The following is a 72,089-nucleotide window of genomic DNA, read 5'->3' as shown; positions in this document are numbered from 1 at the left end:
TCATTACTACTTGCTTGTTTCAGTGTAGGAGAATGGTGTGAGAGATAATCAGCAGCATTGTCACCACTAGTTCGATACGTCAGTATTTCATTATAATCCTTGAGTTGTAGCATTTTTCAGTCCGCAATGGGGATGTAGGGCAGCACCCGTCATGATGAGTTATAAAGATTTATTATTGGTGATCTCCAATAGCGGTGTACCATGTATGTATATATGGTAGCTGTGACATCCCCAGCGAATGGCTGATGCTTTTCTTTCTATCTGTGAGTACCCCTGTTCTGCTGCAGACAGGGTGCAGTTGGCATATGCTACTGCTCAGAGGTCCCCTCTAGGATCAGTCTGCTTTAGAACAGAACTCAGACCAAATGGACTGGAATCAACGGTATTACCCAAATTGGTCGTTTACAATTGTTCGAATGAACAATTGACCGAATTTAAAGGGTCACAATTGACCTTTTCACAATTGAGCGAATATATATATATATATATATATATATATATATATATATATATATATATATATATATATATATGGGTTTTGGGGGGTTTGGCGTTGGGTGGCGGGTTGTGGGGGGTTTCCCCCCACATATATGGTACAGTTGACCTTCACAATTCGGTCAATTGTGAAAAGGTCAATTGCCATTCGAGCAGTTGTAAAACGATCAATTCGTATACAACCGAATCAACTACTATGTCAGGGGGTCAGGCGAGGTCAAAGAAAGCTAGGGTCACACTTGATGTAAGTGTTGTTTCTTTTTCTTGAAAAGCAGATTCCTACAGAGCTGTCCACTGCAAAGCAATGTCCCTCTTGGTGAGTTACTCTGGTGGTTATGATGAGCTGCTAAATCCTTAATAAACTGACCATTGTAAGTCACCATCCCTTGAGAGATACTTATCTCTCATGGGTTACTTTGTGCTGGGCCTTCATCTGTCCAGTACCTTCTTTGCATCAATTAAAATTCCTCCTGTTTGGAATACGTATAGAAAAACTCTAATTTAATGTGGTGTATAGGAATTCCCATTATTCCACGAGGAGAGTAAGGCCATGTTGCTGTAGTCAATCCAGCACTGTCTGCAATATATCCAAATGTTCTGCCTCTGAGGTCGCATACATAGGATGTGATCCTAATACTCCCTAATGACATGCTGAAATACCTCACCTGCCAAGGATATACCAAAACTGTAATGGTGCGATCCTCCATGCATGGTGAATGTTGGTATGCATCATGATTCCAGAATTAGCATCACTTGGTGATGTCCTGCCATTAAATCAAGTTTTGAGAAGAAATACACTCACTGTAAATATGCAACAATGTTGTCTATGGTTGGGGTGATGTGTCGTTCTCTCTTTATTTCCTTGTTCGGTAGGTGCATGTCCATGCATATTCTCACTGACCATGGTTGCTTGGGCTTCAACTCTATGGCAATTGGGGATACGCATTGAGTGGGATCCTCAACCTGCTCTTAAATATCTTTGGACACTAGTTTGTCCAATTTTCTTTCCACTTTAATCCTGAAATGGAAAGATACTTTCTTGTGCTTCAGAGCCACTAGCCTCATTACGAGTGTGGCAGTCCGGAAATAAGGGTGCTGGTCACACCATACTGGCACCCGTTACGAATCGCCACACTTCGACTCTGCAGGTGGGGGCCATTATGGCCAGCAGGTCTGCCCTTTCGGGCGTAAGGGCCTGCAGAGTTCTCACGGAAGCACTGGCACCGTTAGCAACAGTGCCGGTGCATCTATTTCACCATTCCCATGGATTCCTATGGGACTCCATTAGAATGGGGACTAACATTGTCCGGTGCCTGACTTCCCAATCCACCGGGACTTGTAATGTCCTGGTGGCACCGGGAAGTCAGGTGCCGGATTCAGTGTTACGAGGATGGCTGCAACATTACCGCCATCCTCGTAATGAGGCCCACTGACTGGATTGTTTCATATATATGGAGTTTTATGTGATCTCTGTTGAGGCAGCCCATTCCTTGGAACATCTGGTGATATTTGCTCACAAGGCTGGCTATTTCCCGTACATAGACACCATGAGCAAAGTTTACAACGTGAAGGAGTGGTTTGCCACCAATGATCTCTGCCTTAATGCCAGTAAGAACGAGATTCTCCTCATCGGCACACCTGCTGCCACCTTTCCTGTCACTCTCTGGCCGGCCTCTCTTGGCCCACTTCCTGCTCCCACCTGTGAGGCTAAAAACTTCTGGGTCATCTTCGACTCCACACTTTCCTTCTCTCCTCACATCTCTGATGTCTCTAAGAAATCTCACTACCAGCTGCACCTCCTCAGAGGTGTTCTTCCTTTCCTCTCCTTTCCCCAGGAGCTCTGTCTCCAGAGCTCTGGTTCTCTCCAGGTCGGACTACTGCAACAGCCTCTTTCTAAATCTGCCGGCCTCTGCTCTCCACCCTCGGCAACTCGTCCAAAACAGGACTGCGAGACCTGTCCTTGGCCTCAAGCCCAGGGATCGTATCTCTCCAGGACTGAAATCTCTGCACTGGCTCCCAGTGGCAGCAAGGATTAAGTCCAAAACCCTCTGCATTGTCCACAATGAGCTCTGGGCCTGTGACCTCAATACCTTCAACTCGCTCTTCCTAAATATCTTCCTTCTCAAGCTCTTCGCTTATCCGCCTCCAACTCCCTCACGGTTAGTCGCTTCTCCAAGAAGCGAGTTGGTGGTAGATCTCTTTACTCTCCTGGGGCCACCCTCTGGAACAGCCTCCCTGCCTCTATGAAACTTGAGGAGAACCATCTCCGGTTCCGGACGCACCACAAGACCTTCCTCTTTACTTCTGCTTTCTCTCCTCCTCTACCCTGCTGACCACCTGGCTGAATCTCAAACTGCACTGGCTACCTGGCTACCCTCTGATCTCAGGCCCAGGTCCCCTCCCTGCCAGTTGCACACCTGCACTGCCCCCTGACGACCCTTGCACTCGGGGACTGTTTCTGTATCCCTACAGCCCCCACTAGCCTTTGACCCTTGATGCCTGCACTTACCCTTGCACTTGCCATCAGCTGGCCGCACTTTTATTTATTGTCTTTATTTATTTTACTGCTACTCTATGTACTGCACTGCCCCCATCCCCTTTTCCCCTGCTCTTCTCCCCTTCGCCCCTACACTGCACTTGCGCAATCTCAATGTCACCTGGCCTAGTAGGATTGCTGTCTCTGTCTTTCCTCGGTTTCCCCTCCCTTGCCTCCTTGCGCCTTGAAACACTTGTGTATAGGCGCGTTATAAATGCCATATCATATGATTTCAAGGGCCACTGCTGCCGCACATTCGTACAGCGAGTCTCAATAGATCGCTGAATACTCTAAGAGGAATCAGTTTCATCCTCCAAATGTGTATATTTGAACTTTAGTGGGCAATGGATGGCAGGGCTTGTGTATTCCTTCAAAGTGATTGAGTGTCATGAAATGTACAGAGGCCGCCAAATCAATCAATAGCGAAGGGTCGGTTCAAAGTATTTTCACTCCACTGCTGGGCTGTCTTTTTCTTTTCCATCCAGCCCCAGAATGCTTGATATAAAGAAGACATCACCGTCATCTTCTGGCTTTTTTTTCTTCTGGGGTATCCTGTGAGATTTAAACTTGAGCTACTTTTGGTCGTTGTTTTTACTAAGAAGATCCTGTGTACCCTTGCTTTGAGGTAAATGGGCATGGCACACGTTTGCAAAATCAACCACATCATGCGCTTGTGTTTCCTTTTGCCGAGACACAGCCCCTTGTGAGGAAGCATGTTGCTACAGTTGGGGCAGGCATCATCATACCCAGTTGGTCTGTGCTTTTGTTACTGCACGCACCTCTGCTAATTTAATGGCTTTAAGGTTGAGTTTATTCAGGTAGCTCTTTCTCCTGCCTGTTCATGAGACCCTCCCAACTCGGGAATTATGGCCAGGGATATGCAAGGCTCTTCAATATTTGTTTCCAGAGTTTCACAGCACAGCACCCTTGAATTACATGAGCTCCTATTTCATCATCTTCATTCACAAGTGTGTACGTGGACACCAGGTGTCTGTGTTGGGTATGAAACACATGTAATGTTTCGTCCCCCTTTGGTGAGCATCTGTTAGCAAGAAATGTTCATAATCCACATTACCATGGGGCGGAAGTAATTTTCAAGAGCTGTTTTGGCAGCTTGATATGATTTGATATATGATATGATTTAATAAGTCATTTATAATGCGCCTGTACACAAGTGTTTCTAGGCACGACAAGACATGGGAGGGAAGACAGAGGGAGAACAAGACAAATGGCTTTTTAAGCATTGTGTCATTCAGATTGCACAAATGCGAGAATGAGAAGCGCAAGGGGAAAGGGAGGGGGAAGTGCACAGGAGAGGGGAGGGGAAAACAGGGCAGCAATGCTCTGAGTAAGTGCAGCCAGGGCAGCACAGCTCTGGATAGTGCAAGGAGAACAAGGGACTGTGGGGTTACAGTTTCAGCCCCTAGATGCGTGGTAGGCCCGGAGGCAGTGCAAGGGTGACTGATCAAGAAAGAGCTTGATACCCAGTGAGACTCTGAGGATAGCCAAGAAACCAGTCGTTACAGCAGACAGGTAAGTCAGGTAGGTCAGCAGGGGAGGGAGAGAGAGAAAGCAGAGGAGTAGAGGAAAGTTGAGCTGCTTCCGGAACTTCTGGTGGCCCGGCTCATGTTTGAGAGGAGTAGGGAGGCCATTCCAGAGGGAGGCACCTGCAGAGGAGAGATATCTACCCCTCACTCTCTGCCCAGAGAAGCGTCTAACCCTTATAGAGATGCAGGTAGCGGAATGAAGGGCTCGAGAAGGAAGGTCTTTTGGAGACCATTGGATGTAGTGCAGGCCCTGGCCCCCGAAAGCCTTGTGGACAATGCAAAGGGTCTTGAACTTGATCCTTGCACCCAATGGGAGCCAGTGGAGAGATTTCAGTGCTGGAGAGATACGGTCCCTGGGCTTGAGGCCAAGGATAAGTTGTGCAGTCCTGATCGGGATTAGTTGCAGAGGGCGGAGAGTAGATGCAGGTAGATTGAGAAAGAGGCTGTTGCAGTAGTTCAGACTATAGAGAAACTGGACTCTGGAGACACTGAACATCTGGGGGAAAATGAGAAAGGGTAGAGTCCCTTTGAGGAGGTGCAGCTGGTAGTGGGACTTCTTGGCAACATCAGAGATATGAGGAGAGAGAGAGAGTGGAGTCGAAGATGACACCCAGGTTTTTTGCCTTGCTGGAAGGCAAAGGAAAAGGGCCCAAAGCGGGTGGGCAAGAGAGAAGGAAAGCAGGAGCAGTGGTCCCAATGAAAAGGATCTTCGTTTTACTGGCATTAAGTCAGAGATTGTTGGAGGTGCAACAATCATGAATCATGGATAGACAGTCAGGAATGAGCGAGAGAGGGGAGGAGGCTGAGGGGAGCCTGAAGGAAAGCTGATTGTCATCCACATAACACTGAAAGTTAGAGAAGGTAGAGATCAGGTGGGCCAAAGGGGCCAAGTAGAGATTGAAAAACCAGGGTGAGAGGATAGTACCCTGGGGAACACCACAGGTAGAGATAGAGGTGGCAGAGCGAAAGGGAGAAAGTTGGACCTGGGAGGGGTGGTCCAAGAGGAAGGAGGTCAGCCACTCCAGGGCCTGATCAGTGATGCCCAGGCTCTCACAGAGCTGATTGATCAGGATGGCGTGGTTGACTGTCTAAAGTAGAAGAAAGATCAAGGAGGATTAGGACAGAAGGAATGCTGGAATCAAGGTTAGAGAGCAAATCTTCATAGGTGTACAGCAGAGCAGTTTCCGTGCTCTAAAGCCAGACTGATGGTTATAGAGACAACCAACAGATTCAGTGTGGAGATTAAGCTGGGAGATGGCCAGATTTTTCAAAAAAAATTCCAGGAAAGGGGTGATGGAGATTTGACGATAGTTTGCCAGGCAAGTAGGATTGGCAGATGGCTTCCTGATGAGGAGGTGCACAAGGGAGTGCTTAAGGGGAGAGGGGAATGTTCCAGTGGTGAACGAGTGATTACAAAAATCGGTCAAGGCTGAAGCGAGGGTGTCAATATGGTCCTTGATGGTTCTGGGGGATCAGGGGAGCACCTGTTTGGATGACACTTTCATAGATCAGACTTGTCTAGAAACCTGGTCAGGTGTTGTCAGAGAGAAAGAGGAGAAAGGAGGAGGAGAGGGAGAGATGGCTAAAGGGGGGCTGATAGAGGAATAGGGAGAGGAAGAAGAGATAGAGTACAGGATGCCCTGAGTTTTAGCGAAGAAGTGAGAGGCTAGAGCCATACAGAAAGTCTGGGAGGGAACAGGAGAGGTAGAGACTGCAAAAAAAAGGCCAGTTCTTGCAGATTTTAAAGAGTTTGGCCGTGTTGTTAGAGGCCACAGAGATGTGGGCTTGAATTTGTGCTCGCTTCTTGGACATGACAGAGAGTCTGTATTGCCTTTGGAGCAGGAAGCAGGCCAGCCTTTGGAGCAGGAAGCAGGACAGTTTGTCAGAGGATGCGCTCGAAGCCCTCCACTGCCTTGGAGCCACTGTGCACTTGCGTTTCAGGACGGCGAGATCAGAATCATACTAAGAGTTGCACTTGGAGGTAGGCTTCAGCTGGATTCTCATGACAGGGGCAATGATGTCCAGGGTGTTGGAATAGAAAGATGCAAATTAGAAAGGGCTGTGTCAGGGTGTAAGTCAGCTGCAGGTGTAGGAGGAGCAGAGAAAATAGAGGCAAAGGCATCTACTGACACACGCGTCATGGGCAGAATGACCGAGAAGGTAGGTGGCAGTGCTGGGGGGTGGCTTTACCTGAGGGATAGAGAGTTTCAGACGAGAGGAGAGTAGAAAATGGTCTGTCCAAGAGCGAGGAGTGGTGAGAGGGTTAGCTAGGGGGATGTCTGAGTCGATGAGAACATCCAAAGTATATCAGGCCAGTGGGCAGAATGGAAAGAGAAAGCGTGTCACAGAGATTGCGGAAAAGCCCCAACGAGGGACTAGAAGCATCCAAGTTAATGTGAGATCTCTGAGAAAGAGAAGTAGAGGCAAGAAGAGAAGAGGAAAGTCCAGCCCATGCAAAGAGGAAGAGGGTGACCTGGCCAGGTGGCCTGTAGATGGTGGCCACAGTTATAGAGAGGCCAGGAGAAATAAGACCAGTCATTCAAAGGAGGAGTAGGCCTGCGTAAGGATGACAGAGGCAGGGATCCACTCTGGAAAGATCAGGGCTACTCCACCTCAAGGTCGGTAGGTTCTGGGTTTGGAGAGGATCTTGTAGCCCACACGGCAAAGACTGTCAAATACTGTGACAGACCTGGCCATAAACCATGTTTCAGTGAGAGAAAGGACATCTAGGTCAAGTTCTTCGAGGAGGTGACAGATGTCAGTGTAGGGTTTGACAGCAGAACGAGAGTTGAGAGTAGTGAGGTGCAGCAGGTTTCCACATCTGAAAGACTTCAGTGCAGGGGTACAGTCTTGAAGTAAACCCTGCAGAGGTGGTAGAGGGGGCCAAGAGGAGGAAGATGAGGATGCCAAAAAAGTGGCAGAAGGAGTAGCAGGAGACGGGAGGAAGCTCCTAAGATGCAAGAACGCCCATCAAAATGGAGGAGATTGGCATGAGGGCCCTGAACCAGGATGGTGCAGTTCAGATAGACATTAATGATGGTCTTGGCGGAGTGGAAGGGGGCCAAGAGGACCTCCCACCTAGTGTCACTGTTAATGTGAGAGGAGGAGAAAGGAGAGAGAACAGAGACCATATGAAGGGTCACTAGGTCTGGAGAGCGGACGACAAAGATGATTTCAGTCTGAAGGAAGCACTGGTGTAGGTATCAGCGATAGGGAGACTTGGGTTGGAGACCAGGATGTCCCTCTTGAACTTCTTCCTTCCAGACTTAGTGAGAGGGATAGGGTCAGAGATAGAGTAGCAGCTAGAGAAGATGGGAGGGACAGAGAGCACCATAGGCGGTGCAAAGGAGGTAGGTGGAGGAGAAGGGGGTGAGAATAGAGAGCGACGCACAGCCCTGTAACACACAACTCAGAATGTGCAAGGGGAGGAAGATGAGGGGTGCTGGAGGGGTGCTGGAGTCACAACAAAGGAAGACACAGGAGGGGAACATGTAACTCACAAAATCGGTGGGAGCTTGGAGAGAACCAGAAACAGTGCCACAGTTACCAGAATGGGAAACACCCACATTCAACTTTCTCAGAAGGGGGAAAAAGGCAAGTTTTTTGACCAGAGCACAATACAACACACCCAGATTTAACTTTCCTAGAAAGGAAAAAAAGCTAAGTATTTGAGCACAATACAGTACAAAGCACCCAGATTTGACTTTCCTAGAAAGGGAAAAAGGCTATGTTTTTGAGTACAGCACAATACAACACACCCAGATTCGACTTTCTCAGAAGGTGGAAAAAAGGTAGTTTTTTTTTAGCACAGCACAATAGAACACCACACCCAGATTTTACTTACATGATCAGTCGCAGCAGGTCGATGGCTGTAGTCTATAGGCTACCACGGCGGAAACCGTCAGTCACCACTGGAGCTGTCCTTAGCCTCTGGTGCTTGGTGAGGGGGCTGCCACGGCAGGGGTTGCCTGGGTGGCCGATTTAAAGGGTTCACCGACCAATAGGAGCACGGTGGGAGGGAGGAAGTGCCAACAACAAGGAAGCAACCGGGACAAACTTACTGTGCCAAGGAGCACCTGTCCTCACCCCAGGACCAGAGAAGTTAATGTTGGTGTTGCCTGATGATGTCGGGAATGGCCTGTGGGGACAGAGGGAGAAAACACATGTTGGTGCATACTTAGCTGTTTTTTGAGCAGGGGTTTGGGCCCTGGGTCCTCCTGGACTGAACAGGTCCAAACAGGAATTGCCCTTTTTTGTCTGCCCTTCAGTTCAGATGCGAGAGACACCCTTATTCTAAAAGTTAAGAGCAGAAAGGAAGAGGCAGCGCTAAGAAGGTGGGTGGTGCTTAGGCCAGGTGATATAGATTCACTTGCACCTGCTCACCAACTGCAAAGGAAAAGAGCCTGGAGGGCGGCTTAAGTAGGGAAAAAGAGTGGCAAACCAGGAAGGCTCCAACAGTTTAAAGTGGTTGACAGGTGGGCGTGGCTTAGGCAGGGTGACCTAGATTCACTTGCACCTGCCCACCATCAGTGGATAGGAGCCATCCACTGATGTTAGGTTCATAAACGTGTTGATGCACTGCAGGGGCCACCCTGTACAGCAGTGTTTCTCTTTTTGCTTTGCCATCAGCTTCCCTGGTGACCATGAAGTACATCTGCCACCCATAGTGCCCATCTTGGGTCTTGGCATGATGAGGATCCCAGAACATCAAACTCTGCTAGGCCATCAGAGTGGCATATTGTCTGGCCACTGTAGCAGCTCTCTAGTCTTTGCCTACATCATCTGACGTGGTGACACAATAATTTAGGCACCTAACTCTTTCCCAAACTACTGGAGTTCTTACTTTGCTTTTTTGCGAGGAGACCTACAGAAGAGCATGCTTTACAGAGTTCATTGAAGTGATGGAGACCACCGCTCAAGAGAAGAGTCTGCAGCAAAATGCTGGGGAGGAAGAGGAAGTGCTCGAGCCCTCCTTGATGGAGCTGCTGTCACTGTATTCACAGCCTCCTTAGTGTTCAGCAGGAATCAAGGTACTGCATGTGTGATGCACTACGACCTACAGCAAGCCATGGGGCAATCTTGCCATATTAGTTTACTTCTTAGGCATCAGACCTCTACCCTGCTTCCATCCGTGATTATGACTGAGTGGAGGGTTTGCAAAATGAGGCACAGGTTGCAGTGTGCACAAGTGCTTATTTTTATGCTGGTGTGACTTAATCATCCCCTTGTCAGTTATTATGTCTGCAGGAAGAGCCATAGGCACAAGGTGTTTGTGTGTGCTCACTGTATTTAATGATACAAGTGCACAACTAGTATGATTAGTGTTAGCAGACTGATTACCCACCAGCCTGCCCATTTCCCAAAATACTGCAAAAAATGCCTAAAATCAATTCCTGCTGCAAGTTGACTCAATTGCACCCTACCATCTGGCTCTAAAATTCCCCAACAGTGTTAAATCACTTGTGGACGGGCTTCTTCCGATCTCCCCTATATGATTTTGATAAGCATGTCATTGTCACAAGGTTTTGAAAAAAGATATCAGAAGAAAGGGTAGTAGAGAGAATGCAGCAGTTTTGGCAAATAGAAAAGTCCTTTTCAGCCACAGTCTCAAAGTCAGTACTTAAGAACGCTATCTGGCACACCCATCTCTCTTTCAAATTATTCAAATTATTTTCCTGCCTCCAGCATATCTCCCCCCATTCCCTGTACTCCTATGCACCCACCCCCAGAATCCCTTCCCAACCCAACCCCAGACACTCTTTGCTGTCCCTGCACTGCATTTTTCGCAGGTCCTCTGTGTCAGATGGTAAGATTTCCATGCATTTCTGGGCACGTTGTAATGTGATTTTGAGTTGGTGTGGAGGAATGGATGGACTGCGGTGATGGGTAGACCTCTACGTGGTGCCAGAGAGATGAACACATATATATACCATACCAAGATGCCTAATGTATTTGAATGATTAAAGTTTGGTATTGCACATACTTTGTATAAATATATATATTTTAATTGAAAAAAATGTGTTTCAAGGAAAAATCGAAAAACTAAAGAAATTCACCCATTATGGTAAGCTATGAAACCATAACTAGCACCACCACCCTGCACTGCTAACACTAACACCCAGGACATCAAAGATGACATCACAAATGGCATCACCAATGACATCACTAGTAAATCTGTAGAGATTTGATTTGGGTCCCTGAGTTTTGCATTCGCTTCAGGCCTAGCAGGTGATGTGTTTCACTAGGACACAGTGCAGTGTTGAGCTGGTTCAGGTGAAAGCAATAGTTCGGCTGGTTGGAGGAAGGCAGATATCAGCACCTGCGCCTTCCCTCTTGTTCAAGATGAGGGGAACATGGAGCCACCGGTTCGGTGTGGTGGAATAGGGAGTTTTGGTTGCTCTGGCCCTCCGGTTTCTGGGAGGTCTCTGCAGAAGACTCGAGGACAGGACACATCCATTCGGAGTCTAGTCACCTAGTTTAGGAGATTGGTTGCAGAATGGTTAGTCCTGGTCCACAGCACTGGTCATTCCTGATGTGCCCTGGGAGTGGTTAGATGACAGATCCTTCTTCTGTCTTGGACAATCCTTCTTCACCTTAAACTAAGGGCTTTGTAGTATACAAATCTTCCAAAGGAAGTTGAGTAATTTCTTTGGAACAACCCTGGAGCCTTAAAGGATCTGAGAGTAATCTGCTGAAGGGGTGAGAGACCCCTTCTTTTAAAGGTACAAGTTTACAGGTGATTGGCCTAAAGCTAGCCTGCTTTAGTGGACCAATCCTTTCTCCTGGCCAGAGTGGACCTTGCCCTGTTCATGCCACACCCAAGTGCCTTGTTCCAGAAGAAGGAAAGGGGACAGGAAAGGGAAAGAAAGACAGTGAGAAACAAGATTGTGGAATTCTTTTTCCAGTAACCAGAGCCCTCTTGCGTATCCCACACCTGCCCTCTTCCCTCCATACTGACAACAAAGGTCTTTAGACATTCAGCACCCTGGTGTGAGGCGACTCCATCTAAATGGGTGTGACCAAGGACAGCTGCCTGCTGTAAAGCTATCTCTCGGGAGGGTGTTACTGGCCCTTTCAAAGGGGATCGATGTGAGGCTGGGTCCTCTGGGTTTCTGTCGTCCTGCCGTTTGGTAGTACAGCCCATCTGACTCAAATACACATTCCCTTCCACAGCAGATCTGACTCGCAGGATCTGACAAATGTGCGAAATCATGTGGCAGCCATGCACTGTGCTTAAACTCAGGCACAGCTTATTTTTAGAGATTACCCTGCCACCAGCATGGTGTACGCATGATCATCATAGTTTTGGTACAGGGAGCATATCTTAAATGCCACCCTTGTGCTGCAGTGATTTAGCTGTCACTGCAGCAGTTGATTGGGCATCTTGTGAACTTTGAACTTGTTCTGCGCCATGAGCATAGCAGCTCCTGCAGATCAGACTACTGATTCAGCGGTGCAGAAGTACACTATGCTTTTGGCATGAAGCTGGCAACAAAGGGGTATCTGGTTAGCAGATTAACCTTTGGAGAAGAAACCACCCACATCATTTTATGTATTAAAAAAGCTAGGGATTTGCACCGTTGCCAGATGGCAATTCCTCACAGGTAGTATTTTGTTAAAAACAAACTAGATTAAAGACTACAGCTCAAATTTGAAACCTGAAAACAGTAAACATAATTCTGTAAGAGGTGAATTAACAGATAACCAAGAATATCAAGTTTAATAAGTGATTTGCTATCTTCTAATGTCCACTGCTTTAAACATATGTTTTATTGGACTGCTAGCAAAAAGTACCCATACTCTGCATGGGTTCTGTAGATAGACATGATAACACAATCATCAATTATTGAAAATCAGTGATCCTTTTGGCGGCTTTTCCGAGTCGCTTATCGCTTGATGTGCTTTGCGCTCTGAAGAAAACTGCACTGAGAATGAGCGCATGTGGCTGGCTTACATATCCCAGAGCAGACATGGAGGGGAGGCGAGGGGTACCCTGCTACAGCATAATGGGACCTTCTGTGCGCTCTACCTATATGTCGTCTTACCCTGGTGCGTTACAGTGCATTGTTGTGCAAATATCTTGGTAACAATGCCTCCTAGGGCCTTGAAACGTGGGTTTCAGGGTCCCATGGACTTTCAAGTTGTATTCCTCGCTGAGAGATTTTATAATTAGCTTTGTACAGTCCTTCAATGACCACATTGATGTTTCACTGATTTGAGGCAACCGTCTCATGTGTGAAGGGGCTGAAATCCGGGGAAAGGGGTGGGATGCCGCGAGTAATGTCTGGAGGGTGCTTACAGGTAACTATGCAACATTTGGTGCAGAACGGTGGAACGGTGTGGAAATGTTTAAGTAACAAACTAAGAGATCTTCTGCTTTTTATATATAGAGAGAAGATTGACTGACTTTTTAATGTTTGTTCACTAAACAATCAGACGATAGTACAACCCATTTTGGCACATCCACGTTTAAAGGAACTATCAACAACGGGGTAAAGGAAAGATTTTATTTAAAAGAACCATGGGAGTTAGCTTCACTGGCTCATAAAGAATTGGTAAAAGCGATCAAGATGAAATGCCTTCTGAGGCTGTGGTAAGTTCTGAAGTTCAGAGCATATGCATTCAAGATTGATTTAACACGATATTCTCAAATATTCTAGGTTCTGATAGTGCAGTCTGTGGTACTAACGGTTCTTCTCTTAAATGTAAACATCATATATCTTTGTATGCTCAGACTCTCATCTGCTAAGGTTTTGTAATTTGTGGGTACCTTCAGAGTACTATTCTTGAAGAACAATTATTCATGGAATGGGATCCTAGTGAACCCTGTGAGTAACTTGTGCCTCTCATAAATAGATTTCAGGAATCTTTTTTAAGGTTGTTCTACTGTTGTCCCATCCGGGGGAATGCTATCATGGAACAGTGGGTTTTCATTTCCTTTTTAAAGGTGATGTTAGCACTCAGTCGAGTGCATTTCAGAGGCCTGGCCTCTGCCTGGATGGGTGGCCTCCATGCATGACCTACCTGAATTCTGAATTTGGGTAGTAGGGTGAAGTATATGTCATGGAATCTGTGAATTCTGGACACAGGCGGGTTAAGCATCCCAGAATTGTGTACATGGAGTAAACAACTTGAATTTTACCCTTTGCATAAATATGTGGCATGTATGTCTTATCTTCCCCTGCATTCATTTCACCATGCATGCACGCTGTCACTTTTACTTCTCTATATCTTTTCTTCTCCTGTGTTTTAAATCTCCAAGCATTCACCTTGTCAGGGGCGTTGCTAGGGGGGGGCAAAGGGGGCTATAGCCCCTGATCTTTTGGTTGTAGCCCCGGATAGAATCTCAGGAGCTACAGCCAAAAGACTAGCTAGCCCCCAGTCCCAACAGTTCTGACATCAGCGTAGCCCCGGGTCTTTTCCAGACCTAGCAACTCCCCTGCACCTTGTCATTACAAGACCCACTGGCATCCCCTCGGATTTTCTAGCCCATATTCTTCCCCTAACCTCACACTCCAATCCAAACTTAATAAGATCTGTTAACTCCTTGACATTGTCAGGATGCAGATGAAGTAAAGAAGACGTGAATTCACGACGAGGAAAACATCTGGCTAAATGAATGTAGAAGAAGTAAGTGTAGTGGAAGTTTTTCAGGTGAAGTAAAGGGGCAAAACCCGTCTTTTGGGGCCAAACATCTGGATGGACCTAACGACAGATTCGAAATGGTATTTCTAATCATACCCTTAGGTAACATGGGCCAACATTCACAGGAAAATATTTTTATAAAGCCAATGTCCCATCGAAGTTGAAAGATAAAAAATGCAGACTTGCATTATCTACATTTCAAACAGATCAAACCAATTTAATTCAAAAGGAGTCCAAGGTGAATGGCTTTAAAGGTTTCCAATACAAAGTACATCTAATGATATTGGGGGGCAATGGTTGGTCTTTTTTGCCTGCACAGCAATCTAAACAATTGAAAAGGAGTAAATGAAAAGTTCACATTTAAAAAAAAGAAATGGAAGAATTGCATTCTACGCAAAGCATTTGATAGAAAGACAGGAGAGGAAGGTCCTGATTTGCAAAAGTGCTTTACAATTATATAATCCAATTGCAAAATGCTTTGTAAATTGGGCCCAAAGTATGGTGATGTCTGAAGGTCAGCTCAACAAACATGTATTTGTTCACAGTAAATGAGAAGGCACAAAAATAAAATCTTTTCAGTTACATGGAAGTATACAGAAATCTGTATTAATTAGGGCACAGTTAATCTGGGATCAAAGAGCACAGCATTTTATAGAAAAGTGAAAAACAAATTGAGGCCTACATTAGTTCTGCTTTTTTCTTTACAGGACTGAGAATCATCCTTATATAAGAAATGTACAGAGACTTGAAGTGTGCATTGTTTATCATCAGGCGCCGGATTGCAAAAAGTGTATAGTGTCCCTGTGCAAAGAACAACATAAAACATGGTAATGTGGTAACTAAAAGTGATATGTTACATTTGTACATGATGCCAGCAACATTGGCTAAAAAGCAAATAGCATTTTGTCTGACCCAACAGCATTTCTGAGGAAATGTTTTCCCATAAGGAATGAAACCAGGACCTTGAGGCTCTGCCTTAAACTTTATGACAGTACCTTTGGTACCAGGGCCTGTCATAAAGTTTAAGGCAGAGCCTCAAATTCTCTCTTTTTTCGGAGAAGCAGGCCTTAGAAATAAAACAAATTATGCCCATTAACAGTTTCAATTTGTCAATGGGTCTATCCAAGACTGCCTTAAAAATACAGAAATATTTTTGGAAAGCTGTACTCTCTGTCAACTGGCCCAAATTATCAGCAACTTTCATCAAACAGGCCTTCTAATAGGGATGCCATGCACACTTGTAGAGATGTAAATCCTGTAATCTGTAAAACCAGCTGATATAATCACTTAAGAGGCTGAGCACAGTGTCAACATTTGGGTCCTGAGCAGCCTAATTTCAAAGAAATTCTGACAATAGTGCCATAACAACTGGATTTCTCGGGAGTCATAAATGGCCCAGCTCAGAGCATCTAAAGAGTACTGCTATTTAATATATTGGTAAATGAAGAAAATAAGTGAATCTTTGAATTTTACATATGGGATCATATTTTCATGAACATCTTTTGAAAGGAGTGCTATGAAACTTAGTTTTTTTAGATTGTTCAGAGTGAAAAACTCTCAAATGAATGTATGGTATTGTTTTAATTATGCAAATTATATTCATGCATATATGTTTACACTGAAATATCACACACCAGTGATTCATATATCCTAGCTTTTTTTGTCGGCTAGACTGATATACTGAGATGGGAATAGACTATTTAAGTGGAAGTTTAAAATAAAAGCAAAAATCTGCCACATGCACATAACATGCCATGCTAATTTGAGACTAGCCTGAATTGATTAACCTGAGTGGGAGTTTAATGTAAAATCTCCAAGATGACTTAACATCACATGGGAGGGAAACTGGGTTAGAATGTCACTCCCATCACACTGCCCTCTTCCATAATATGTGCAATGAGTACAACGGGGATGGTTTAGTCTGATGTTACTTTTGGAACACTATCTAATTACATAGACTGAACAATTAAAATAGACAAATTATGCACAACTGTAAAGGGAATGGTTTATAATGTATAAAGGTCAGAACCCATAGATTTAGGGGACAGACTGACTGGAAGGACATAGGAAGAACAATAAACACCATCAAAAATGAGAATAGAATAGCCTGCTTTCTTTGGGATTCATTTTGGATTGCTGGCAGACCACTGTGGAAAAGGAATCAGACAGGCCTAATACAGAAGGAGTTCAACCAGGCTGTGGAGGGAAGCCGACCCATCTTGCTGACTGATGCCCATCTGTCACTCGAATTGGAGAATGAAACCAGTCATTGAGAGGGTAGACACCTGTCTCTGACATAGCCAAAAGAAATTCCTATGTACTTTCGATGCCAAGGGAAAATATAATTTGGATGGGAGCTATACTCTAAATGGAATAGATTATATCCCAGACCCACTTATTTGGAAAGTGCAGAGAGGTATATAAGAATTAACTGTACACCCTGGAGAACTAGTAAATATTTTAGAAGTCTAAGTGCTTCTGGAAACTTTGGATATGATCAAATAGTCCCAAATGATGCAAGATCCCTGTCTTCCTTTCTGTGCAATGGCCAAGTACAGACTGGGGGCCTGATAGTATCTCACTTTGCACATGCCTAGGAAAATAATGTAGCTGAAGTGATTCCCTGGTTATATCACTGAACAGACTCCTGTTACTGACTCTCAACCATTCCAGGAGAAAGGGGAAGGGTTTACACTGCCATTTTTGTTTGAAGAAGAAGGAAAAACTCCGGTGGGCACAATTGTGTTACAAAGTAAATACAGTACTTTCCCCTGAGAACACTTTAACACTGTGTTGTTAAAGACTTCTACAATTTAGTTTTTTAGTTTTTTTAATAATCTCTGTTATATTTTGAGTGAGCACTTTTATTTCCAAGTTTCACCCCATTCTTTTCACCCTTTCCAATGGGGTTCAAATGACTGCCCATTTCCAATGGGGTTCAAATGACTGCCCATACGCTTCATTGATGTGTTTCTCTCAAACAATACCAGGAATAGGATTTAAATGAACATAGGGCCTCATTACAATTGTGGTGGTAAGGCAAAATCGGCGTCGGTAGTGCTAGAGGTTCTGTTGTTACCATACCGTCACATTACGAGTTCTGCTCGCGGGTGCCCACTCTGCACGCCTGGTCAGACCTGCTTGTAGAGCGGCACCCGTAAGAAGAACTGGATGGTAGCAACGGTACCGTAATGAACGGTACTGCTGCTACCATCCTCCCCATTTCCATTGAGCCCTATGGGGGCTCAAATGGGAATGGGGACGTACCGGTTCCGGGTCCTGCGCAAGGGGAATTAACGGGCATGCCGAGGTCGGGATGGCCCGGTAATTCCCCTTTTGCGGGACCCAAATCCGGACTCGAGTTTGAGGGTAGCCATGCCGGTAAAAACGTCATGGCTACTGAAAGTGATGTTTTTCAGATTGCGGTGCGATATTTCAATATTATTTTGACATTTAAATTTAATGGGGGGATCCACTGTGATTACAAAGTTATCAAAGAAATGATTTGACCATCGGCAGGGTGATACTGAATTTTCATTCATTTTAATTGCATGACCAGCTACCCAATCCAGGATATGGCCCATGATATGTGTTGGTTCTTGAATACATTGCGTGAAACCCAGCTTAAGCAAAGCATCTTGCAGTTCAAGTGCGTTCTTGTCTTCCTCATGGTTGAACCATAAGTTAAATTCTCTGATAAGTAAGTATTTAGCATTAGCTTTAAGAGAGGAAAGCAAAAAGGTTGAGATATTTTTCACTAAATCTGTAGTTATATTGGGGGTTTGTAGATTAGGAGTATATTCAGTGTGCTCTCAGCATGTAAACTAGTCTTTATACAGAGGGAGTCAACACCTTCCATAACAAAGTCCCTACTTTCCCATATATTAAAAGTTAACTTATGTATGAGGCAACTCCTCCTCCCCAGCCATCTTTTCTGTCACTTTTGATCTTTCCATAGCCTGGGGGTATGGCTAAATTAAGGGAGGGCCCTGCTGCTGTGTGTGCCCAGGTCTCTCAGATAGCACAAATATCGATATTCTGTTCTTCGATATGTGTAGCAATCTCTAAAGCATGTTTAACTAGAGATCTAGTGTTTATAAGAAGGAACTTAATGGTAGTATGGGGGGTGAGAAGCCTTTTAGCTTCCGATTTAGAGATGTATACTTCTTTCGATAGGACACTATCAGTAGTAGTTATAAGGGGTTCAGAGATCATGAGCCTGAGCCTATGCGCATGGAAGACGTTTCCACCTGGTGTATTTGCAATCGATGCTAGGTCATGCCAACCGAGGTGGAGAACTGCTGCTGCCAAGAAAACTCTGGATGCTTGGCCTACATATCAGAAGAAGACACACCACTGCTATGTGTTACCGAGCTGCATGACTTCAAGGCAGCCTGGCTCACAAGGTCCGTGTTGAGGATTATGATGGTGCTTATGCACAAACTTCATACAACAGTTTGCCCTCACAATCCAAGTAACAAGTAAGTGTACTCTGGATGTGATGTCATTTTGACCACTGTGCCGACTAACATTTCATGTTTGTCTCCTATATTGTCATAACTTTGATCTATCACTGACAAATTAATGTAGTCGGCAAATTCAATATATCTCTCACGCTTTTGGGAAATCAGAGTGTTCATCTTACGTGTCTTTCACATTCAATTGAGAAACAATATTTCTCTGTGCCCCCAAATGTTATGGATTGAATGGGTGTTCACTTTTGTAATGTGTTCAGACATCAAAGCCCAAGTTCGTTTATCCATGAAGTAACTTTTATACGGGCAACTATGCCATAGAATACAGGGTGTATTTTCAAGTAAGGTTTGTACACTTATCAGGTTAATTTAATTACAGTATGTATGTTTATCTTCCACAGGTGGTACAGGCTGGTGGCCTACCGTTCATATACATGGTGGCTTTATGGGAGGCTTGGATTCCGCGTTCGACTAGCTCCAAAAATCTGGAGGCTCCAGTTTCTTTGTTCTGGTGGCCAAGCTCTGGAACACGCTTCCCTCCTCCCTCAGATCTGAACCTTCCTTCCAATTGTTTAAGAGCAACACTAAACGTTTGCTCCTGGAACTCGATCTTGCTGGGCAGTACTCATAAGTTTAGCTATTCCTGACGGGGATTACTAGAGGGCCCTCCTTTCCACACTTCCCCTTCTAGTTCCCTCAAACAATACCAGGAATAGGATTTAAATGAACATAGGGCCTCATTACAATTGTGGTGGTAAGGCAAAATCGGCGTCGGTAGTGCTAGAGGTTCTGTTGTTACCATACCGTCACATTACGAGTTCTGCTCGCGGGTGCCCGCTCTGCACGCCTGGTCAGACCTGCTTGTAGAGCGACACCCGTAAGAAGAACTGGATGGTAGCAACGGTACCGTAATGAACGGTACTGCTGCTACCATCCTCCCCATTTCCATTGAGCCCTATGGGGGCTCAAATGGGAATGGGGACGTACCGGTTCCGGGTCCTGCGCAAGGGGAATTAACGGGCATGCCGAGGTCGGGATGGCCCGGTAATTCCCCTTTTGCGGGACCCAAATCCGGACTCGAGTTTGAGGGTAGCCATGCCGGTAAAAACGTCATGGCTACTGAAAGTGATGTTTTTCAGATTGCGGTGCGATATTTCAATATTATTTTGACATTTAAATTTAATGGGGGGATCCACTGTGATTACAAAGTTATCAAAGAAATGATTTGACCATCGGCAGGGTGATACTGAATTTTCATTAATTTTAATTGCATGACCAGCTACCCAATCCAGGATATGGCCCATGATATGTGTTGGTTCTTGAATACATTGCGTGAAACCCAGTTTAAGCAAAGCATCTTGCAGTTCAAGTGCGTTCTTGTCTTCCTCATGGTTGAACCATAAGTTAAGTTCTCTGATAAGTAAGTATTTAGCATTAGCTTTAAGAGAGGAAAGCAAAAAGGTTGAGATATTTTTCACTAAATCTGTAGTTATATTGGGGGTTTGTAGATTAGGAGTATATTCAGTGTGCTCTCAGCATGTAAACTAGTCTTTATACAGAGGGAGTCAACACCTTCCATAACAAAGTCCCTACTTTCCCATATATTAAAAGTTAACTTATGTATGAGGCAACTCCTCCTCCCCAGCCATCTTTTCTGTCGCTTTTGATCTTTCCATAGCCTGGGGGTATGGCTAAATTAAGGGAGGGCCCTGCTGCTGTGTGTGCCCAGGTCTCTCAGATAGCACAAATATCGATATTCTGTTCTTCGATATGTGTAGCAATCTCTAAAGCATGTTTAACTAGAGATCTAGTGTTTATAAGAAGGAACTTAATGGTAGTATGGGGGGTGAGAAGCCTTTTAGCTTCCGATTTAGAGATGTATACTTCTTTCGATAGGACACTATCAGTAGTAGTTATAAGGGGTTCAGAGATCATGAGCCTGAGCCTATGCGCATGGAAGACGTTTCCACCTGGTGTATTTGCAATCGATGCTAGGTCATGCCAACCGAGGTGGAGAACTGCTGCTGCCAAGAAAACTCTGGATGCTTGGCCTACATATCAGAAGAAGACACACCACTGCTATGTGTTACCGAGCTGCATGACTTCAAGGCAGCCTGGCTCACAAGGTCCATGTTGAGGATTATGATGGTGCTTATGCACAAACTTCATACAACAGTTTGCCCTCACAATCCAAGTAACAAGTAAGTGTACTCTGGATGTGATGTCATTTTGACCACTGTGCCGACTAACATTTCATGTTTGTCTCCTATATTGTCATAACTTTGATCTATCACTGACAAATTAATGTAGTCGGCAAATTCAATATATTTCTCACGCTTTTGGGAAATCAGAGTGTTCATCTTACGTGTCTTTCACATTCAATTGAGAAACAATATTTCTCTGTGCCCCCAAATGTTATGGATTGAATGGGTGTTCACTTTTGTAATGTGTTCAGACATCAAAGCCCAAGTTCGTTTATCCATGAAGTAACTTTTATACGGGCAACTATGCCATAGAATACAGGGTGTATTTTCAAGTAAGGTTTGTACACTTATCAGGTTAATTTAATTACAGTATGTATGTTTATCTTCCACAGGTGGGACAGGCTGGTGGCCTACCGTTCATATACATGGTGGCTTTATGGGAGGCTTGGATTCCGCGTTCGACTAGCTCCAAAAATCTGGAGGCTCCAGTTTCTTTGTTCTGGTGGCCAAGCTCTGGAACACGCTTCCCTCCTCCCTCAGATCTGAACCTTCCTTCCAATTGTTTAAGAGCAACACTAAACGTTTGCTCCTGGAACTCGATCTTGCTGGGCAGTACTCATAAGTTTAGCTATTCCTGACGGGGATTACTAGAGGGCCCTCCTTTCCACACTTCCCCTTCTAGTTCCCTCAAACAATACCAGGAATAGGATTTAAATGAACATAGGGCCTCATTACAATTGTGGTGGTAAGGCAAAATCGGCGTCGGTAGTGCTAGAGGTTCTGTTGTTACCATACCGTCACATTACGAGTTCTGCTCGCGGGTGCCCGCTCTGCACGCCTGGTCAGACCTGCTTGTAGAGCGGCACCCGTAAGAAGAACTGGATGGTAGCAACGGTACCGTAATGAACGGTACTGCTGCTACCATCCTCCCCATTTCCATTGAGCCCTATGGGGGCTCAAATGGGAATGGGGACGTACCGGTTCCGGGTCCTGCGCAAGGGGAATTAACGGGCATGCCGAGGTCGGGATGGCCCGGTAATTCCCCTTTTGCGGGACCCAAATCCGGACTCGAGTTTGCGGGTAGCCATGCCGGTAAAAACGTCATGGCTACTGAAAGTGATGTTTTTCAGATTGCGGTGCGATATTTCAATATTATTTTGACATTTAAATTTAATGGGGGGATCCACTGTGATTACAAAGTTATCAAAGAAATGATTTGACCATCGGCAGGGTGATACTGAATTTTCATTAATTTTAATTGCATGACCAGCTACCCAATCCAGGATATGGCCCATGATATGTGTTGGTTCTTGAATACATTGCGTGAAACCCAGTTTAAGCAAAGCATCTTGCAGTTCAAGTGCGTTCTTGTCTTCCTCATGGTTGAACCATAAGTTAAGTTCTCTGATAAGTAAGTATTTAGCATTAGCTTTAAGAGAGGAAAGCAAAAAGGTTGAGATATTTTTCACTAAATCTGTAGTTATATTGGGGGTTTGTAGATTAGGAGTATATTCAGTGTGCTCTCAGCATGTAAACTAGTCTTTATACAGAGGGAGTCAACACCTTCCATAACAAAGTCCCTACTTTCCCATATATTAAAAGTTAACTTATGTATGAGGCAACTCCTCCTCCCCAGCCATCTTTTCTGTCGCTTTTGATCTTTCCATAGCCTGGGGGTATGGCTAAATTAAGGGAGGGCCCTGCTGCTGTGTGTGCCCAGGTCTCTCAGATAGCACAAATATCGATATTCTGTTCTTCGATATGTGTAGCAATCTCTAAAGCATGTTTAACTAGAGATCTAGTGTTTATAAGAAGGAACTTAATGGTAGTATGGGGGGTGAGAAGCCTTTTAGCTTCCGATTTAGAGATGTATACTTCTTTCGATAGGACACTATCAGTAGTAGTTATAAGGGGTTCAGAGATCATGAGCCTGAGCCTATGCGCATGGAAGACGTTTCCACCTGGTGTATTTGCAATCGATGCTAGGTCATGCCAACCGAGGTGGAGAACTGCTGCTGCCAAGAAAACTCTGGATGCTTGGCCTACATATCAGAAGAAGACACACCACTGCTATGTGTTACCGAGCTGCATGACTTCAAGGCAGCCTGGCTCACAAGGTCCATGTTGAGGATTATGATGGTGCTTATGCACAAACTTCATACAACAGTTTGCCCTCACAATCCAAGTAACAAGTAAGTGTACTCTGGATGTGATGTCATTTTGACCACTGTGCCGACTAACATTTCATGTTTGTCTCCTATATTGTCATAACTTTGATCTATCACTGACAAATTAATGTAGTCGGCAAATTCAATATATTTCTCACGCTTTTGGGAAATCAGAGTGTTCATCTTACGTGTCTTTCACATTCAATTGAGAAACAATATTTCTCTGTGCCCCCAAATGTTATGGATTGAATGGGTGTTCACTTTTGTAATGTGTTCAGACATCAAAGCCCAAGTTCGTTTATCCATGAAGTAACTTTTATACGGGCAACTATGCCATAGAATACAGGGTGTATTTTCAAGTAAGGTTTGTACACTTATCAGGTTAATTTAATTACAGTATGTATGTTTATCTTCCACAGGTGGTACAGGCTGGTGGCCTACCGTTCATATACATGGTGGCTTTATGGGAGGCTTGGATTCCGCGTTCGACTAGCTCCAAAAATCTGGAGGCTCCAGTTTCTTTGTTCTGGTGGCCAAGCTCTGGAACACGCTTCCCTCCTCCCTCAGATCTGAACCTTCCTTCCAATTGTTTAAGAGCAACACTAAACGTTTGCTCCTGGAACTCGATCTTGCTGGGCAGTACTCATAAGTTTAGCTATTCCTGACGGGGATTACTAGAGGGCCCTCCTTTCCACACTTCCCCTTCTAGTTCCCTCCTTGTATTGCAATCTTACTGTGCTCCTTTTGTGGCACTGCCACTTGCTACTGCCTGTTTCATTGTTCCTGTACCTGTGCATTGCCTGACTTCATGTTGTAACCTATGTAAAATGATTGTATATTTTTGTGTAACACCATGTGCTGTAAGACATGCGCCCAGATGCCCCAGGGCCAGGAGCGCTTTACAAATAAAATAAATACAAATACAAATACAAATACAAATACCCGCCTGTGTCATTGGAGCCATTTGTGCCAAATTCCGCTAGGGACAGCAGACAGTACAGGGGTTTTTCACACACTGTGCTGCAACCTCAAGTATACAATTTGTAGTTTTTTTATCCATCAACATCAACAAAATAAATAAAATAAAAATGAGCATTTATGAATAGTTGTTTCAATTTTTCAGTGAATCAAGAACACGCTCGCTCGTTTATAAGGGACATAAAAGAATGGTTGGTGCCCTCTTAAGCTCACCTGGTCTGCATAAATCCATCCCCACTCCATTATAACACACTGTGGTACTAGGCGGGTGTGAACGGCCAAGGTGCCAAACACCATGCACACTTCAAAAGGGTTCTTCTGCATGTTGAATATTGTTCTCATGGCCTCCCCAGACCCAGTGTCTCCAGGCTCTCCTCTTTAAGACCCCGCCCCTGCAATCCATATAAGTGTATCTCCCTTCAGCAGTGTTCCGGGCCTTTTGTGATTGCCTCATGTCCATTCATCCCCCTCCAGTATCAATGGTAGTTGGCACGTGTGCCATACACTCCCAAGGGGGCTGGGAGGATGGGAAAGGCCAAGGTGCCAAACACCATGCACACTTCAAAAGGGATCTTCTGCGCGGTGACCCTTGTTCTCATGGCCTCCCCAGACCCAGCGTCTCGAGGCTCCCCGCTTCAAGGCCCTGCCAAAAACACGTCACACATGCACTTACACCCACTTTTCTAATCCTTTATAAACACCTTGAAATTTAACCGGAGAACATCTCTGGGCTCGGCAAGGTAGCTCTTTATTGTGATACCTGTTGCACGGCTACTTGCTCCCCTGCTTGTTGAATCAGCTTGTTTCCTCGTCCAGGTAAGGGTAGGTCACCTATTTACTTCTCTATATTCATCGATTGCTTATCTCAAATTTTCTATCTATTTCCACCGAATGTACCCAGTATTGTAATGTTCATTTATCTCAATCGAATGACATCTTTCGTGGTCCATGTCTGTAAGCATGTTTCCTTTTGATGCATGACTGTACATCAATGGACGTGTAACACATTACGATTTGTGGTATACCAATCGATTCTGTAAGAAAGTTATTGCTGTGTTCATTCTACTAGTTTACACAGGTTTTCCTTCGTTGACTAAAACAAATATTGCATAGAAAGCTGTGATATAATTCCATCAATCACATGCATAGAGTATACATTTTTTAATTATTTATATTTTTTATACAGATCTTATAGACTTTTCAATAATGCCTGCTTGTATGTTTTTCGGTTGCCCTTCTAGGAGCCATGCCAGAAATCTGGGCACTATCCTGCTTACATTCCCGAAGGATATAGATTTTATAAGAAGATGAGTTAAACATTGTGGTTTTCCAATGGATGAGATTGAAAGTAAAACACAGAATGTTTTGAAGAATGTGAGGGCCAATCGATTTCACATCTGCAGCCTGTACTTTACCAACGATATGTACAAACAATCGAAGTACACAAAAAAAGCATTGACCCAGAATTTTTCCTAAATTGCTCCCAAATGCAATTCCAACTAAATGTATGCACACGCTTTGTTTGCTGTTATGTAGGACGATGGTCGGCATAAATAAGTATTACCTATGATCTCTCGATCTAATTAGGGTAGGGTATTGAAAAGGTAACTTCATGAACGGATTGGTGCTTTCGGTGTATATTTACTTATAATGTGTCTTGCTTAAGTCTGCATAGTTACCAGATTGTATTGAAAGTTTAGTATGCTACATATTACTATACTACATCTGTCCCCGCTTTCTGGAGCCTCTAATAAATCAAGTAATTATGAACACTAGAAAACAATGCCATAGTGCCCTTTAAAAGAAGTACAATGTTTCGTAATTGGTTGCTTGACACGTCCCTTTTTTTGTAGAGCACACTGATGGAAGCACAGACCCTCACAAGTGACGAAACCACCGACACTTCCAGTATCCTAATGGTGAGCCCAACTGACAAGCACAAAGTGATATTCTCGAGCGTTGGATCTGCCCACATATTGAATACAACTTTAATTTTCTCTTGTACCACTTTATGACAATGCATTAAAATTGAAGGAGCAAGATTCAGCATCAATTTCTTTTCCGGAGTCAACATAAAGTTCACTTGTCTATCAAGTAATTGTATTTTACTTGTCCTTTACGAGATTGTGTTATGCTTGGAATTTTAAATAATATGGAAAAGTGTATGTATGCTATCGGTTATGTACACTAAGTGGCATTTATGGGTGTCTCTCTACATGCACCATTGTCTGCATCTCATTGTCTCAGTTACATCTCACTGTTTTCATCCATACTAAAACAAGTACTGTGTTACAGGGGGATGCTGAAACTTCGACTACAATAATTTCCTCCTTTGCAACTGGTCCAGAGTATGAGGTATGTGTACTTACAGTTCCCTTGCAAGAATAAAAGTAAATCCTACAAAGGATATTATTAGAGAGTGAAATTCATATAACTGTGCACTGTTTCAAACTTTTCTGACTTCAGTTCAAACGTTAAACGTCCTCCCTTAATGCAGAATACATTACAAAATGTTTTAGGGCAACATCACAATCAGTATATTTTGCACAGCGATCTCTGATCAAGTACATGCGTCATCTCGGAAGGTTATCAGATTAAATTTGAAAAGTATATTATGACTAAATGACATACACTGTTTGCGAGGGTAAGTTTAATACGAATGGTCTATTAGTGTTTCAACAACAAACTTTGTAGTATACGGTTCTTAATCATTTAATACTACTTTGTGTGGAAGTGCTCTGTGCAGTGAAAGATTTTAATTTCCAGTACGTACGATTGCTTTTTATTTTTTTAATGAATATTCTATTCAAGGAATTCACACAAGGTGTGGAATTAGAAAAGGAGGCACATGGACTAGAGGTGAACATAAAGTAATATTGAATACAATTGGACATCACATTGCATTTGGGATACCTTTTAAGGTTGTAATTATTTCTATTCAATCAAGTTGGTTCTGTAAAGGGATTTCAATCTGGCACAGACCCAAGTCACGCCCAGCATGCAGTGCACAAATGAAACCCCTATTTATTGTATCTATATGTTCAATATTCTGAATGATATAGCACTCATATCACACCCTTCTCCTGAGATCCCCCCGGTCACACTGAACCAGGAATCAGGCTGGTTTGCAAAGGTAAATATTTATTTATGTATTTCGAATTTAATCACAACATATTTGAATAGGTAACCACAATCACCAATTGGGTGACAGAACACTGAATAATATCTTTAATAAACTAGGAATCAAGTAATGAGCACAAAAACAATTGCAGCACAGAAAAGAATACTTTTGGGTTGGTTTGGACAGATGACACTATGGATAAAGGTTCCCCATGAAACACCCTCAACCCCCAATAGGCAATTAAATAGATGTGAGGAGAGAGCAGGTATTCAGGAATAGCACAAAGCAAACAGAAGATCACTCACACCTTCCCCCTTCAAACACAAGAGTAAAACGGAATTGGCTTTTCAGCTGTCAGGATGGCTTTGACATTGTCTTTGGAATGAAAAGTCCAAGTCGGAAGCCATTTACAGCTAATTCACACGTGTAAAACTGCAATTCGTGGCAAACCTTTCCTTGCGTGATTTTTGCTATAACGGGCCAATTGCACTGTCTTGGGTTCTATGGATAGCTAAGGGTGTTAAGTACAAGTTGGAGTTGAAATTTCGCTTCTATCATAAAAACTGAGGGAGCTATAGAGGTTTTAGTAAAAGTTGTTTTTGTAAAATAGGCGCGAGAACGGAAAACAGAAATTCGGGTTTAAAGATGACAGGTTTTCTTATGCTATATGAAGGACTACGAAAAAGAGAATGCCACACAGGAATCAGTCATTCACGGCCGCTCATACCCATTCATGTGTGATACTCTAGTTTCAGTTGGTTTGGGAATTACTTTTGTTAATCAAATCAATAAGAAGTTAGGGTTTAGTAACACAGATGAGAGAAAAGTCAGCGCAAGGATAGTTCTAGCAATACAATGGTTCTGAATTAAAGAGGGGATGGGTTTGAGATGGGGATCATACAATGCAGATATATTATGGGTCAATGTTCTTCCTATTAATACTCAAAGAATAAGTTATTAATTAAATTGGACCGTCAGTTCTGGTCATGGATTGGATCTGTCAAGGAAGGACAGCACATCAGGCGCGGGACAGGATCAGCTAGGCCAGTCACAAAATTTGCACAGGATCTGTCCTTCTTGTTTATGGGTATTTCAATCAGCTGGATAGCGAGTTCCTCAGGCAAGCCTTGTGGTAGCAAGCCAGAGAATTTCAAGATACTAGTTCAAAAGACCTTCTAACATCACAGCGCTTCAGTGGGTTGCGAGAATAAGTTTGAGGATTTAGGCCTTGCAGAAAGTCAATAGTTCTCTACTGCTGGCAAGAGTCTTGGCATCTGGATCTGGAAGAATGTTAAAGCTGGATGTAGAATGCTGGATCAGAGTGCTTTGCCGGAATCATGAAAGTGAGTGAATCAGTGAGTCCCTATGTGTTGTCAGCGGTCTCTATTTATCCTCTCAAATGACATCACAAAATGGGTGTATGGGCCGGCTGAACTAAGCTTTCCCTTGTGAGCTGGGATTGGATCAAAACCTCATCTCTGCCTTGCACCTAAGTGATTGGATCAAGGCCGGATGATGTCACATTTTATGGTTTGCTTTACCGTCCTTAGCGACCTCCCTTTAGCTACCGGTCTCAAAATTGGATTTTATCCTAAATACATATTTCTACATTGGTCACCTCTACACAAATCACACACAAAGATTCCATATTTTATGTAGTAGCTGTTCCTCAAAATCCCGCAACTGTGGGATCTTGTTTCCCCTTTCTACAGAATCTTGTCCTTTTCACCATGAACGCATTTTCCAAATTGTCTGCAACTTTCCACAAATGCGTGTGTTTAACATCAGGATGTGTGTGTACATTTTCACAATTTTAGCATTAACACAGTTCACATAAAACCACATATATTGCCATTCATGTCCAGAATATGTTACACAGTTCTACCGCCTCTTAAAACGTGCAGCCAAAAAATAGACTAACAGATCTGTCCTTGGAAAATTGTTCATTGTTCATGCTTAACAGCAAATGGTCCTCCCATTTGTCTCTCCTTGCAGTCAAAGAGCAGCCCCCTCCCTTGGGAGTTCCTTCCAAGAACAGTTTACAATCCCTTTCACCCCTCCATTTCCTGAGCTGAAAGGTCTGCTATTGTTCATTCTCTTTCTCTAGACAACAGTCTAGGCTAACCCACAATTATCATCTCCCAGTAAGTTTCTGCTGAGAAGATTTCCCCTCCCCTTGAAAGAAACCTATTTTTCCACTTCTAAAGGGTTGTAGCTCAGCCAGGCTAATTTATTCTTAATTAAAATCCATCAAAAACCAAAACTGTTACATAAAACATAAATACATTACTTTCTGAGGTTTAAATCTGTGGGATCACAAACACAACTGAGATCTGTATTCCTTTTAGCAACAATCCTTTTATGTTTGCTAATCCAGCAGACTTTTAGTTTAAATACTTTGCAGTTTAATCAGGGGCTCGTCTGACAGCTGTTATTCACAAGTAGCCCAGGGTACGGCACACAGATTTTAACAGGGGCTTTCAGTTTACAGACAATCCAGTTTGTCTGAGGAAATGTTTTACTCTTTACACTTTAGGACTTTGTATATTTGCAATGCTTCATTAGATTACATGAATTTTAGCGCTAGCACAATTTTGAATGTTAAGAAGTATTGTGTATAGACATTTTAGAGTTTTTAGAAACAAAACAAATGTCCTTTATAGGCACATTTTGGAGTGTCATTTGCAAAGCGCTGCTTCTCTTTCTGCACTCTGTTTGCTGGTCATGGAGTCCACTGGCACATTTTCTGTAGTGTGTGCTCTATTCCAACACACATGCACCATGGGTGGCAGGTTGTGCATCCATCTTTTTGTTGTGTTCCAGAACGCGGTTTTTGTAGGTTTTTGGCACGCGTAAGGGTTTTGCCCCATTGTTGCAGTTTCTTGCGCCATAACTATCAGAGTGATGCCGCATAGCACAGCGGAGTGGGTCAATACATCCCACAGTTCTGTTTGCAGATATGTACATATGTTTGTTTGAGTTGAAATGAAATGTGATTGATTTAAACCATATAAAAACTCTATTTCTTTCAGCTTGCTGGTGCAGTGGGAAAAGAGAAGCCCACAGTTTCAAAGAAAACAAAGAAAACAAGGGTAATGAACAGACAAGTGTGTTTTGTAGCAGTTTTTAGGCTGGTGTTTTATTCATAGAATATTTTGTTTTTAAACTGGTATCTGCTGTATGTGTGCTATACATTGAATCTGTTTTTCAACACATCTCTTAGAGGCCTAGAAAGAAGAGAGGTTTAAAGACACAGACAACAAATGAAACCAAAGATGTCAATTACCAAACAGATTTCACATTGGAGCAACTACTAATTGGGACGCAGCATGGTCCAGTCAATAAGCAGACTTGTGACGTTTATGCCCAATGGTCAGAAACTGAATGGAATGTGACTGGCGGTCCGTGGAAAGTGTCCATGGACCATTGCTGCCATGTGACAACTCGACAAGATGAAACTAAATACAATGAAGATGCATTGCCATTCCTCACAGACCCATTGACACAATCTACACCAGCTAAACATGTTCCACCCAAGAAACATTTGATGTTACCTGTTTCTCCAGTTTGTGTGCAAATATCACAACCTGAACTAACAGAGACGGAAGTTTCAACGCAATTGACCAAGGAATTTGCTAAAGATCTTGACTTAAGTTTGCCAAGTTTGGGCAATTTGTCAACGACAGTCGAGTCACAAAACACATTAATGCCGGACGATTGGCTAATAAAAGAGCAAAAATACATTGTATTAGACAGCTGCCTGCAAGAGATTGTACAAATGCTGAAATGTGTCCATACATTGAGGGTGAACATATGCGGGGAGGAATTGATAAATGTGTCTCATGTATCACAAGGCACTAACCTTAAAATCCAAGCAAGTTGTATCCACCTCGATAATACATTTTCATGGTCCACTCAACCAATGCTGGGCAAAGTGCCTGCTGGAAATCTTCTATGTTCAGCAGCTTTACTTTACAGCGGGTCGACTTTCTGTAAGATTTCCAGTTTCTGTCAAAATGTGGGAGTTCAGGTTATTGCTAAAACCCAGAACTACAAATGTCAAAGGGAATTCCTATTCCCTGCTATTAGTGAAGCCTGGAAAATTGAACAGATGTCAATAGAAAGCGCATTCTCTGGGAAACGTATCTGGCTAGCTGGCCACAGACAGTGTGACAGCCCTGGATTTTCAGCAAAGTACTGCACATACCACTTTCAAGACATGGAAAGTAAAACAAATTGTGAGTTCAAAGATTGTGCAGGTGTCCGAATGTACATTTTCTGTGGCCATGGAGAAAAATGGTTTCATCTAATCTGTCAACATCTTCAATCAAGGGGAATTCAAATAGACCTGATAGCCACTGACAGGCATGTTTCAATAGCCAAGGCCATGCAAGAGCACCTCCACACAAAGCTCTTGAGAAGATTGTATATGATAAAACTCTTTCAAGAGACCTGAAGGGACTCACAGAATTCTGTCACACCAGAGATTTTGAGGTGCTCCATAATATGTGCCTAAAGTACAAGCCCAAAAGGTTGCATTTCGGCATAGACGGTATATAGGCCAGAACAAGACTAGTTGTACTTGCGCACAATAAGAACATTGGGAGGGAACAAGCGAAAACTGCTGGAAACTTCGGGATGTTATGTTACCTCTTGGCCTTTACAAAAATGAGGCAAACAATGGGTGGCCAAGCCAACATACCAGGAAACGGAATTTGAATTTCTGAAAGATCTGATATTGACTGTGTTGGCCATGCATACTCATGGAATCAATCCTGATTTGTTTTCTAGGACACATACAATGCCACAGAACATTGCAAATGAGCCATTTCCTCCTAAAGTGAAACTTATTGAAAAGTTGACTTCCCGATTTATATGATTTGTGGCTGTCTTCATAATATGCTCGAAATGTTCCCCAATGTTTGGACATTCTACAACAACAATTCAATACTATTACACTCAATTTCAATGCTATAAAAAGTATTAAAAAGTATTTAATTATGCAGATTTAATCCGGTGTATGATTTATTAATGTATATCTTTTACCTTTCCTTCATTTGTATTAATGGTCCTCGATTGATAAGACCCATGTCTGTGGTTGCTATTGGTGATATATATCTTGCCTGTGAGGCTAAAAACCTCAGGGTCATCTTCGACTCCACACTCTCCTTTTCTCCTCACATATCTGACATCTCTAAGTAGTCACACTACCAGCTGCACTTCCTCTGAAGGATTCTTCCTTTCCTCTCCTTAGCCCTCCTCTCCTTACCCCATCAGCTCACTGTCTGAGGTCTGATTCTCTCAAGGCTGGACTACTGCAACAGCCTCTTTCTAAATGTGCCTGCCTCTACTCTTCGCCCTCTGAAATTCATCCAAAACAGGACTGCGATTTTTTTCCTTGGCCTCAAGCCCAGGGATCGTATCTCTCCAGGAATGACTCTTCACTGGCTCCCAGTGGCAGCGAGGATTAAGTTCAAAACCCCCTGCATTGTCCACAAGGCCTTCTGGGGCATGGGTCTGCAATATCTTGAACTTAGAGACGTCAGATATGTGAGGAGAAAAGGAGAGTGTGGAGTCTGTTCCTTCGTAAATACCTTCCTACTCAAGTATAGTGTATGTTGGGGTCTTCTTTTATCATCTTAAAACTGCCTTGCGCTGATGCCAGTGTCGCATGCTAGTGAAGTGTATGGAAAATTCCCCTTGCTCCGTGTTATAAATACCAAAAAAGGGAGGTGCTATCATCTGCAACAGCCTCTTTCTAAATCATCTGTGTTTGTGGAAAAATATATATCGGAAGCACAATCCGAGAACTCAGGTTCAGAATACATGAACATTTATCATTGATTGCCAGCCAAGATGGCACACTGCCCCTAGCAATACACTGGCAGACTTTTCACCAGATGGACGACAAGAGCAACATTAGATTCATTGGACTGAAAAAAGTTAATTTAGGAAGACGTGGAGGAAACGGAGAAAAGGCACTGAGACATGAAGAAGCACAGACAATCTGTAGATTCAGATCGACTGTGGTTGGCCAGAACACAGACAATGAAATGGGGGTATTTCTGTGAATAGTGAAACATGCCCCCATGAGATACCGACAACACACATATCATGTCAAACTCAAGCAAATTAGCTTCAACTATGACATTTATGAACATCCTTTCTCGAACTAAAAGATACATGTGATGCCTTTTTAACACTCGCACGTCTCTCAAAACCGTAATGATCCGGGTCAGCAACCTTGTGTATAACGGATTTTGATGAGAATCTCCCATCAGTTTGACTATCGCCAATCTCTCTAGCACCTGTGAATAGTTTGTCTCACCAACAACAAACAGAGCTTAGCACTCTCTATGCCTTTATTCTACCTCAACAATCCCTCAGGCTGGCACCTTGGATAACATATCATTACCATTGCAGTAGATATTGCCTGCCTCTCAGGGAATATACACTTATATGTAAATATTGTAGTTAGTAACAATCGAGATTACTGGGTATTCATTAATGCTTTAAAGACTCTACCATCAAGTAACCCGGCTAAGTAACGGTTGAATTTTCTAGTGTTGTGAAGTAAAATCGAACGTTTAGTTAAGAATAAACCCAACTCTAATATGCAGATTGTGTAGAACTAGAGCCAGTTTCTGGGACAAATAATAGGAAACACACATAAACTTTACCTTTCCAAGTTGGCCACCTGCATTTTTGTAATTCAGTGGCGATAGAAAAAGGACTACCGTTACCTAGGGAACGGTAAATACAACAAAACTTGTGCATGCGCGGCATTACTGAAGCCAACGTGAGGAGACAGATAGCTATTCTTTGTCTGGTAAGCCCCTCTTACCTAATATAATGAGATTGTAATGCGAACTTCTAGCATCGCGCGTATTTTAGATTTCAAGTAAGAAAGATTGGACTTTACTCATGACTATTAGCATCGTTGATGATCTTTTATATTTGAATACAGCCGAGAAAAAGAAAAAAATCATCAGCGAGATATAGCCGCACACATGAATCTATGCTGGAACATGATTTATCTACTCATGCAGCACGGGCGGTGGCTGCATCCTGCGCAGTGCGAAAAAGTAAAATACCGTAACAGGCTAAAGCTGCATCGTAACACGGGCAGAAGATACATTCTGTGCCGTGAAAATTAGATAAAATACATTAAGGAGATGCAGCCGCATGTCATATACATATATTGTTTGTCGCAGTACTATTTATTTACCCAGGCAATACGGGTAGCGGATGCAGCATCGTCCGTGACATGGATACTTTCCTGAGATACAATCAGTAATACACAAATGTCCTTTCCTGATTACTTTTGTAGGTGGGATTTAAACCCATATATCTATCTGTGTATAACCCTATCTTAACCAAGGAAATCCAGTTTTGCAACTACGACTGGGTAAGTCCCTGTAGAGGAGTAAATCATAATTAATACACCTCTCAACATAATAGTGAACATACCCAAATGAGTAACACATGTAACCATGTTTTCATTCTTCTTTTTGTTCTTTGAACAACTTTTTCTTTCTGTTCCCTAAATAATCCATCCCTATCCCCCTCCCATTTCTCTGTGATAATGCTACTTTCTGTCTTTTGTTACGATGTGATTGTTTTTTTACTCAATTGGCAATGGACTAACTATACATTGGGCATACCTTTACAATGTTGACCATGGCTTTTTTATTATATGTACATCCCCTCCCCCTCCCCTGCTTTTTGAACATTGTGATGTTGCGTATGGATATAACAATGCAAAAACATTTTTGGTCTAAAAAAACAAAAAATATACTTTTTGGTTTCATAAGCCCTGATTGAAAAAGGCATTAGTTTGCCAAAACACGTGTCTCACAAAGGGCAACCCACTTATCTAATCAGTAAACACTGATATGCACTAAAAGGAAATACCAGTACCGTTTGAAATTATTGTGTGGCGCTGCTTAAACAAGTGAAGTAGGAGGCTCCACCTCCCTTTTTTTGGTACCTTCCTACTCAAACTCTTCGCTACTCCACTTCCAACACTTTTTATTTATTGCCTTTATTTATTTTGACTGTTTATCCTATGCATTGCACTTCCCCTCCCCCTTCCCACATGCATTTTTCCCTATCCTCCTCCATGCACTTGCGCAATCTCAATGTCACCTGGCCTAGGCAAGGCACCCAGCTTGCATGTGTCCCAAAAATATACAGAAATAGGGTAAAACCACATCAGGGGAATGAGACCAGGAGATGAATTGCAAAGATAACAAGTTTACATAATCATAAAAATTGCCAACAAAGAACTCTGCTGCCTGAGAGCGCTCTGCTGAAACATTACACGCTCTCCGCAGAGCACATTCTTCCATGAGAACAGGGCTCCCGCAGAGCTGGTAAGGGGGAGGCAATGGTGTGGGCTGGCTGTGCGAGGCGCTGGGGATGGGAGAGCGGCATATGTACAGAGAGATGGATTTTCGGGCCTAGCAGAAAGGTGGCATTGAGCCTAGTTCAAAATGGTTTCCTAATGCAGGGCTTGAAGCTATAGTGTATGTGTTATTTTCTATGGGGTGTGGTGTAACAGTATGTTGCAGGGGGTGGCTAAGCCTCCCCCTTAGTTATTACATATGTTATTTTTCTAGAGTGATGCAACTTGTGCATAGGCACGTTATAAATCCCATATCATATCACCATATCATATCATGGTCTGTTTTAGACAGACACAAAAGGCATATTAGGTTACACCAGCCTTTCAGTGCCTTGTAGTATCGGTTTTACTTACCTTGAGTGTAACTGTCCAAAACGAACTTGAAGCAATTGCTTCCCCTACTCTGTGAAACGAAAAGAAACTGGGTCTCATTCCGGGTTTGGAGCTAACCATGGAGTAATTAGCTCCATGATTGCCTCCGAAACCGTCCCATTCCAGGGTTGGAGGGACCGGTAATTCCCCATTCACCTTTTGCCCTTCCCCATTCCCATTTCTGCCCCATAGGGCTCAATGGGAATGGGGAAGAAGGTAATTACGGCACCGTGAATTACGGTACCGTAATTACCTCCGAAGTACATTTGCGGGTCCCGTACTTAACTCCTGCTAAAAGCAGGAGGTAAGGAAGGACCCGCAAAGGGACCTCGGAATACAGAGGTAAGGGATTACCGGCATCGGCACCCTTACCGGTGCCGGTAATTCCTTACCTCCAACCTCAGAATGACCCCCATTGTAATTGAATATTACACCCCAAGGTCCAACTCCCCTAGAATGATAGTTATCCAGAATACAATTCATAGGTTTATACCGCGTCTATTATATGAATATTAGAAGATCAGAAAAATGTATTGTCCAGTTTATTACACTATATGATTTGTTGATGAGAGTCACGGTACAATGGATAGGGTCTAGTAAAGGAATTCAATGTTGGCTGGGTACCCCTGGCCTCACCATATAGTCTCACGTTTTGAAATCTGATCGGCCGGCATGGGCACATCCTACTCAAATAGTGGGAACCAATTCTTCATCGCCTCAGGCCCCTTCCTGACTTGCTATGGCCTTCCCATGAGAAAATGCTTTTGCTTGACCGTCGCGATTTTGCGCTTTCGCGCACTACTGCAATGTTGAGCACAAGTCTACCGACTTCTCAGGTCCACATCAGAAAGTTAGGGAACGAATCAGAAAAATTAGCTTACGCTCATCCTAGCTTACCCTCTGTACTCACATGGCCGATTGAGACAATGCCTAGTCGGATCATGAATGCAACTAACTTTGTTTGGGCAAGCAGTGTAACCTGTCTCGCTTGAAAGTAGACAGGGGTGCCTCAGGTGGGATAGATAGCCTGAATGGACATGCATAAATTATAGAAGACGGCATGCAATTGAAGGCTTTCCCCTGCTATGCTCACAACATAATGAATACAAACTTCTCTGGAAAGAAGCCAAGAGATAGCTTGTAGGGTTTAACAAGGTTAACCTTTCAGTGAAATTTAAAAAAAACTTAAAATGTGTCTGCTCTTCGATAGCGTTGAGACACCAGATTGAATGATTTTGCCTATAGAAAGGCTGCAGTGTCATGAATGACATCACATATAGGTTCATAACTCGCACTAGTGATGGGTAAAAAAGTATTCATGATCGCGTGGCATTGGTGGATGCCAGAAAACAATTTGTTTATTCTTCAGGTGTATTTTGAATGCCACATTGGTCAGCTGGGCTTCGTGGGATGATGCTTGCGGGGATAGAAGAAATTAATCAGTTCACACTGAAGTGTCTTGTCCGGTATGTTTTATTATTATGGCATTCTTTCACAAATATGAAACCTACCACGCATACATGCGGAAAACAAGCTTCAATTGTTATTCGACCTTGGACGAAAGGGAACAATCGCTAGGCTAGAAGGACAGAAGGTGTCGAATACCCCCAAAAATGATAACATTTACTATATTGAAAGTGAACATTGGAACATTTAGTTTCAATTTATGCAAATCGTTGTTCTGAGCGGACACTGCGTTATACCAAGAGAATGGAACTACCAAACATAATGTAAGTTCAGCTATCCATAATATTCTTGTGATTAAAACAGCATTTGTGCTGTATGCATATAGAACAATTCAGCGACGTGCGAATATGCCATTTGACAAAAATAGTTTAAACAATATGTTGTTCCGTTGATTACGTTTATACCACGCATATTTAAAAAAACAATTCCGTAACTAGCGGTTTGTTTATAAGTCTATTAATAAATGTTGTGTATAGTTTAAAGAGGAATGAGTAAAGGTTTGATTTTTTGACCTGTATTGCTTACTGACATTGCTGTGGGTTGTTAGTTGGACCATATTGTGATGATTATTCATCTACGACCCGCAAACACAACCTGTATGCAGGCTAGTGATATCTAAACAACTTCATCCCATGGAATATTAGGGTGTGCTATCAAAGTTGCATTATTGGATGTGCCGGGGGCAGAACATTTTCCAAGAGAACTTGGTTCGCTTTTCGATATATAATATTCCCAGTTCTGTTATAATGCCATCTGTCTGTTGTTCCATTTATCCGTCAGCTTCTCCATCCCATTGGGAGCTATCCCTACTTCACAGAGCTAACCTTCGATGTATATTGTAGTCTCAAATACTCCCCCTGTGTTGTCTGTGTGTGGCCATTATTTGTGGTTTATGTTCGTAATTAGGTTTCAGCCAGTGCAGAATTACAGGTAAATGGATACATTTGAATAAAGAACGGCTGCTAAAATATATTTTTATTATGTTATCTACACAGATATATTATACCATTGTGCAAATGCCATAGTTTCCAGCTACGGTGGGACGATTTCTTTAATCAACAATGGCAGATATGCCTAAACGCATTGATTTGCCTCACCCTCATGTGGGACGATCGACAGGGCCCGGTCTACCCTTTGGTGGTACCAGCGACAAGGAGCAACCCGTCATCATTTACATTCTAGCAAGAAGCTGATGCCATAGCCTTTTAAATGAAGGTGCGTCAAATCCGCATCCTCTCCCGAAAGGAACACCATGTGTATTATTATAACGTTTTGATGCTCTAACCCAAGGACATACAACAATTGGTCTTCGATCGTAATCAGCGGATCATGATAATGTTGTTTTTAGAGCGTTCTTTGTTAAATAAAAGCACTTGCTAAATTGCAGATTAATGATGTTTCCGCTGTGAGAGAATGTGTGTGTTGATCTTCCGGGTTCTGCATTAACTGACGTTATGACATGGGTGATGACACGGCGCGTTTGGCTACGCTGCCCACTAACGTCATGAAAATAGGTGGAGCATATCGCTTGGAATAGTGATGACAGCTTATGGGGCGGGTGATATGATTTAGTGCCGCAAGGGCACTTGAATTTAGGGCGATGCAGCAACGAATAAGATTAGCATGAGATGGCCACGCCCAACTCGTTGTTTTCCCATGTGCAAAAGTAAGGAAAACTAAGGTAAGATGCATAGGGACAATACTATTTTTGAGCGCACTATCCCTTTAAGATTTCCAATGTTTTAGATCCCAACCATACAAATAAATATTCAAAGCATGCAAACAATTAGCTAACTATTTAAACTGTATAATTTGGTTAGTAAACAATTAAAGTAATTTAACATAACAAATAACTATTAATATTTTCTTGTCATTCATTGTTGTTTTTGGTACAGAGTCTGTTGGTGAAGTATTTCCTTCAGTCTCCACAACTCATTTAAAAGATTTAAAATACATCAATCAAAAATAGAGATATGCTGTTGAATAATGTAAATATTATGTTTCGGTTTGCATTTACCACACCTCATCCATTTGATTTGCCATCCCAAACAACTAAAGCAAACACATTAAAATTACTAAAAATGATTGAATCTACCTTAACCACTTTTATTAGAAAGAGATGTTGTACTATATTAATAAAAAAAGGAACATACATTGCATGTTACTACATTGCCTATTGCTTCCTGTACAGATGCTACAGTACTTGACAGTGCTTATGTGATGAATCCAATGTAGTCATCACTGATACCCAGATGTTTAACTCCTCCCATGTGATCAGGAGACAGCAACCGCTACCTCATTCTGACCCTGGGGGCATCTATATGAGGGAGGATCACATGGGAGGAGACAACCTCTGGGGAGATGTCATGGCTTCATTGGATGAGACATGGAATCCTCCATGTGTCCTTGAAGATAATCCTCTCTTACCCAAAACCCTCATTACCTATTGCCTTACCTCTACACCTTTAAGAATAGAAAAGCCCAATGGGAGTAGAAAATGCACAACAAAACAGGAGGAGTTGTCATAAAACTAACTGTGATAAAGAGGAATCCACTAAAAGGGAGTCACCCTCTTGAACAAGGATCTGTTATCTCTGAAGAACGTTTTAGTTGGAACTACTTATATTTTCTTTATGAACACTTGTTTTTCAAAAGGCATCAACATTTCTCTTTTCACCTATTTTGTTTATCTTAAATTGTGAAGGTCAGAGTAGAAGTTTTGGACAAAAGAACAGCTTTTATGTTGGCATCCTGGCACAGACTGATCCTAAGTTTTGGTTTAGGTGGTGAAAATCCTCTTAAAGCAGGGTCAGATGTTCTTTTCCCAACCCCTTTTGTTTTAACAAAGGTCTATAACTAAAACCATGGCTAACTTTTGTCAGAGTTTCATTCCTGACTCCTCATAGGTAGCACAAGAAAATGAAAAATAAAAATCACCTGCTACTGCAAATTAGTGTTCCAAAATAAAGTTCTGAAAAATGAAACAAATACCCGGTCTAGTACTGTTACTAGCATCATGTCAAATGTGAAAACTTGATTATCACACACTTCAAACATACATGTTTTACCTAGTGCTATTAGTACCATTTCAACTGCGGTAAGTCCTTTCATTCAGGGAAACAAATCACTCTACCACTGCTGCTTATATAAAGCAAAATCATACTGCAAGTGCGGACATTTAGCTTAAATAAAAGACCTTAAAAATGGCAAATATTAATGTTGGTAGCATTTTGAACGTTAGTAAATCTGTTCTCTACAAAAAGTAATTGGACAAATGACAAAATGCTGGTACTTGTTCTGTTTTTACATGTTTACCTCTCCCTACAGAAGAATCATCACAACTATGTGTTGATACCATTCATAATATAAACATTTCTTATAAGCAAATATCGCTATTTTTTTATTTTCACCAAAATGGCAAACACACTTGAGTGGTTGGAAGAAAACTTTCCAAAAGAAGAAATGAGTGATGGTGACTTTTCTAATGGTAAACAACCCATAATTCAACATAAACAAATAATGTAATGTATATAGAGCTCATTGAAATAATGTCTTCTTTTCTTACAGTACATAATACTTTACATGAAGAAACAACACACCAATTTAATTATGAAGAATCACAAGACTCACAAAGACAATCCCTATCCCCAACTGTACATAGTGAAATCATGATCTTGTCTCCAAAATTGTATAAACTTAGTAATGACTTCAAGGAACTTTTAAATTATGTATGTTATTAGAAATGTTGATGATCACTTTCCTTCTTGTACCTGTTAAGCTTGCCCCCAGCAATCACTCCCATCAAATTCCCAAAATTTTAATGAAATACGGTTTGATGAAACTTCTCTCCCTGCCTCCCCTGATGATCATTGTATAGAAATTCCAAAGCCTCTCATTTATGTTTCCCATTCGGATACCCCATCCTTTGCATAAATACATGTATTTGTTATACTATGAATATCTTGAATATTGTTCTTACATAATTGGGTGTGGTGTAGAGAAAAAAATAAAACAAGACTTGAAATGCACCTACATATTGGAATGGATCATGTTGGCAAGTAAGCATGTACAGCCGACTGTAAGGAATTCATGGTGACAACAGTAAAGACAGACACAAGTGATACAGTTCGAGGGTGTTTATTAAACTGTATAAAAGGGTGAGAAAAATGTCTAACCTAACCTTATAAAATAGTGTGGGATAGTGTTCACAAGAAAAGAAAGAATTGTTCACAAATAACAAGTCAGGATGTTATGGCTGGGGTCTTCTTTCCCCACTTTTTTAGCACGGGACAAGGTGGGACTCTTCAGCACAGCACACTTCTGGGCTTCTCCAGCACAAGGTTACAGTTGTTTTTCTCAATATCAGGACCTTCGGTGGTCAAGTCTGTTTTCTCCAAAGTATCTTGTCTCCGAGGGCCTGATGTATCAAAATAACAAAAGAAAAGTTCCTTTCAGTAATCTCCACATCGGGTGATTTCTCTTTACCCATGGACTGGGTTCCGATCCTTCATGCAACATTGGCCTCCCTCAGTCGGGTTCACTATGGCCTTTCATGCAAAATCAGCAACTTGTAACATTCAGGAATCTCAATGTCCTTTTAAACAACCATTCACTGTGGACAACCCTCAGCCGGGTTCATGTTTGTCGACACAATGTTTGTGGGTGTATAACTGTTCATCCCTATTTGTAGGCATCCCTCAGTCGGGTTCATACTTGCCAGCTACACAGTTCACTTTACTTTCAACAGTTCACTTCTCTTCCACAATGCAGGATTCACTTCCCTTAGTCTTTCTCCTGGCCTCCCCCCGTCGGGTTCACATAGCCATTCTCACACAGTTCATGCTTCTATCATCTCATCAGAAAAGATGGGTTCCCTTCCCCTAGATTTCTCTTGGCATCCCTTCATCGGGTTCACACTTGCCACAGTACACCAGACCACTTAGGTTCTTTTCATACCTAAGCCCGGGTCTCTGCCCCCCAGTCAGCCTTCACATAGTTCTGTTCACACAATGTTCTCAGGTGTGTTTACTGACCACCCTAATCCATAGGCATCCCTTAGTCGGGTTCACATTTTCCCCAGTAGTGCAGTTCACTCTGTTTATACAGAGTGTCAAAGACTTTCTCTTGTACAAGGGTTTTTACTCGACCCTTGTATGACCACTTTAACCCCTTGTGGTGGGCTCTCCTCGGGCCTCCTGGTATCTGTAGTTTTAACAAAAGGGGACCAACCAGAGTCTTTCAAATAAGCACACAGGTGGGGACCACTCGCAGCTGTTCTTCCTTTGGGTTTTTAAAGCTTCTGTAACACACAAGGTCTTTGTTCTTCAATTCACATCATGTTGCCATTTGCAACCTTTGCTCAACACAGCCCGACCTTCTATCGGTACTCCCTCAACTCACCGGCTGTGCTGAACTCCTTGGTGTTTCTTGTCTCTGGAGTCAAGGACAGTACCACGGTAGCAAGCACCTCTCTCAGCCTTGGTTATCAGTGTGGGAGGGCCCTGTGTACCGTTGACATCTGTTATACCACATTCTGGCTGTGATTCCCGTAATTCCTTTCACTGAAGCTCTGTGGGTCTGGGTCGAAAAGAGCAAGGGCACTTCCCTCTGTGTCATCCTTTCAGTCTCAGCATATTTCTCCTCCTCTTGAACTGCCGTCCTGGAACAACCGCCTCCTTGTGTGATTTTTTGCCTTGCTCAAAGTGTGCTCTCATGCTTCATCTTTTATCCCTGTGGGGAAGCAAAAGGGCAGTCAGCTGTGTATAGTTATCGGCAATTGCTGACTCTGCCTGATCTTTGTGTTGGGACATGTCAGGTAAACGGCTCTGGTGTTAGTCCATTGTCTGTCATAGTGTAGGAATGTGTTTGTGTTGGAAAAGGGGGGTTGATGAATTCGGAAATGTGAGATTTGTAAGGTTTGTGAAATTAATAGGGGGGTGGTGTTTAGTTAAAGCAGACTGGGGATTTGTGAAACAATAATCAGAGGGACGGGGAGAAGAATGACTGGGAGTACTTGGGTAAGCAACAAAAAAACAGAAATCCTGGGAGATGTAGTTTCCCACTGAAATAGGGTTTGGGTTCCTAATGAGTTTACCATAGGCAGAGGGGTTGTTGGATTCTACAAAGGGAGATTCATTGGGTGGGAGGGAGGTTGATCTGAAATAGCCTACAAAAGCCTCAGGGGCTTTGTCCTTCTCATTGTCTCCCTTGGTGTAATACTGCATCTCACCTGGGGCATTCCCCTGAGCGTAACCCCTGTTTCCCCTACCCAGGTAATCCCCCCTCACTCGTCTGACCCTAGGGTTGGGATCTGAGAGCGCCAGCCCTTCTCTGACCACATGAATAAGGGATTCTTAGGATCTAGCTGGGAGAATACCCTCAGGTTTCTCACACAACATATTAAGCTTCCACACAGCAAGTGACACTTAAACATGTTCTACAAATCTTTACCATCTGCTTTTCTTTCCTTTTGCAAAGAAATTACACACCATGCAGCTATAAATGCAAATATGCATTTTTTAACTTTCATGAAAATGCTCCAAGAAAGAAACATTTTAAAACGGTCAGCATTTTCCATTTTTCATTCCATATAAACGTCAGACTTTCCAACCTCCCTTACACTGCCACCATTCTCCACCTGCTCACACATATCCGTATACCGCCAAAGTATCTATATACAACACTTCACCTTACATATAAAGTACTCTTCTTTCCCAAACTCTACTCTAAAACACCAAACACTGCTGCAACACAAATCTGCCATTGCATTACAACTAGGCCATAGTTTCCCTATTCATTAAAAACACTGCAACACATTACACATACAATAAACCACAGCACAGTACTTCTTTCATTAAAATCAGCAGCACAAAAATAACCTAGATATGCACCTTTTTCTCACACCCATTTTTGCCCTGTTCTCTCTAATGTGCCAAACAGCACTACTTATACTCCAATTGTTTTGACAACATAGTTAACACACTTTAATACACCACCCATAACAAAACTTAATTTACTCTTTATCCCAAAAACTCCTTCTACCTTCATAAATAACAACCTCACTTACTAAAATTACTTCACCATTACCACATATAGCCACTAACTTTCTTTTACAAATAGAGGAAAGAAAAAGATTGCCGAAGACAACTACCGAAAAAAGAACAAATTAAGTACATTAATATAGCATGTAGGTCTCTCTACATGCAACAATGTACGTTCATTATATATTAGTCTAGAGTGTTATTTTCGAATCAACATTTATTTCACTCTTACTCATTATATTGCAATGTTCACACTCTTTCTATTCCCATCTAAACACCAACATTTTAACACTTATTGTTTTCCTCAAAACATTATAATGTCCCTACTTATTCAATGACACCACCACTACTCACTTACTGAAGCCAATCACACCTCTACATACTCTTACTCTTACAACCTTCCCAATCAAACTTATCACCCCACTACACAATCACACATCACTTTATTCATCTCTACAATCACACCCACACGTCCATGCACAATACATGCATTAACATTCCACAACTTTCAAACCCCAACTTTCTTTTTTCCCAACAGAGAGAACAAAAGCCTACTAAAAAGCAACTCTGTAGAAAACAAAGAAGAAATAGATCAGCTAAGAATAAAACCAAGCCATATAGTCATCCATCTCTAAAATAATGTATAGAAAACAATAAAATATAACAGCTAGTAACCTCACTCAACAAATCAAAACCAGCCACCCCAAAAAAGGTAAGGCCCCTCTTTAAAAAATTATAAGTAAAACTATATGTTCAAACAAAAGCAGACCTACTAATGAACCTAACACGTTATCTTCCAATGTTAACGTAGCCACAGTAAAGCATTCCAAAAAAGTATTTTACAAAAAATGGTCCACCGTAGAGTTCTTCACAATCTTATGAAGATAGCTAATAAGTCACGATCTACCCTTAAAAACTGTAGCAGAAAACTAATCCCCTAAGCTCTAATTGACAGCAAATTTATACTAAAGAGAAAAATTCTTTATGATTTTAAACAGAATGAAACCACTAACTAAATGAATCAATAAATTACAAAAAGTACTTCTAAACATGCACAATGTCAATATAGATACTGTTTCAAACTTCTGGATTCACACAAGCAGCATATAACCATATTTCAACAAAGAGGCTTATAACGAAGAACACAAAAAAAAACAATTGCCATAGACAGTAATAGCCGAAGGTATAAAATGGTAGTAGACACCATTATGCCAAAAGAAACCCTTATAGAAAAAACGTCCTGTGAGAAACCTAAAGGTGTCTCCCCCTCAAGTCACCGGGATCTGTTATACAGGTGACCAGGACACGGCCATTGCTTTTGGATCCAGTTCCTGGGGGTGGACCAGAGCGGGAGGATCACCTGGATCCTGGATGAGGAGTCTTTGGGGAGTGAAGGTGAGATGCCATATAATGACACGTGGTATGCCCTTCCCTGTATCACCTTTCACCATCGTATCGGATAGGATACCTAGGAGCTCCACCCCCCCTTTACTGACATAAACACTTTCTCACAGACAACTCACCATGAGCGACAAAGGACTAACACCAGAGCCGTATACCTGTTATGTCCCAATACAATGGTAATCATTGCACATACATGACTTCCATCACACTTCCCCACACAGATAAAAGGTGGAGCACGAAAGCACACTCTGAGCAAGGCATAACATGCAAGGTAACAGCAGTTCCAAGATGGCAATTTAATACGAGGCAAAAGGCGGCGAGATCAGAGAGGAAGGGAGGGAGGTGCCCTTGACCTGTAAAGACTGTTACTTTCATGATCCTTAGAAAGTAAGAAACCTAATAATAATAATAATAATTTGGCATTTATATAGCGCTACAAACCCTCAGGTATCTGAGCGCTGCTTATTATTACCCACGGTGTGTGGTGCTCATTTATCGACCTCGGAAGGATGAAAGGCTGAGTTTGGCCCCGCCGGGATTCGAACCTGCGTTAGCAGGCTCTGCACGGATGTCAAAGCGAGCGCTCTACTCGCTGTGCCACTTGATCAAACCTGCACAGTGTGTCGGAGGTACCCAGAGCTCTCCTGCATCGAAAACCAAAGGGGGGGTGATTGCCACCATTGGACCGTCCTTGGCTCCTACAACAAAGCAACATCAGTAAAGACAGCACAGCCAGTGAGTCAGAGAGCCTGATACCGAAACATTCTATGTTTTGAACCAAGGTTGCAAGATATTGTAGACAGAGTGATCCAGCACCACATGGGTGCTCATTTGAAAGTCTCTGTTAGGTATCCAACTGATGCTAAGTGTGAGAAACGAGAATCTTGAGATCAAAGTGGTCCTGCAACAGGTCAAACTAAACCCTGTGAACATTTGAAAGTCTTTGATGGTTTAAAATATGTTGCAATTGGTCCAAGCCCGGCTGAGGGAGACTAATTTGGTAAAAGAAAGGGATCTGAGCCAAGCTGAGGGGGATCCGGGGTGAAACGTGAGTCACCCTAGAAAGGATATTCTCTCGAATGGGGGGGCGCCGAAGTAAGATAGCCGCTTAAGTGGAAGGCTCCGGACGGGGAGAGCGAATAATCGACACTTCTGTGCCTTCACCGCTGCCTTATCCGCGTGATATTGCTGGTGCCTCTCCGTGAGCCCCTTCTGACACATTCCTGCAGCGTGTCGAGGTTGGACGCGCCCCGGGCGCTGAGCTGTGCCTCCGATTGTCTTCGGGCTGCTGCTGCCTCCTCCTCCCGCCTCGCGGCTCAGGGGACCGCGGCTCTCTCCGCCACCTGAGGGCGCGGCGCTGCGGGCCGCTGAGGGGGAGGGGCGCCGTCCCCCCTGGGGCATCCCGGGCTGCGGTGGCCGGTGAGGCTGGCCCCTCTTGCTCCACTCAACACCCTGCTGTGGACAATCCTGGGACCCTTCCCCCTTCAGGAGTGGCCGCTACTTTCACAACATTAACTGGATCCTGAGACCCCGCCGCCTGCCCGATTACCGCGGCTGGCCCTTTCGCCCGCGCATCGGCTGCCTCCCCCCCCCCCCGGCCGCCCCCGATTCAAGATCACCACGCCCGGACAACTACAAGGTAGGGGGCTGGGGTGGCTGGTGGGACTGGCGCCGGTGACCCTTGCGGCCAACCTAATTACTCCTGGTGTGCCATGTTGCCCCCCCCTACCACTCCCGCTTTGATTACCGACCCCCTGCCTGCCCTGGGCGGCTGGGATTGGCCCTGGACCCCTGGTGCTAAGACCTGCCGCGGAGGCCGCGGCTCCCTGTGATATTCGCCTGGATTGCGCCTGGTCTGGCCGGGCGCCATTGTTGCTCTCCTGCACATGTACTGGGGATCCCCGAATATACGTTGCACAGTTCCCTGTCCGCGAAAAGCGTCCCGCTGCGCGCCCTCGCCGCTGTGCCATAAACATTGACTCTCTTTGCCACCACGGCCGTGCAGGTGGGCATATGGGCCGAAATGCAATACTTCATCGGACTCTGAACTTAATATTACAAACTACTGGAGTGGATTCTCTGATGTCCCTGCTGCCTCATGGTGCAATCCTCTGGCCTTGATCATACGACTTAGGCGGTGGAACTGCTGTCCTAGCCCACTTCACTTTCCTATATATACACCTGGGGGATCACAGCGTCACCCCGGCGGTCCACTACGTCCGCCATACCACAGCATTATTCAAGGAACCTACACCGATACCCTTCCTGGTGTCCTCGCCTCACCCCCCGGCCGGGGCTCTTGCTCGAGAGGAGGCCTGTGCTCGACCCCTCTGCATACAGACGGAGCCAGTCGCCCTGGTATCGCCCTGCCACCATGACTAAGGGAGCCGGTGCGAGCAGGAAGCAAAGCTCGTTAAATATGTTCACCAAGACGCCCTCCAAGCCACTCACGGACCCCCAGGAGGAATCATCTTCCACCATAGCATCCTCAGCCCCCGATGACTCACAGAAGATGCTGGAGTACATGCGGGAGGGCTTCACTGCCTTGCACACTAAACTGGACGACATGAATGGTACGATCTCATCCATAAAAGCTCACATTGAGAAAACCGACGGCAGGGTGGCTGAGGTTGAGACTAGGGTCGGCGCCGTGGAGGACGTCTTGGACTCCCTACGCACCGCTGTCTCTACACTAACCAACCGGGTCTCCAGTGTTGAAAAGAAGAATGATGACCTCGAATCCCGCTCCAGGCGTAATAACCTCCGCATAGTCGGCATACCAGAGGACAACATCATGGAACCCATGGAGGACTACATTGAACGCACTCTCCTAATGCTTCTTGACAACCCCAAGCTTTCTTCACAATTTGCCGTGGAAAGAGCTCATCGCTCCCTGGCTCAAAAACCCAGGCCTGGTGCCCCACCCCGTCCCATCATAGCCAGAATCCTGAATTTCCGCGACCGAGATTCCTTGCTTCGTGCAGCTAGAACCAAAGGAGAGTTGCGTCTTGGAGCGGCGAGGATACACCTCTACCCTGATTACTCGGTGGCTGTACAACAAGAGCGCAAAACCTTCCTAGCGGTAAAAAGGAGACTCCGTGACCTGGGAGGCAAATACTCTATGCTCTTCCCTGCTAAACTAAGGATTGAACATGCCAATCAGACATTTTTCTTTACCATCCCTGAAGAGGCCTCGAAATTCATGGACGAACATTTCCCTGGCTGACCCAAGCACTCCTAATATGAATCTCTTGTGCTTCAATCTCTCTCACTATACCTGGTTCACACAGCGGCCTTCCCTGCATTCCCCCCTCTCTTCACTATGGTCACTCAATCAAACACTGCTATTATAATGTAATCATATGCTGTTGACCGCTAGTCCACTCTTTTCCACAGGGCCACCATATGTCCCTAGACACTATGTTTATCTCTACATTGTCATTCCATCTCTTCGCTCTGCAGATCATTCCTGCTGTAATATATACCATAATATATCCTACTATGCAGCATCGTACTCCTTACGCTCTCCCCAGTCCGGCGCGCCGTCCCTCGGCTGTCAACAGACCCCCAGGCGCTGATGCCAGAAAGTTTAAAGTTGTTTTGGGATTGTTTGGGTTTCATCCCTCTGATTGGGGGAGGGATGTGGGTGGGGGCAGTAAGGGAACAGTTTGGTTTTCTAAAAAAGTCTTGACAGCCCCCAGAGGTTCCACTGACATCATGCACAACCAACTTATTCATTTAGCGAGATTGCAGCATACACCGTGGCTACACACCTTTCATCTCACTATCCATCATCTTCATTTAATTCACTATCACCTCTCCAAATATGGCTGATGATACCCTGACCTTTATGAGCTGGAACGTTAGAGGGTTAGGCAATTATAAAAAGATGCGTCAGATCCAACTCCATGCCGAACGCCACGGGGTAAAGATCCTATGTTTACAGGAAACGCACGCCCGCTCGGAACAGGCGGAGCAATTCGCCAAACAATGGGGACCCCAGAGATACTACACCGATTACTCCACCCAGAGCCGGGGCACCCTCACCCTAATACATAGAAGTCTAAAGTTCACATGCCAACACTCCCATGTAGACCCATTGGGTCGGTTTGTACTCATTACAGGCATATTACAGCGACAGGAGATAGCCATCCTAAACATATATGGCCCAAACGTCGACGATCCTGACTTCTACCTGCAGTTAGCCACGTTACTTGAGAGCTACCCTCAGATTCCTATCCTCTGGGGAGGTGATTTTAACACAATTTTCGATGTGGACCTGGATAGGTCCGGCTCTCGACCCCGGCAGCTGTCCAGGGCAGCATATACCATCCTGAGATCGCTCCCCCGTCTATCCCTGATCGACGCGTGGCGCCTGATGTACCCCATGGACCGTACATACTCCTTTTACTCTTCTGTACACGACTCGCACTCGAGAATTGATAGATGGCTCGTCACAGATATACTGATCAGAAGTATAACTCACTTAGCCATCCTCCCCAGAACATTATCGGACCATTCACCTGTCCTCATCTCCCTAAATTGGGGTCCAGATGCCAACAGAACTAGACAGTGGAGAATGAGCCCACATATACTACTTGACCAGGTCTTTGCCTCCGAGCTTGAATCCTCCATTGAAGAATACTTTGAGTTTAATACAAATTCTGTTACAACACAAGCAGTGCTCTGGGAGGCCTTCAAAGCACACACCAGAGGGGTCGTCATCTCCAAAAGCAATGGCATACTGAAAGACATCCGTGCCGATATCGCCACTAGCGAATCGGCCCTATCGGTTTACGAAGCCCAGTACGCCGCTGATCACTCACCTGCTACTCTAGCGCTATTGAGCTCTGAGTTGCACAAATTCCGAGACCTTGCTGACTGTGAGGTCAAGTTCCTGGACTCCCCCCAGATCGCCAGGAAATATGGCGAGGGCGAGCGCCCCGGAAGGATGTTGGCTAGACTGCTGCGCCGTGAATTCAGCGCACCTAACATTCCAGCCATTGATAGGCTGGATGGTACCCTCGCCACGTCCCCCCGTGACATCAATTTAGAATTCTATTCCTTCTATACTGCCCTGTACATGGAGGCCGATAGTGCCCAGACTTCGGAAATTGAATCCTTTTTAGAGAGCCTACCATTATCGGTCCTATCGCCGGACGCCATTGCCGCCCTCGAAAGAACCTTTACCCTCCAGGATGTCGTAGAGGCCATCGATTCGCTATCATCCGGAAAAGCTTCCGGCCCGGATGGGTTACCAATGGACTTCTACAAGTTATACAAGACCCAACTAGCGCCACACTTACTTACCCTCTAGGAAGAGTCATGCGATAGGGGTATACTTCCACCATCCCTGCGAGAGGCACTGATTACAGTGCTCCTCAAACCTGGTAAGACTCCCACGCAATGTAGCTCCTACCGACCCCTCTCACTGATTAATAGCGATATTAAGATATACGCTAAACTGCTAGCCAACCGCTTAGCCCCGAGCATGTCTCACATTATTCACCCAGACCAGGCTGGATTCGTCCCGGGGAGGTCTACATCCCTAAACTTAAGGAGGCTTTTCAATATACTTAGCAGTATAGAGCCAGCCACACAGGCAGTGGCAGCTACACTGGATATGCAGAAGGCTTTTGACTCAGTCTCGTGGAGATACCTGTGGTGTGTACTCGAGAAATGTAAATTCGGCCCCAACTTCCGTTCCTGGATAAAACTGCTGTACACCGCTCCGTCGGCCAGGGTCCGTACGGAGGACAGATTATCTCCCTCCTTTCAGATATCCAGAGGTACACGCCAAGGCTGCCCCTTCTCCCCACTCATTTTTGCCATAGCAATGGAGCCCTTTGCGGATATGATTCGTCAATCACATTCACACAGGGGGCTGCGCACGTCTGGCCGGGCGGACATAGTCTCCCTTTATGCCGACGATGCCCTACTTTATGTCCGCTCCCCCGAGATCAACCTTCCCCCTATTTTGACAGATGTTACTCGCTTTGGATCCATATCTGGTCTGAGGGTCAACTGCTCCAAGTCCACATTATTCCCGCTTATGGAATCTACACGACCCCCCCCCGAACTGCATGGGTTTAACTGGTCCCCCTCCAACTTCACCTACCTTGGGGTAGTGGTCTCCCGCCACACGTCACAATTGCGAAATGATAACTACCAAAGATACCTAGCTAATCTGGAAATTAAAACCTCCAGCTGGACTAGGCTTCCTCTCTCACTTGCAGGCAGAATTGGAATTCTTAAAATGATTGTATTGCCCCAACTACTGTACCGTTTTACCAATCTGCCGCTGTGGCCTGGAGATAGCTTCTGCCAATCACTACGTAGTATATGTAACACTTTCCTCTGGCACTCCGGTGCCGTCCGCCTCAAATTGACCACACTTACCTCCCCTAAAGCGCTGGGCGGATTCGCCGCACCCGACTTCATTAGATACTGGATAGTAGCCCAGTCACAGTTCTCTGCATACTGGTTAAACACCACCGATCCCCCCCCACATGTCCGCCTTGAGAGGCTGTCTGTATGCGACCGCGAGATTGGTTCCCTGATCCTCCAACCAGTTCCCCCAGACGTAAACTCTGCAAACCCTGTGGTCAGCACATCCTTGGCTCTCACTAAACTCTGGTCCACGGTGCATACCCCTCACCCCTTCCACGGCGACTTGCCACTGTGGAATTTTTTCCCTGACGTCCCACACGTCTCACCCTCCATGGTCACTCGCTGGGCCACTGCAGGCTTCCTGAAACTACGTGATGCCTTTAACCAGGGTAACTTCATTGAATGGTCTGATCTCCCTATGCCACTTAGGCGCCGTCCTTCGGCGTGGTTACAATACTCTTCACTTCGCCAACATCTCAAAGCCAGATATACATACTTCCCCGCCATTCCCCCCGACGAGCCTTTGCTGGAAGAGCTCTGCTCCTACATCTCTTTCAGAGGCAAGGTGTCCAGACTTTACTCCTTACTCCAGGCTAAAGCGGCCCCCCATTTCACTGAACTCCGTCGCAGGTGGGAGAGGGACTTTTGGCTCCGATATCACTGACGAGAGGTGGTCTCGGATGTGCGCCCGGACTCATGAGGTCTCTTATAACACTAAATTCAAACTCATCCAGTTCAAAGTCCTACACAGGTACCATCATACCCCTATGAGATTACATCGCATGTTCAATACCACATCCCCCTCCTGTCCCAGATGCGGTGCTGACCAGGCCTCCTATATACACATGCTATGGCTTTGCCCCCGACTCACCCAATTTTGGCTAGATATCTGTACCACCCTGTCAGATGTCCTGGAACACCCCATTACTCCACTACACTGCTTGTTCCATGACTTCCCTCACCTGCACCGTGACTCTAGGAAACTAGCTAGGCTATGCATGCTTCTGGCGGTTCGCTGTATACTCCTCTGCTGGCTCCGGCCTATGCCGCCTACTTACACGCAATGGCTCCGATCGATCTCCTGGGCCCACGATACGGAGCAATCCTGGAACACGTTGCAGCATTCTCACTCCAGACCGAGGGATATCTGGCCGAGATTTCGCGCCTACATGTCGGCCCTGGCCTCGCCATCAGTGTCTCCCTCTGCTTCCCCGGGCGGCCCCCCCTAGACTGGGTCCTCCCTATCCGCCTTGCCCCCCCTTTCCTCTCTGATGTGTGTATCAATGCAGTGATTTCCCGCTCTGTTTACCCATGTGATCCACGCTGGTTAATATGTATCATCTACTTCTTGCTTTGCATATGCTGCTCATTGGTGCCGTGTGGCCCCCTCTGTTTTGTTTTGTTGTGCTGTCAAGTCAAATAAAAAAAGAATTAAAAAAAAAAAGAAATATACAGAAAGGATATTCTCTGAACATTGTAACAAGGGGATCTGAGCACGGAAGAGGGGTATCCAACTTGAACTTTTGTTTTTGAAAGGGATGTGAGCCCGCCTGAGGGGGATCCAGGGTGACACCCAAATTGAATACTGGAAAAAGAAAAATGACTTTTTGTATCTTATTTGTTTGTACATCAGGGTCTCTGAGCCAAGAGACTATTAAGAAGTGATGATACTTGCACCCAGAAGGTCCTGATGCTTGTAACAGAACTGTATCTCGTGCTGCAGAAGTCAGAGCGTGTGCTTTGCTCAAGTGAACCACCTTGCCCCATGCTGAAAATGTGTGGAAGGGAGGCCAACAGCCGGGACATCCTGACATATCATTTTCTGAACATGTCTTTCTTTTTCATGAACACTACCCCACCCTATTTTAAATTAGTGGTAAGGATTGGCAGTAGGGTTTTTAGTATGACCCTTTTATTTTGACAAGACTCCACTGGGACTGCTTTATTATTATTTGATGGTTGTAGCTTGCTCCCGTCTGTAGATTTAGATAGGCTTTTATCACACCCTTGCAAGCGTTCAATAAACACCATAGAACTATGGTCACTTGTGTCTGTCTTACTGTTGATACCATGCCTTCCTTACAGTCCACACCAACCTTTCAACCAATCTTTCCTTTCACCCAAACAAACTGTCCAGTGTACAAATGGACGTGCAGCTCAATATGTAACGTACGCCATAAATCCTTCAGATCTTTATGACAACTCCTCAATCACTATGTGAAACTAAAAGATAAAAGTATAAAGAAAACTTTACACACCATTGACCCGTTCCCAGTGCACAGCCACACTGGACTGCAAGGACATTCATTAGCCTGCAGTTCAGGAACTGCTTGCAAAAGCACCTTCCACCACATCAAAATGTTAGCAAGACACAGTTCCGCTATACGAAATCTTGTGCACAGAATGTAAAAAAGTCCTGTTCTAGAACCCCAAAATTGAAACAACGTTCTCTTACATGGAACAGCCAAGAAATCCTTCAAGGAATATAGCACCTCCAAAGTAAATATTTTGGAAATCAAGTTGACTTAGAAAATTCTGTAACTTCAGAAAACATTAGCGAAAGACTCACAAACACCAACTAAAAAGAGCACAAAAATAGTAGATATGGCCTACAAAATAGAAGACAATGAGGAATCCCAATGGTTCCAATTGGCTTTATATATAACAACAGAAAATAAATACAAAATAACTGACTAGTTGGCATGTACAGCAATACAAAGCTTGACAATAACCGAATGCCAGAACATGCTATTACTTACAATTTGGAAATCTTACTACAAATAAAAGCTCTCCAGCAACTTAACTTGTATGAGAGCATTATAATCCAATCAGTACACCCATTTCAAGCGATAATACGCCTTCAACTGAAAATGGACGAATTGCCACCATTTGAGTTACTAAAAAGGCATTTGTGGCAAAGTAGTATATTTGCCATTAGATCTTAAAGAAAATGCAGAATCTCTAGGAGTGCACCGGCCAATAGATCAATCGTACTAGTTAATGGTGACAAAAGACAAAATATTTTGGCAACAACTAGATGACTAAAATAAAGTTAGACAAGCCCTACAATATCTCAAAGAAAACAATCTATACTAAAAAGATATAAACATAGAGGAAAGCTCAAGGGAAACCGCCCACATAACTCAAAATTCACCACCAACTGGCGAATTTGAACATGTAGATCCTGTTACTGCAGCCAAAATTTTAGTCCAGTATACAATTCATCCACTACTCCAAAAAACCATACAAGATGCTTATAAACATATCAAATGCATCAAGCCAAAGGATCACCAATGAGCAGTTGGGAGAAAAATATAGAAGCACATTCCTTTCCTCTACTCTTTCCTACAGGAAAAGGAGGAAGATATTATAAAAGATCCATACAAATGAATGCATGAGAATATCACTCTTTATGAATGTATTCTTGAGATGCCAGATTGAAACAAAATGTAGAATACATTTTCCATCTCCTGTTCGAAAGTGGACTAGCAACTCTATGTTATGGAGTTGCACACACATTAAAAACATGCTTTTATTTTTTAAACATGTTCACTACCGAACTGCTTCAAAAGATAAAAGACAAAGATGAAGTTTTGCAGTCAAGTATCATAAATCTTTTGGCAAACATGCGTGGTAAAGAAGAATACTGGTTCTGTCGTCACGCTGATGTACGTTGTATGCTAAGGAAGCTAGGGCCCCCCAAATTGTTTGTTACTTTAAGCTGTGCAGAATACACATTGGATGACTTGCAAAACTTTTTACACACTGCAAACCAAAATAAAGAGGGCATAGATATAAAAAGACATGTTCTCTGGACTCTGTCAATGTATAAAGGTACTTTCACCATCGCTTCATTGCCATGCTGCACTTCATGTGCAATAAAACTACGTCTCCACTCGGAGAAGTGGAACGCTTCTTTTGGAGGCAAAGAATACCAATCCAGAGGAGCATCACACATCCACATGCTTTTGTGGATAAAAGATGCTCCCAAATTTGGCCATGAGAGTGATGCCACTGTTTTACAGTTTATTAAAAAATACATTACCTGCGACAACCCTTCAGAAACCACACATAGTGATCTACATACACAAATCTTACAGTTCCAAAACCATAAGTGTGACAAATACTGCTGACTTAGATGTCTTCTGTTAGACACAATGTAAAAGGCAAATCCCTTAAAAACACATACAACATTAAAAGGGACGAAGCATCCAAGTACATCAATGATAACAATGCATTCATTGACCTCTTGTGGAATGCAAATATAGACATACAATACATTCTAGACAATCCCACTGAAGTTGCAAGATACGTCACAGCCCATCCCACCAATGCTGAGAAAACAGAGCTAAAAGACCTATGCGATTATATATTATCTGCCAAAACACTGTCACAACAATTGTACAGCTTCGGTATAAAAATGCTCTCCCATAGAGAAAGCGGCTGCTACAAAGCTGCAGACCGTTTAACAGATACAGCTTTATATGGAATATCTGAGCAAATTATCTGGCTAAACCATGGTCGAGCATCTTCCCGAAAAATAGTACTAAAATCATACCGAGAGATAGAAACAATAGCCACAAATGATCCCAACAGCCAGGACATTGTAATTGACATATAATACCCAAACAGAACTACTGCTTTGGAAAATATGTGCCTGCATGACATAGCCCAAAACGACGCCTACAAAAACAATGTCACACAAGATGAAACAACTAGCAAATATGCAGTTTCAATTTGTGAAGGAAGCCTAATGAAACTTACCAAACACTGCCTAATTAATCATATAAAGTTATCATTAAATCTCTGCAGCATAGAGAACTTTATTACATGGCCCTACTGCAACTTTTTAAACCTTGGAGAAAGAAGAATTATTTAGTTATTTAATATATGTTTTAGTTCATAGAACTTTTTGTATATTTATACAAGCATTGTACACACATTACAAGACATTACAACCCATTTATGTACTGTAGTCTGCTACAGTCTGCTATTCATTACCAACACATAACCAATAATCCATGTAGATAAAAATATAAAATAAGCAAATGCCTACATACATAAAAGTCATATTAACAACTCAAAAACTTACTATAAAGTATCTCTCTTTCTATATTCATGTAGCTCAATTAATTAATCTACAACCATACATCCTAAAATGTCTAAAGCCCAAGTTTATGAACTAACATAGTGCATTACTATTGTACAGAATACAAATTGGAGAACATTTCACTCATTCAAAGGATAATCACCAAATCTGTTTATACCATAATTCATTACTCAAAATGTTGTTTAATAATTGCCCAGATTTGGTACAGGGCAATAAGTATTGATGTAGAATTTTCATATACACATAGGGTCCATAAGTCCTCGCTTAAGATTGGTCCATAATTATGCACCAAATGACCCAAGCGTTGCATATATAAATGACCCAGTTTTGAGCATTCAGTGAAAATATGCCTCACTGTTTCTAACTTGGGTGAATTTTTACAAATTCTGCACAAATGGTCCTCCTGGTGACCCACTAGTGACTGACTGTACCAGAAGTAGGTTAATCCTTGTGAGCAAATGCAATCTCCTTACTTTGGGATCAGGACAGATCACTAAATATGGTTGTTGGCGCATACAAGGATGCAGCACTTTGGAGACCTGGGAGTGTCCACGTAATGTTGCCAAGTGAGTGTAATTGCACAACCAATCCTGCTGATTTAGCTTCTGCGAGAACAATTTTTTTAGTTGTATGTAGTTAGTTCCTCGCGAGAAATCTGGTTGCCAGTTTATACTGACACATATCTGGTTAACTGTTTCCAGATATTTGTCATTTTGCCTAGTCCCAACCTGTTGGTACCCCGCCATCTGGGCCATCACAGAAACTCTAGTTGCAAGCTGGGCACTAATAAATAATTCACTTTTACATTTGAGAAGCATTGCTTTAAGTGATAATAGCCTGAGCTCTAGACAGAGGTATTCTATCGGGGTACTTTGTGATACACTCAACATACTACGCCAAAATCTACCTTCTACCTGCTTTAACCATTCCAGATTACATAGCTCCAAACCTTCAAGCCCGTATAAAATAGTCAGGCAAAACCACTGCTTGTATAACATTAAAGTTCCATTCAATGAATACCCTGCATTTCCCTTGGAGAAACGTTTAATCAGGAAGCTCAATTGCCTAGCTTTGGCAATCTTTGTACCTATGACGTTCCCATAGTTGGCATTGTGCATCAGATTTAGACCCATATATATATAATGGGTGACATACTGAATCTGACCTATGCTAAGTATAATTCGTACTCTGCTGATTTTTTTTGAGTGTAGCCAACATTACCTTAGTTTTGTCTAAATGTATCTCTAGCATATTATCCCTAGCATAATCTACCAGATTTTCCAAAAGGGTTTTTATGCCAGTTACTGTATGATGCAATCTTGATTAAAATGTAAGGGCCAGGGGGTCTCATCACCGTCTAAACACTCAATCTCTTTTTGCCTGACCAGCATTTTAGTTTCAATAAACGTATGCCATGTAAAATCCGAGATAGGGTTTAACATGCACTTTCCATCCATTGGATCCCTAGCCAATGAGAGGGTCTGCCAGATAGTTTGTGGATTGTGGGTCATCATAACCTTCAGCAGGTTCTGCCAGTTATTATTCAGACCATGGGTTTTACATCTCTTTAGCCAATTTCGGTGTGTGTTTTTAATTTTTGGGATATTTTCCATAGCGTCCGATATAGATAGTTCTGATCTTTGTATAATACTCACTTGCCTACGGACTTTACATTTCACCAGTTGTATTTCCATGTCAAAATGTTTGATTTATATCTCACTCAATTGAGTTAACTGTTTACCTCTGCTCACACCTGCTGTTTTGGTTATTTCCTTGATCCACAATTCAATACCTTCCACATTTAAATCATATAAGAATTCATTCTCATTATCCAAGGCTGTAGTTATGCTCACCTTGTCTCTGCGGGGATATGGGCGCTGTCTGGTCTGTGCTGGGGCTTCTTCACACTGGTTTACTGGACTAACAGTGATGGTGCGGGGATTGTGGGTTCCGCTCCTAACGGAACAGGGAAAGGAGATTTGTGAAAATGAAGGTTCCCTTATATCTGCTCCCCCTTTCTTCTCCCGGGTTCTCACTCCCTCACTGGGGAACACGTTGGTGGCTAACCTCTTAATTTGAGTTGGTGAGCTCTCCTTCCTGCTATTCAATGCAGGGGTGCGTTGTTGCTGAGGTCCTAGTTACTTCACTGGGCCTTTATGGAGTTTAATGCCCCTTTTAGGTTTCAATGTTCACCATTGGGTGTGTCCGTTCCATGAGGTCTGTTTCGTGCTGTCTGTTCCATGTGTCTAAGTGTCCCAGATGTTCCTCGACCGCTCCTTGGTGAGCGTTGTCTGTTCTGTAATATCCAATATATTTGCACAGTTTGTCTTCCTTTCGTTACTAATGTTCTTTTGTCTTTTCCTTAGGTGAAGTCGCGACTGGAGTAGCAGTGAATGGTGCCGTGCCGGAGCAGCGGCGAGGCATGCTGAAGACAGAAGCCGTGATGAGCTGAGCTGAACACTGGAGCGGCGGCTGCAGGTGCGTGGATTTGGACCTGCATGCGAGAGTAGTTTGAGTGCAGCATGCGTCTTTGAATATCAGAGTTCTAACCTTTCTCTTCTTTGTTTTCCTTTCAGCGGTGCGATGGAGATCGGAAGCAGATGATCATCGTGATTGTCAGATCCGGGTAAGTTGCTGGTTTCTCGTTCCCTCCCTTGCAGGATGCAGGCTGAAATCACGGTGAGCGTCACGTTGCTAGAAGCACAGCAACACGAAGCACGGACCGATGCCTGGATGAGGCTTATATAGCCAAGCTTGTAGCCACACCTCCATCAGGATGGTCATGCCCAGTCACACCTAATGCATGTGCTAATGTGCCCAGATACTGTTTCACAAGGATAGCCACACCCAGCCACACCTAGTGCACGTGCAGATGATGTTAGCTCACACCAGACTCCCATATTTAACCTCCTTTATGAGCCTTGCACCAAAAGTGCCAGGACGTGGTCCAACTGGCTTTTCTGAGCGTCCCATGAGAACGAAGGGCGATGGTTCTGTGGGATCGGCTCACGGTCTCCACCACATGGGGATGGCTGGGCACGTATGCCGCTGAGCAGCCAACCGTGACAGATTTACCAGCCCTTCTAATGTTGCCCACCAACTACCGTATTCTGTTTCCACCTGGGTCAAGCTTCAGACTTCCGGGACTGAGTTCCATGTGTTCCCCTTCCACTCCCCTAATGGACAGTTCTAATCTATGATGGTCACTATAGGAGGTAGGTATTATATACAGTGCTACTGCGCATTCAAGTAGCGATCCGTTTGCACATACGTAATCAATGGTACTTTCCTTTTTTTTACTGACCTTCCAGTTCGGCTGTCCTGGAATATCGTTATGAAGACAGCCATTTAGCGGGGTCATCTCCCATCCCGCCCAAAATTTGCCAGATACTATTTCTTTTAGGTACTGGATTGGCCAGAACTTTTGCTGTGAACTCCCCACATGTTGCATTCATATCACTTCAGAGAAGTATCATGTCACAGTTTGGATCTACCATGTAAGACAACAATAACCTATACAGGTATTAAAAGATAGTCTCAGTGTTTTTGTTACCTGCTGCTCATATATGCATATCAGCAGTAAATGTTTATTGCTATTTTCATGGGTTAATCTGGTCTCCACTGCAATACTGTTTGCACTCTCTTCAAGCAGAGTTATGATCACAGAGGTTAGTTCAGTCGAGACCCATATTAATACCCCCCTGAAGGTCTTCCCAATTTGCCCTTAGTTGCCATTGCTTGGTAGATTACATAACCGTCCATTGAGAAAACCTTCCACATCCATGTTTCCTGCAGCATAATTATATTAAATTTAACCAATGATGGGAGTGATCCATCTACTGCGGTGATATGTGAATGCCCCCTGGTGTTCCATGATAAGATGTTTATTCAATTATGTGGACCCAACATACTGGGGATAATACTCTGTAACCACTTCCACCCCTGTGTATTATTAAAAGCCTTGATTATCAACTTTTACAAGAGGTGTGGATAATACATGTTTTCCACTTTTGTCAAATATTTTAGAATTTTGACATACACTGTCACCAGCTTTTAACATTGGCTCACTGTCAAGTTTATAACCCAGAAATTCTAGTGATTCATATTGGGCTCTAAATAAAGCCGCAGTAGCAGGTAACACACAATGGATCTTAGACATGTAATTATGATGTGGGCCGAACAGCTGTACAAAGTCCAAGTCACTGGAATTGAGGCTACCTAACGAGGGAACCTTAGTAAATAGTTTAAGTAATGATGGGCAAATTATCACTGATCGTTTTACAAATTTATCTCGGTTGCAAATGGTTACTGTCCGTTTATCCAGCTCCGGTTTAATTTAATTTAATTTAATTTAATTTAATTTTACATTTATTTATCCCGGTTTCAATGGAGATTGGACTAAAGACATATTTGGCTGTGGTACTGGTTTATCATATCTGTCCATTGGGTCACCGCAACCCAAATTGCTTGCAGCCAGTTGTCCTTTATCTGGTGCATCTTCATTTGTTATATCAGCTTCCCTCACTGCCTCAACTGATTCTTGTATAGATGTGTTTTCTTTCAGCAGCCAGCTAGTAATCTTACCCTCATTTTGCTGTCCGCATTTTTTCTTTCTCATTTCTTTCTTTTGGATATTTTTAGATCTCTGTGGCAATGCTGGTGCAGTATCAATAGTTGAATTTAGTGGTTGAGTGTACTAGGCTACAAATTATGGGGCTTAGTTAAACCAGATATCTGTTTTTGTAGCTGCCTTTTTCTTCGTCGGACGCAGTGTGTCGAATGGTTTAGTGTAGATCCCATGAGTTCTTCTTGCAAGCATTCTATAATCTCTTCCTCCTGTGATTCGATAATGATGGGTGGTGGAGTCAAATATATTGGGGCGGTGCTATGGTCTCATCCATGGCAGTGTGCCGATTTGCTTTCCCTAATATCTAACTTAGCATAATACCATGTTTCCCAATTTCTTCAGTGATGTGCCTGCAAAGTTTTAACAGCACCTTTATTGCAAAGTTTACCACATTTTTCTCAGCTGATTGGTTTAAACTGGTCCCATGGCCATATATGTGTGATGATACCATACCTAATGATGGCTGTGTGTCATCCATTACCAAGTTAGGGGATGCAGATAGACGTTGAGACAATAGGGCCCCAGAGAACCCGGCCTGATCTACCCTGTGTGTAGTACCCAGTTGAACCATTAGCAGTAGCTTCAGGTGTGACTGCTCTAATGGGACTCATGGCATTGCTCACTAGGTAGCACAGATCCAGTAATGAATTGCTATAAATTCCCATCAAATGTGGAATGTAAAAGGGTTTTATTTAACCCTGGGTCATCGTGATTTACTGCCCCAATCTCATTCTGGACCTCAGGGGACCTTAGTTTAGGAGCCTTTTGTTTTATTGCAAAAAAGGAGGACATTTCCTTGGTTTTCCATGTGCCCTGTTGAGTTCGGCCCGTCATAGTTGGTGTTTTCGTTTTCCTCTGCCGGGGTCATTTATATTTCATCTGTAATTCCCATGACAGGCGCCCAGCAATATCCATTGCTTTTGCCATATGGCTTTTGGTTCCTGAGTTTATAGTTTCTTGGTTTAGGTGCAGTTTTCCCTGACATGGTAAGTATTGTCACTAGAAGCCGGCCGGCTCTTCAATGCAAACTATAAACTGGAGGCTAATCACACTGACGCTGCTAAATCCTCTGAGGCACTGTGCACCCAGCGTGTTGCTAACCATCGAATCCAATGGGACTCGCCTCCACAGGCCCCTCGCAGTTAGTTGTTGAAAAAGGCAAGCTGCCTGTGATGCAGGGCAGACTAATTCAAGCAAGGAAAAACAGAAGAACTGCACTGGCTCAAAGGGGAAACCTCCCCTGTAGTCACCATGCGGATTAACACTTAGATCAGCTTTGCAAAAACATGTATTTAGCAAAGGCCAGCTGGTTTTAAATGGCTAAAGTTCCACATCATATACGAGCACCACACTGCACAATTGCAGTGCAGCTACGAAAGTCAAATGGGAATAAAGCCTGGGAACCACTCTTCCTCCCAAGCATGTGTCAGAATACTTTCCGCGTATGTATAGCAGTCACTTACTTGTAATCCAATGATAGGTAAAGTGTATTACTTCCATATAACGCCAAATGATGGGCTACAGAAAAGAAGAAACAGCCCACTGCGACACCCACCACACAAAACACAAAACACTCAGCTCACTCTGCTAAGAGTGATTCTAGCCGTAGCGGTGGTAGGGAGCCACACTTCCTGTAATAGAAATGGAGAGGAGATTCCAGACAGCTCAGCCCAGCACGGCAAACATTTTCTAGCGATGTCAACGATTTCCACAAAACACTCAGCTCACCCAAGAATTATTGGGTGACCATGTCTCATTTGAAGCTGCATTCAAAGCAAATGAAAGCAGTATAACACATGTCAATTTCAAACAATACAAAGAAATGTTGGATAATGAATGCCAACAAGAGGAAGAAATTGAAGCTGTTCTAGATAAAGACACTCTTGAGGGCAATCAACCTTCCCTTACAGGAAATCAAGAACCCCTGATTTTAAATGAAGCAGAAATAGCCATGACTAAGGTAGAAAATACCATTTATCAATCTAAACAATCTGATGAAGACTTGTCAGTACTTAAAAGACAGCTAATAGAGTAAGTACTCACCATTTATCTAGAAGAAATTGAACATGGTTTTAAACATGAAACTAAAACTTGTAGCTGTAAAAAGTATAAACCTCTGCTCCTATATGTAAGTGGTGACGAGGGTTCTAGTGAAATGTTCTTAATTAAACTAATCAGCTCATTTCTACAAGACTTAACATACAAGAGCCTTTCATCTGTTGTAACAGCCTGCACATGGTTAGCTGCCTACAACATAGGAGGTATAACTTTACACAGACTAAGGCTCCTCTCAGTAAAACACCAAACCAAATTAGAATACTACAAATTATCGGCAGAAGCTGCTTCTGAAGTACGCAGAATTCTGAAACAAATGAAAGTGCTCCTGATAGATGAATTAAGCATGGTTTCCAACCCCATGTTGGCTTTAATTCATCTCAGAATGCAAGAAGTTCTAAAAAACCGACTAAGAAGAACTGTTTGGAGGAAAACACATTATTCTTTTCAGAGACCTCTGACAGTTAACACCATTAAAAGGTCAACCTATTTTCAAAACATTAGGACACAAACCATGCCGTAACACACTCAGCAGTATTGGAAAATAAATCACTAACAACATTTTCGATACAAAGAAATAACTCAAAACATGTGTCAGTCTGCAGATTTCACCTATGCTAAGATTTTAAAAAGCAGTAGAACTGGTTTTTGGTGGCAAAACACATCTGCTCTTGATGTCATGGAACAAATAACTCAACAACATATAAAATGCCTGTCCTTAATGCTAACCCTTGCAAGCTGTAGTCAATTCAATGATACAATGTTGAAAAAAGAAATGCAACTCATACTGCGTACCAGCTCCACAGACAAATGAGAAGTGAACGGCATGACACTGCCTATGTGTCAACAAGCAACAGCACAGCTAAATAGCTTAGAAAATTGTATCTCCAACACAGCTGGATTAGACAAAGTATTAACTCTGTGTCTAAAATGCAGAGCAATTCTAAAATGTAACTTTGACGTAGAACAAGGTTTAGTCAATGGAGCAATTGGTGCAGTTGTTGGCTTCCAAACATGACGACAACATTCAGTTTGTCAATATCCACTTTGACAAACTTTCAGAAGTTAAAAAAATAGCCTGCACAATAGCAGGTTTCCTTCTTTTCAAAGATATGTACGTACGCAGAGAACAATTCTCTCTATCTCTTGCAAATGCTGTCACTATTCACAAATCGCAAGGTCTAACCCTACATCCCGCATATATTGATATTGGCAGCACAGTCTTTAAAGTAGGTATGAGTTACGTAGCACTTTTGTGTCATCAATGGTCCATTCCTAGTTAATTTTGATGCAAACAAAGTCAACGCTGCCATTCCTTGCATCCTAGAATACAATAGGCTACATGCACTTTACACCCCCATCTAGATATGTACCTTCTACCTCAAAAAACAAAAACCTTTAAAAGGAATACTTATACAAACAGAACCTATAACAGATCTTCCATCGATACCGCTAGAGAAACAAAGAACAACTGCTTCTCCATCATATTATACAACCACAAAACTCTCTAGTTCAAAATCACCTCCTTGTCCATCAGAATACAAAGAGGCAGATGCCTCTTCTCAGAAAACAACTACATGCCCGTCAAAGGAAACAGAGTCACAACTCTCTGGTCCATTTAAATTCAGCAACTGTCAGAAGAAATCCTAGAAGCCTATGGAGACACTGGAAGATGCATAATCCGCGATATTCTCAGTGGAATCCGAGATGGCGTCTGCTTGACAGTATTACCACTTACTAACATTGCAGGTCTAGCCTTCGTGCTTCTGAGAAGCACGCTGTTTACCATTCATTCGTACTTAAGCCCCAAGAACTGACAGGTAACTGCGTTGCTACTCTACTGCTACGTTTAGCATTGCTCCGCTAGCTACGCTCCCTCTCAAACCTTTCCAAAGGTTTTCCTTACTCATTTGTTGCTTTTCGCTGTTTACCTTGCTCGCGGCGTCTCTGCCTCCGGAGACCTGCCCCTTCTGATGCTTTCGGCTCCCTTCTACTTTCGGCTTCATGCCGCTTGCTACGCCCTCGGCTCCCTTCTACTTTTCGGCGTTCTGCCGCTTTCGACTCATTTCTAACTATCGGCTATTTTTCATTCTACACTTTTTCTCCTCGCACTCTGCGTGGAGATCGTCTCCCCTACCTTCCTTCCCGCTGCATTTCTTTGCCGATCTTGGCTCTCCGTGCTACCTCACGCTTGCCTTCTTTTCTCGTCTGCACTCTCCTTCCTACCTGGCGTTTGTCCACTTAACTTACCGTTTCTCTGTCCATTTCTGTATTTTCCTCTTCCATTGGACTCCTCAATTCTGGATAACCCTGCTGCCAATCTTCGTTACTCCACGTGAAGATCGATAACCTTTTCCATTGGACTCCTATTCTACTGGATACCCTTGCTGCTAATCTTTGCTACGTCATGTGGAAGATTGATATTCTTCTTCATTGGACTTCCATCTCGCAATCTGAATCTGGGTTTTCTTCCCCATGAGGGTTTCCCAGGGGGTAGCCCCCTGGTCGCACAGAGCACAGTTTTATGGTCTCTGGACTTCTGGGGGGGGGCGCCTCTTACCACTCCAAGATTACCACTGACCCCGAAGACCTGTGAGTACCAACAAGGCGAAAGCAAGATTGTGGTGTTTGTAAGAGATTGTAAGAGCAACACAACTGGAGTAAATTGCTATGCAAATGTAGCAATCAATCTTCTCTTCCAATTCCCACCAATTGTTCACAACATTTACTTAAATGGCTCAGGCCAGTTGTGTTTGAAAATGCTCGTCCTTCATAGAAATATTCCTACAGTGTCTCAGGCATAAGGCAAGAATTGCACTATTGTGCAGGAATGGTTAAATCAACTATAAACAAACAGGAAGATCCACAAGAATTGCTATTGTACTTACTACAAGTACTGGAAACCAAAATCATCCCTATAAATCAAATCTTCCAGATTTCATACATATGGAAACATACATGCACTCTCAGCAACCATGTTTCACAAGAGCACATCCCTAATTAATGATTTGTGTTTGTCTCCATACCAAATTCTGATTCCATTCCACTTCACCAGCATTTGCATAATGAAAATCATAGCATAGTATGCCCTTTTTCTAATTCAGACAATTGTTCCGACATATGTATGAACTCTTATGGCTAATATGTAATACTAATGCTTCTAAGGTACAATGCAGATGATACCAAAAGCAACTGTCAGCTTACTAGCCTCACACACAGCCAAGTATCTCTTCGCAAGAAAACCTTCACAACAGTGGGCTTAATCTGCCACACTGATGCAACACCACTTCGGGCCACTATACTACATATATCAAGAAAACAATTGGTTGGTTTGAAAGTAACAACACCTCCATTATTCCAAAACATATGTTACCAGCAAATCCAACAAATGCCTACTTAATATTCCTTCAACCCAAATATATTCACTAAACTGTAGCACAATAAACAGTTAGAACTCACCAACAGGTATCTAACTACACCCATAGTACTTTTAAAATCCAAGATAGTTACAATACGTCAACAGGTGTCTAACTATTTCAAAATACTCTTCATTACAATACACTTAAAATATGCCATCACAGTTCTTGTTACTGCAATAAAATACGTCTTGTAAAATCCAATATAATTACAATACGCCAACGTTATCACCAAATCTAACACATGCCAACTTAATATTCCTTCACCCTAAATGTACTCACTAAACTATAGTACAATAAACAGTTAGAATGCGCCAACTGGTATCAAACTACTTCTAAAATACCCTTCATTGCAATACACTTCAAATATATCATCACAGTTACTCTTACTGCAAAACTTCTTGTAAAGTCCAATATAGTTAGAAAACGCCAACGGGTATCTATCTACTTTAAACATGACCTTAATTACAACACACTTAAAACATACATAGGATCACACTTACACTCACATAATTATAATAGTTATTTTAAAAACCTCTATGGATTTTTTTTCCCCAATGACCCAATGATTATTTCAACAACAGTGTAGCACACACTAATTTTGAATCAAACATAGTACATAGAATGTACTGTTCAGGAGGGTCAAACAAGTAAAAGTATATATAAAATTGTATGCAATTAAAGATTTTAACCTATCCTGCTTAAGAAGTGATACTGTTTTTTTCACAGAAAAAGAACCAGAGATTCCAGCTTTATTACCGTACGCAACTAAATAACTATACCAAGTAGTTTCCTATTTGTTATCTTCATACATATTCCATAAGCACTATCCTCAATTGTACTACAATCATACATACCATATACACAACAATTATGTCATTCCACTATATTACAAATACTTTATACTCTCCCTAGAGTACTTATAATTACTATACACATATTACTAAACTATGTGTTGCCAGTGGCCAAGAATCGCCAGTGGCCAAGAATCTGGCCACTGGCCCCAACCATCACAGTAGAATTAGACCATAAAACAAGTACATACAATACACCTTCAAATAACAAGACTTGCCTTGAACCCCCTGCAAACCAAATGATGTTTGCGGACAGCAAAATTTACAGCGGGCTCAGCAGCACCTGCACACCTTTTTTTCACCTATAAAAACAGCTCCATGTCAACTCTATTCCACTCCCCCCACCAAAGCCTCTTCTGGCCACCAAATAACCCCAAATGTGTTTTCCAGACTTTTCTCTCACCGTGCTGTTTGGGGCCAACGGTGATGTCTGCGGACGCGGTGGCACCTGCAAGCCCTTTTTTCACCTGTAAAAACAGTTCCATATCAACGTTATTCCACTCCCCAACTTTTCCAGCATCTCTTTCGACCCCAAATAACCCCAAATGTGTCTACCACTCTTTTTCCTTACTGCGCTATCCACAGATCCAAAATGTCGACCATTCCCAAAATAATGACGCAGCTCACGTTTTTCGCCATCCAATCTGTGGGCGTGTATATTCTTCATGGACATCACGCCGGACCCTTATTGGTCCAGAGGTGTCTGCGGACTCCGAATCAGGAAATTAGTCCACAGACCGGACTCAGATATCACTAATTTTCTTTTTGGCAACTTTTTGGCCATTTTATTTTTGCCTACTTTTTGGCCATTTTTTAAAAAACTACTAGATGGATTTACACCAAATTTACAAAATCTGCCGCTCCTAGTGCAAATTTGTTAAAACATCCATCCAGCGGTTTGGGCTGTAGGTGCAAGTAAAAACTTGTTTCCATTGCCTTTATGAGGAATTCCACACATTTTGGGACCCCCCCTATAACCTTGCCCCCTAGACAAAACCGCACCAACCTTCGTAAAATTATTCTGAGGGAGCGATATACTTTTCTTGTAAGGTTTGGTGAGGATTCATCCAGGGTGGTCAAAGTTATACATCACCCAAAAAGGGCTTTTTTTATGAGTTGAGCAACTTAACCATAACTACAGGGTGACTACCACAGGCCCTGTAATATATATTCAGAGAAAGATCTTTGTTAAAGGGAAGTTATGGTTAAGTCGCACAACAAAGGAACATCAAATCCAGTGAATCAACTTTGTTAAAGGGACTTTATGGTTACAAGTAAAATAAAAAAATAAAAAGAAATTTGCCAGTTATGGTAAACTATGCATCCATAACTCGCGCCACCACCATGCACTGTTAACACTAACACCCAGGATATCAAAGATGACATCACAAATGACATCATTAATGACATCAATGGTTACATCACAGATGATAATACCACTGCATAACAATGCAAATGGAACATTTGTATAAGGGGTACCGTTTACAATCTCATTTACACCATATCAAGGGGGATCAGTAGCCTTGTAATAAACTACTTCATGTCACACATGTTTTTATTTTTGAAAAGTGCCAAAATATACGCCCAAAAAATAGTCATATAACTTAGCCCCCACTTGACAAAATCCATTTAAACTTGAACACACATTCAAGGTTGGATCTAAAATCTTTTTGCAAACTTTTGTGTAGATTCGACAAACGGCACCAAAGTTATAAGCCATCTAAATATGTTGAGACCCCCCTCTAATTTTGCCCCTTCTTGACAAAATCCCAGCAAACTTGGCAAAAACCATTCCAATTTGGGTCTAAAATTCTTTCGCAAACCTTTGTGCAGATTTGACTTTTGAATATTTGGGGACACCCACTTGCCAAAACAGCACCACGCTTTGCAGAACTATTCCGGGTTGTGTCTTAAATAATATTGCAAAATTTCATAAAGTTTCATTGAGTGGCGCCAAAGTTATAAGTCATCCAATAACAGTTTTTCAACTGCCCTATAATGCAGAAATATACATGGATTCCCTCAAACGTTTGCCAAGTTCACGAACATCCCAGCAATGTCCCCGAAAATCTGAGATGTTCGTGGACATTGGAGAAGAAAAAAAACACCTAATTTTAGTTTTTTTATGGCCATATCCCATCCCATCCTCATCAACCCTCACCTCCCTAGAGATTGTTTCATTAGTATGACAAGTGTATTGTTGTGTTTTTAAAATGTTTTTACTGCGACGTTCTGGAACTATGTCGCATGACGGCGATTATAACGTGGAATCCATTTCAAAAGTTCTGACACACCTCACATTTTTAATTGACCAATCAGCGTGGGTATTTGATGTCTGAGAACATCACGCGGCTCTCTGATTGGTCCATAGATGTCCACAGACCCATTTCCTAGTTTGGTGTCCGCAGATATCACTAATTTACTGTTTTCCCTTTTTAATGGACGGATTTACAACACATTTGCAAAAGCATGCTTTCAGGTCTAGGCCGACGCTCCTAGTGCATTTTTGGTGCAAATCCATCCGTCCACTTGCATATATATCATTTGTAAACTTTACCATTTGACAGGACCGGATGTAGAAATGTAGTTATGTTGCATTAATGTTACAGACCATTCTAGAGTGTCATAGAGTGACAGCAGGCAATTTGTAAGAGCTTCTTTTTGTTTGAAAACAGTCATAGCTGGTAGGTAAGAAAACTTAAAATATTTGGCCTGAATAATACGGGCCTGAGAAATACCTGTTTTTATCTTCAGCTTTAGGTCACGATAATATGGCTTATCATTGACATCGCGCGCTAACTGCAATACCCAAATACTTGTATTCTTGCACACCCGCCAATTTTAGATTTTGCAAAAACCATGTGGCTGACCTAAGGGTCTGCTTCGTGCCGTGAACAATTACCATGATCTTACACGTATTCTTATTCATTCTCAGTAAATACATTTTTACATATTTCTCAAGGTGCAAGAGGAAGTAGCGCAGGCCCCTGGGAGTTGTCGCCAATAACACGGTCAGCGTAGCACAACCAGGGGACCGCGTGCCCACCTAAATTGGGTGCATCAGACAAAACATTGACAAACTCATGGCATACATCGGCCACAAAGAAATTAAAAAGCGTACATGCCAGAAGGCACCCTTGCTTCAAGCCCCTGAATGTTTCAATTGGCTCTGATAGATTCTCATCCAGGGACAATGGCTCCTGTATAGTTGTATTGGAGTTCAATTCGTTAAACCAGAATAATACATTTTCCGGGCAAGAAGCTTTATGTAATTTCCCTTTGAGAAGCTCTCTACAGACAGAATCAAAAGCCACCTGGAAGTCGATGTATGCCTTATAAAGTGGCAGCTTTCTCTGCTGCTCCTGTGATTTAACAGCCTGTTGACCTTGCAAGCTTACAGCTGTGCCCATTCCTGGCATAAAACCAGTCTGATTTGGATCTCAAAGTCTGGCATCCTCTAAACATTTGTTGAGGCCTCCTAGGATCAGTCTGGCAAAAGGTTTCCCTGGTACGTCCAACAGGGTAATGGGTCTATAATTACCAGGCTGGGACCAGTCACCTTTCTTATAAATTGGAAGAATAATTGATTTCCCCCACGAGGGAGGCAGCTTACTGGCCCAAAGATAGCTAACAGTATTTTTGCCCATGCTATCGGATGTTTTTTGATAACGAAATAGGAAAGGCCGTCCGGGTGCTGAGCTTAGAGATATAAAATATAATATCCTCTAGGCCACATTTTCGATAGCCAGCCCAGATACTATTACATGCTTCCGAATCA

The sequence above is a fragment of the Ambystoma mexicanum genome, chromosome 2p (genome assembly GCF_040938575.1).
Source record: "Ambystoma mexicanum isolate Mex_15411 chromosome 2p, UKY_AmexF1_1, whole genome shotgun sequence".
Classification (NCBI taxonomy): domain Eukaryota; kingdom Metazoa; phylum Chordata; class Amphibia; order Caudata; family Ambystomatidae; genus Ambystoma; species Ambystoma mexicanum.
The sequence above is the reverse complement of the archived record's forward strand: the minus strand, read 5'-3'. Positions refer to the sequence as shown.